The sequence below is a fragment of the Rhinolophus sinicus genome, chromosome 5 (assembly GCF_057876585.1).
Source record: "Rhinolophus sinicus isolate RSI-liver-muscle chromosome 5, RSI-T2T, whole genome shotgun sequence".
Classification (NCBI taxonomy): Eukaryota; Metazoa; Chordata; class Mammalia; order Chiroptera; family Rhinolophidae; genus Rhinolophus; species Rhinolophus sinicus.
The window spans coordinates 78,653,480-78,724,025 of NC_142505.1; the positions used below are offsets into that span (position 1 = coordinate 78,653,480).

Here is a 70,546-nt window from a genome sequence, read left to right on the forward strand (position 1 = left end):
TATTTTTTCTCCCTAAAATGTTATAGTTTTGCATTTAAGTTTGTGATCTATTTTTAGTCAATTTTCATATAAGATGTGAGACTGAGGTTGAGGTTCACTTTTTCTTTCCTTTTTTCCCCACAGATGTCCAATTGTTCCAACATCATTTGTTGAAAAGACCATCGTCCCTCTATTGATTTGCTTTTGTCAAAAATCAGATGAACACACTCATATGGATCTATTTCTGGCTCTGGCTTCTGTTTCATTGACCTGTATGTGTCTCTACCAATATCATACAATCTTGTTTGCTGTAGGTACGTAGTGAATCTTGAAATCAGGGGAAATGGTTCTTCCCATTTTATTCTTTTTTAAAATTCTTTTAGCTATTCTAATTCCTTTGTCTTTCCATATAAATTGTACAATAGTCTTGCCTATATCACAAAATATCTTGGTGGGATTTTGATAATAATTTTGAGTTCTGTCTTTTTTGTAATGTAACTTTTCTACAGCTAGCATGTGTTTCACATATTATTTTTAATTAGTTGAAAATAAATTTAGCAAAAAGAGAGAGACCATTTGCAAATCTGCCACAATATATGTATCCTATATAGACTGTTTCATAACCAGCTGTCTTATTGACTCTTTTTATGTATTGACACTTTTTCCATGGCAATAAACACATTTCTATGTTATAATTTTAAATTATTTCATAATATTTACCTGTGTGGAGACAGCATTATTTATTTGACCAGTCCCCCATTGTTAGCTAGTTTAGGGGTTTTCCTTTAAAATTGTTTGTTCATTTATTTATTTTTCCTTGTTATAAACAACACTGTGACAAATATCTTAAAGCCACATCTCTGTAAATATCTTCAAATATTTCCTCTGGAAAAACTCCTGTGAGTCAAATAGCTGGTAGCTTCTTGATTCTTTTGTTTTTCTGACCTCAGATGGAAATTTAATTCCTTAACTGAAGATAATGTTTGGTTATTCGCTCAAAAGAGGACTGAGCATGAACCCACTTTTTACCTCTGGCTTACCTACCACCTGGGTTTCCTCTTGGAATGCCCTCCACCCCCACCCCCACTTCTACCCCCACCCCCCACCTCCACCCCCACCCTGCCCGAGGCTTAGATGGGAGATCAGGCAGATGAGAGATCCAGGTTCTCCACAGCTCTGTTCTTCATGTCGTCTTTGAGGCTCCCACTGTGGTTCGGAGCTGTGTGTCCTATTCCTAACCCCAGATATAAAACAGATGGGAAATGGATGCCGTGCCTTACGCTTAGATTTCCCCCACATCCCTCCATTTGCCTAGCGATCTCTGTTCTTCCTTTCTGGAAGAAGGGGACCAGAAATTCATGGGCTCTTCTACCTCCACTGTTACTTAAAAGAGTTTCTCCCTCATCCTGAATAGCATGTAACTTTTTAAAGGAAAATCTTTAAGGACTTCAAAGAGTAATAGGATAGTTTCTGGGATGCTTGTTAAAATTCTTGAATATGTTTAAGGGATTTACATTTTCAAAGAGAGAATGTTTTCTTTCTGATGTTGAGAAAAGATGATTTTTTCCCCCTGTGAACTTAAATAATTTGCATGACTTTCTAGTGGAAAAACCACAGTGTTCTTAGATTCTGGATGTGGCATTTGTTAGGATCCCCAATGATTGACTGCAGGGAGAATGTGTGTGTAAATGATTCTGAAATGTTTTTAAACCAACGGCCATCTGTAAGTCGTCAGCTTAAGAAAAATGGCATCTGCCCTGAATAGGGAAATTTTATTTCTTTATATCAGTTTTAGATGATCTTTAACGATGATCGAAATGGTACCTTCCAGAAGAAATGGAATCAGTCTTCCCCCTTGTGGATAACTAGGAAAGTGATACCATGCTAAAGTCCGGCTGCTTGCCGCTTGCAAAAGTTAAACATCCAGAGACAAGGTTGGTGGAAAGAAAAGTAGGTTTATTCAGAATGTCAGCATTCTGGGAGAATGGTGACTCCTGTCCAAAGTCCATCCCCCCGTTCCTGGACAGGTCAGGTTTTATAGGTGCACAAGAAGAACAAAGGAAAGGGCGAGTCGGTCAGGCAGGTCCCAGGGCTGACATGCTTCCTGGGGTCTGGTCTGCTTTAAGATAATGTTATCTCCGGACCCCGGACCCTGGCCTGGGGCTTCATGTGTATTCCAGTGTGTGGGCACCTGAGGATGAAGAAATTGCCCTTTCCAGCTTAGGATTTTGTTAATGAGGTATGGATAGCCTTGAGAAAGGGAACAGGGTTCTTCAGTTAATCAGTGAGGGGAGAAACAAAGAGAAATCAGATGAATATCTGGATGGATCAAATAGCAAACAAAGTCTATTACAGGTGGCTAGATAGCGAGCTATGTGGTTAGTTAAGCTGTAAACTAGCTAAGTTTAACTGCGTCATTGATTTCCTGAATTTCACCCTTACAAAAGTACCTGTTTCACCCAATACAAGTTACAGGTAAGAGTTCTGAAGGAACTGTAGAGTATATGACATTTTCCTTCTCATTTAAAAGTAATAGTAAGTACTCAATGTAAAATTTGTGTTAAAGTAACAATATCTCTATAATAGCTGATTTGGCTTTATGAGTGGTATTTTAAAATAGAACATACGAAAAACTAAGTACACAAGGTAGTGTGAGATATATATATAAAATTTGAGTTTCCTGTCCCACATCTCCAGAGCAATGGCAACCTGTCAGATAAGTTAGTCTTCACGTTCCTGACCGTGTCCTGTAAACTGAGAGGTTTGGGGTACGCCAAGAGTGCATGGTGAGGAGCTTGGGGCTCACAGCAGAGGTAAGAATAATGATCACTGTCATTTGGGGGAGGTTACTATATTCCAGGCACTGTTCTTACGCCTTATGTCTGTGCCCTAAATCAATTCTCATAACAAGCATATGCAGTTATGATCCCAGGTTATAGCTGAGGAATCTGAGACTCTGAGGGGCCGTCTTCCTCAGAGTCACCCTGCTGGGAAGTGGCAGCTGGGATCTGAAGGAAGGCCTGCCTGACCCTGGAGCCCTGTGCTCGGTGCTCCCAGAGCGCTGGAGGCAGACTCCCTGGGAGGGGACAGGGACACAACCACCACAGTGGCACAGGGCACACGGGGAGCAGGGGCCTTGTTCCTGCTGCCAGGAGGCCACAGCCATTCTCTCTGTAACACAGTCTGAGAAAGGGGGACAGAAGAAGTCTGAGCACCTGTTATGAGCTGAATCGTGTCCCCCAAATTCCTATGTTGGAGTGCTAACCCTAAGAACCTCAGAGTGCAACCCTATTTGGAGATAAAGTGTCTTTAAAGCAGTAATTAATGTAAAATGAAGTTGTCAGGATGAGCCCTAATCTAATATGACTGGTGTCTTATAAAAGGCGGAGGTTAGGACACACACACACACACACACACACACACACACACACACACAGTCTGAGCCTTAAAACTCTGATCCTGCACAACTGCAGCCTGTGTCAGCTGACTCCAACTTTCAGATATGTGCTCCCGACAACCACCCTGCTGCCTTTTGGGGTCATTTGTCCCAGATACATTCCTTGGAGTGGACACACTGTGGTTGCAGTTTGGACCCTCCTGCCTCCTGCAGACAACCGTCCCTGACCGCCCCAGCCTTCTAGAGTCTCTGCTTTCTCTAAACTCCAGCTGTACTCGGCAGCGCAGGGAGCACATGTCCCCGGAAGTCCAGGACAGTCTGAATTTCAAACCTCCACGCACACTGCCTTAGCATGCTCCTTTCAGGCCAGACAGGTGGTCCCTGTTACACAGGTGAGGTGTGAGGCATGGGAGGGCTGGTGTCCTTCCCCACCCAGATGGTGGTCTGTCGGCGTAGACAGCACACTCCTCCTGCACAGCAGCGGCTCAGAGCACAGGCTCGAGAGCCAGGGACCTGGGACCAGAGGCTTAGTTTAGCCACCTTGACCTCGAGAGCCGCATCTCCAGAATGGCGGTCTGAATCCCTGCCCCAGGGCCTGTGAGGATGACATGCGAGGACACGTTTACAGGGTCCTGGTGCCACGTCCTGGCTCCACATTCTATAACCCTGGATACATCAGCCCCCATCTCTGGGCCCGATCACGCCCTCGGGTCCACGAGTGTGAGGATCAGTGAGGATTGGGTGAAGCCACAATAGGCCGATGCCTCGTGAACTGGCAGCAGCCCCCGGGGACCAGCCCACAGTGGTAGCAGTTCTGTCGGGCCAAACGCTTGGGCTCCAGTGTGTGGAAGCTCCTGCTGACAGGTAAACGGGGCGCATTTCCTCCAGGGCTCTGCGCTGGCTGGGATAACGGAGGGCTTGCTAGGAAGCCCCCGGGACCCTGGACTTGCACTGGGGTCCCCTGAGGAGGCAGGTCTCTGAAAGTCACCTGAAACTTCTGGCAGGTGAAGGAGACGATGAGCCCCATAGAAAGGCTTGAGGGACTGGCTTTAGCCTTTATTATTTGAGGACAAAATCTAGCACATGCTATGGAGTAAAGAGAGCAAGTTGCAATGCATGACTCTCTTTACGTAAAATTCAGTGTAGTCACCAATACACACCTCCGCAGGGACCCGCCTGGAACCATAGTCACCAGACCTGCATTCTGTGGTCATGTGTTCTTGTGTCATCTGCATGACCTTGCCATAGCCAGCTACACCTCGTGGTAGATATTTAAATGGACACATCTTTTGATTAAAAAAAAAAAAAAAATGTACTCTTGTCCTAAGCAAAAATATCTGCAAAATCATGGCTTTGATGTGACCATTATATTTTCTTTCTGATACACATTAAATTAAATATATTTGCTGTTAAAAACTGTTCACCTGTGTGTCACCTAAAATCACTTTTCAACGGCAAAGTGATTAAGTACTTTAGCTTCAGAGTCTAACTGCCTAAATTTGAATTCCAGCTCTGCCGTTTTACTACTGGCCATTTATTACTCAATAAATCCTTAACCTTTTTACACCTCACTTCCTTCTCTTCACATAGGGAGACAACCTCAAGGCCCAAGGCTGAAGACTCACTCTCAGCCCTCTCCCCCAGGCTCACCTCTCCAGTCTATAAAATGGCGTGACAGTGGTAAACTTGGAAGTCTGCAGTGAGGACCGCACGGGGGTGGGGGGCACTTGCCCAGCGCCTTAGCTGACACTTGGCAGATGACAACCATTGCCAGTCTCTTCCCTCTAGCAGGAGCCACAGACTTGGGAGAGAAGCTGGGGATGGTGGCTTTGTGGGCGAAAGCAGACATTCAACAGAACCAGCTCTTCTGTGATTGTCTCACTCTGGGGTCACGGGTGACTGGGGAAGAACCACAGAGGAGAGGCAGCTGGCATCGAGTGGCAGGAGTAGAGACCCAGCCCGGAGAACACTGAGGACCCAGGTAAGGAGAGGTCACAGCCCCGGGGGGGTTAAAGGGATCCTTGACGTCCCCTCTCACCTTCCACTGGAGGCCCTGGGGCACTCTGCCAGTGTCTGGGCACAGGTCCCCAGGGACAGCTCACGGGCCCCGTCAGAGAGCTGACCTGATTCCAGGCAATGTCTGCCTCCCCTTTGCTCCCCGAGTCTCTGGGGGATCTGGATTAAGCTGAATTAAGAGGCAGGTGATGCTCACAGGTGTTGGGCACGTGGACGGAGGTCTCCATGGTAACAGAGCCATCTGGCTTTCTTGCCTGGCACCAGGCCTTGTGACTTCATGGTGGAATCTTCTCTGACAGGCAGAGGGCGATTTGCCAGGGGAAGAGCAGGCCAGGAGGATGGGACCTGCCCAAGGAGGCTTTGTCTATTCAGCCCGAGTTAGAAGATCAGGCTTGATCATGTCAACACGGGGCTTCTGCTGACTCTGGAACGGGTGTCTGAGGGCCAGCACAGGCGGCACTATGCATGTGCCATTCTGCTGAGGACCTCTGGGGAGTGGGTGGGCACATCTGGCCTCCTTCAGTTAGGACTCGCTGGTGAAGTGGAGCCAGGGCTCAGGCGGGAAGAATTGAGGTGTGGCAGAGCCACTGGCCCACCTCAGGGAGATCTGCCAGCACCACAGGATGGCAGGAAGGGTAAGGCCGAGGTGCCCCAGCCCACGGAGGGGACCGCAGTCATGGCGATGGGCTTCTCCACACAAGCGGTTCACCAGGTAGTGCTGGGAGAGGCCGACAGCCTTCATTCTTGTGCCGAATCCTTCCATCCACTCAACCAGCCACCCGACCGACCTGTGTGACGTAGTGCCCTAGGTCTCCTGTAACAAATCCCCATGAAAGGGGTGGCTTCACACAACACAGATTTACCCTTACAGTTCTGAAGGCCAAAAGTACAAAATCAAGGCGGGGTTCCTTCTTGGGGCCTCAGAGGGTAAATCTGTTCCTTGTCTCTCTCCTGGCTTGTGGTGGTTGCTGGCACCGTTGGCGTTGCTTGGCTTGTGGCAGCATCACTCCAATGTCTGCCTCCATTGCCACGTGACATTCTCCCTGTGTCTGTGTCCAGATTTCCCTGGTCTTACAAGCACAAGCAGTCACGGATTAAGTCCCACTCTAATCCAGCGTGACCTTGTCTTAACTTAATTATATCTGCAAAGGGCCCATCTCCAGATAAGGTCACATTCACAGGGACCAGGGGTTAGGAATGGACAAATCTTATGGAAGACACAATTCACCCCACACTACTACATAGCTCACAGTGAAAGGCGCGCACAGGCTTTGGAGCAGGACAGACTTGGGCTCCGACCCCAGCACTGCCACTCACTGTCCTGTTTCCTCGGCACAGCGAAGTTGGAAAGGCAAGCCTGTCCTCAGGGGTCACCTGAGGATAACCTGAGAGAACACTGCAGACTGCCCGGTAGTGTCTGGGGCAGTGGTAGAAACCCAGCAAAGATAGCCCAAGCTGGGCCCCGGGACTCCAGGTGGGGGGCTGGTCCCTGCTTTCCAGGAGTTCACCTGTGGGACAGCAGGTGCGGACCACAGGTTAAAACTTATGATTGGGACTGCAGTGATCCAGCTGCAGTCAAGGAGTGAGCACAGGCCTGGACCCCACAGGATGTATGGTGGGGGAGGGGAATTCAGGCCCAGAGGCCCCAGCAGGGACTGAGAAGCCAGGGGGTAGACCACAATAGGTCTTTCCTCTGGGACAAAGAGTCCACCCCATGGGCTCTGGGCCTGGCGCTGACAGGCGAAGGTGGAGAATTGGCTGACTTTTCCCTAACAGGTGCTCTGGGCTTCTATGTCCCCTCATTCCCATCTTCCCCTCTCGCCGCTCCCCCAAAGACATGGCTTCTCCCTCCTGTGGACGTTGAGTCTGGCAAGGACTTGGTTCCTGGCCAAGCACACTTTGATATTCTCTTTCAATCTTCTTCCTTTCTTTCCTCCCTCTTACCTTCCTTTCCTTTCTTCCAATATTTGGTATCTGCTGTATGCCAGGGATGTTGTGAGCACTGAGGATACAGCAGACAGATGGACTTGGCCCTGGTGGAATTTAGAACTAGTGGGACGAGAGATATTTCATCAAATAATCATGCAGATGAAGGTTTCACACTGGAGAAACGGGAGCTCTGAGGGGTATCAGGGCAGTGGAAGCAATAATAGAGTGATGCTACTAAGCCAGGGAGGTAAGGGAAGTGACCTTGAGTCAAGAGCTAAAGAAGTCATGAAAGAAAAAGGAGAGGGAAGAGGTTCCAGGCAGGAGCACATGCAAAGGCCCTGTGGCAGGAATTTGCTTGAAGGACTGAGAGGAGGTCTGTGTGGCCGGATTGAACAGAGTAAAGGGAATAGGCGATGGGCTGGGAGTCAGCAGATTAGGCCAATCATTTGTTGGCATCATATCAGTTGAACGCCTACAGTGAGCCAGGAGCACCATGTACACAGAGTGGCACGACCACCGACCGAGAACATTCCAGTGTAGGAAAAGTGAAGGGCAAAGTGATCCATAGTCACGGGGTGGGGTGGGGGAGGAGGGGGCTGGAAGGCTCTTCTGAGCTAAGAGTGGAAGAACAGCTATGGGCCCAGGCTGTAAAGCAGGAGCAGCTTGGTGTGACTGAGGAGAGGTAACAAGGCCAGCGTGTACGGAGTGGAGCAAGCAGGGGGGGAAGGACGCAAGATGAGGTTGCAGGTGCTGGCAGGGGCAGGTCTGCCAAGGCTCATGGGTAACCTAACCACGGGAGCCATTGCTGGGTTTTAACGGAGGAGAGAGCCACACTCAGGTTTGCACTATGGAAAGACCCCTCTGGCCTCCAATGTAGGCAGGAATGGGGGCCGGGCGGGATGGGGGGGTTGACTTGGAGTGGCCAGAGAAGTTGGGGTGAACTAACAGATGGAATGCCTTCTCTTCCCAGACGTCCCGGAAGAGCTCTGAGGATGAGCCTGGAGTCTTGTCCACTCAGAGCTTCTTGGAGGAGGATGACATGGGGCCCCTGTCCCAGCAACTACAGGCCACCAGTTCAAGGGCCAACGAGCCCCTCAGCAACCGTGACCTCTCTCCTGGGTCCCTGGTGGACATGCCCTTCTTCCTGTACGTGCCCTTCTTCCGCACCTATGGACAGCTCCTGGCCGAGGAGGAGTGGGCCCCGCAGCCGGAAGTTTGCAGGGACCAAGGAGGAAACTGGGGTGTCAGAGGGGCACAGTTCTGGGAGGACTTAGAACCACCCAGCGGGCACTTCCCTTACTACCGCTCCAAGGAGGAGAATTTCCCCAGCCTTTTGCATGGGGGCTTCCAAGACCCGCCCACCAGGAAGGAGGTGCAGGCTGGATGCTTCTGCAGGAGGAGAGAGAGCATTGGGAGCTCTGTGAGTGGGGAAGGCCGCATGGAGGGGCCACAGACGGGTGCGGGAAGCAGCCCTGGGCCCCGGGTCCTCCTTCCAACCTCTGTCCCAGGGCCCCAGACCCCAGTAGGCCAGGCCGGTTCACCCCACCACCCAGGGTCTGCTGGAGCTCCTGGAGCGCTGAGTCTTTGCTTAATTGCCCAGAGGCTGGAGGCAGACTATCTCACTCAATCCCAGCTCAGCGCCTTGCTAAGAGAGTGGCCTGGGGAATGTGTTTAAGCTTCACGAGCCTCCGTTTCCTTATAAAAGAGAGAGACTAGTAGTAGCTACTCTTAGAGCCACTGTGTGAATTACATACAATAATGTGATTATTATGCCAGGCTTAGCCTAGTGTTCCTGTTTCATCCTTATGACTTGCTAGGAACCCCAACAAATATTTCCCATGCATCATCTCATTTATCCTGATAATAGTCCTATGAGATAGTTCTGATTATTATTTCCATTTTATGGATGAGAAAAATGAGTCTCAGAGAAGCTAAGTGACTTGGCCAAGGACAGGTCGCCAGCAAGAGCAAACCAGAGACCTGCCCCCAAACCCATGCCCTGTAATGTTACTAATAGCCACCGTCTGTAGCATGAAGTTGGGCTCCGTGCCCCATGACTGCAAAGGTGGAAGAAGCAGGATGAGTTGCTTCTAATCCCAGACACACCTCTCCCAGCTGGGAGCCCTGGAGGGGTGAGTGACATTGTGTGCAGTGTGTCCCCGAGTACAGAGCAGCCCAGGCCCCGCCTTCTTCCCCTAGTGCCACCGGGGTTTTGTGGGCACAGGCCAATTCCAGGTGTCTAGACTGGAGCTGGGAGCCTGACTGACTGCCTGTCTCCTCCTGACCCAGGCTGCCTCAGCAGGCCCAGACCTTGTCTCTTCGTCCTCACTGACCTGCTGCCCCATCCTGCTGGTCTCAGCAGGGCACTCCCAGGACAGTGGCCTGGACGCCCCTCTCTGCAGTGATGCTGCCCTCGGTGGCCTATCTGCCTCAGGATACGTGCCTTACTACAGAACCCCCGAGGAGGGGCTACACACTAGCCCTGGGCCTCCTGCTTGTCCGTTGGGGGGGTCCAGGAGCCCACAGGGCGGCTGCCACACTGTGAAAGGAGCAAGAGCTGGTAGCAGCAAGAGCCACTAGAGAACGGGCCCCCAGCACTCACTGATCACCGAGGGGTGAAGGGGGCTGCTATAGGTAAAGTTCCCATAGCTGGGTTTGCCCTGGGACCAGAGCCCTCAGGCCTTTATTCCCCTGCCTCAGTGCCAACAAGCTGCAGAGCTGGCAGGAGGAGCCCAACCTGTTGGGCAGGCTCTCCTGTCCCCTCTCAGTCCACTGACCTGGGCAGGCAAGATGACCCTGCACCCTGCAGGGTGAGGCTCCACACTGGTGTCTGGCTCAGCAGACCTGGGGTTTCCCTTTCTCCTCAAGGAACAGAGGGGCGCAGCTCAGCCTGTGCCTGCATTCAGCCACAACCCCAGGAGGTGACCCCACCACCCTGGGCGGCTCCCATCTGACTCTCCTAGCGAGAAAACCCACCTAATGAAACATGACGGGCAGCAGCCCCCAAAGTGTGTCCATAAAGGGGATTCTGCCTGGTCCAGCACTCACATCTTCCCGCTGGTCCTATTGTAGCCTGTTCCAAGCCCAGAGGGAGGGAGCAGGATCCACCGAACCACTAAGGGATGCAGAGACCAGAAACAGGTTTTGGAAATAAATCATTTCACTACAAGTGTTGGAGTCGGTGCGCTAACTTGATGCTATGGAATAATGCTTGCAGCTTCCATTTATTGAGCATTTGCTATGTACTAGGCACCTTATAGAGACCATCTCCATAATCCTTAGGGGTAGACCCTGGTGCCATCTGCCTTCTGCAGATGAAGAAACAGGCTCAAAGAGGTTAGGCACTGTGCCTGAGCTCACACAGCTCACAAACACTGGAGCTGAGATTCACACCAGGTCTGTCTGATCTCGGACCCAAGTGCTTAAGCACTTCCCCATACACCCCTCTCAGTGAGTCTTCACACAGCAAGGAAAGAGCCAGCTGCTCCCCGCCAGGCTCCCCTGGACTTATCCCACCTTCCTCTTCCTTATTCTTCCCTTCCCTGGCCCCCTGCCCTTTGGAGCAGCAGGCTGAAGACAGTAACGCAGCACATGTCACTGCTTTCTTGATTTCTGTGTCCCTTGGAACAAAATGTACTGATAGTTCTAGTCACCGACCCCCACCCCACCTCCATGTCCCAGTCCCATCCCCCACCCTAACACAGAGGGCATGCAGAGACCACTAAGTGTGGGTATACTGGGGTGAGGGTGACGTCCGTCATCAGGCAGGTGTGGGGAAGGAGACCACAGCCTTTCTGAGAGGCTGGACCAGCACAGGCCTCAGCTTCCCCTGAGGTCCCCTCAGAGAGAAAAGTCTGATTTGCAAGGAGCCTGAGCCCACCTCAGCGGGCTCCAGGAAGGTGTGTCCAGGTGAGAGGTAGTGGGTCCTGAGATGGGTCGCCTATCCACTCACAGGGAGCAGCAGAGGACTGAGGACGGCTGACAACAAGCAGATGCCACTGCCAGCAGTCCCATCGTAGCCCTCCCCTTGTCAGCTGAGGTCCTCCGCCCTCAGACTCCACACCTCCAGCATCCTTTCCCACAGCAGCAGGCTTTGGCCATGGTTTCTCACACCTGGCGTCAGAGGCTGTCCCCTCTGTCTACAGTGCCCTCCCCGCCTTCCACTGGGCAAAATCCAGCTCGTCTTTAAGGACCAGCCTAAGTGCCACCTCGTTCCCCTGGCTGCCCTCCAGACTTTACTGTCCCTTCTTGCCACTATTCTTTTCAGGCCAGGAAGGTGTGAGGTTTCCTGAACCCCCAGAGCCCTGGTGCAGGATGGAGGAGACCCTCCACAAGGCAGAGCTGCAGCAGACATTCCTGAACACAAACTCCTCGCCCACTGTCAGCATTGCAAGCTCTCTGCATCCTGGGCAGTTTAGCGCACAGTAGGTCCTTGGCAGGGCTTCAAGAAGTGATCTCGACAGTTACAATGGCTCCCTCCACCTCCCACCCCCACACCCCTTTTCGACAGAAACCCCTCAATTCCAGATCTCCCCAGCCAAATTTCCTGGTCCCCTGACCCATATGACCTCCCCTTGTCCTCGGCACCAGCCCACTTATGTCTATCAGCTGAGAAGAAAAGCCCAAGGAGGGCCAGCTTCCTTGTTTTCAGATGTGCACAGAGCCAGCTGACCCAGCGGAGCATGTCGGGGAGGGAAGGACAGAGGGCATCCCAGGGCACTCCCCCTAACTACTGAGGCATCCGCTCTAGGAGTCCTAAGCATATGAGTGTAGTTAGCAAATATTAATACTATGTCACTGATGGTGAAACTGAAGCCAAGAAGTTAGGACACTTATGCAGAGGGGTTGGGGTGGGGGTAAGGACTTTTGGGAAAGTCTCTTCCACTTTGAGTCTTGACCAGAAGGCATCACTTTGGTTAAGATCTGGGCTCTGGAGACACACAGCACATGTGAATCTGTACTCTTCCATTTACGGGTTGTGTGACTTTGGAGAAATTGCTTAACCTCCATGAGCCTCATTATTCTCATCTGTAAAATGGGGAATTGCCTCCCAGAATTCTATGAGATGGTATAGGTAGAACATGTAGCACTGGGCCAGCTTGGTGCCCTGAGGTGGAAAAGAGCCTGGTACTTTTGAGGCCTTGATAAATCAAAGCAGGTGAAGAGATCGGGGGTGTGAACTCTCAACTGGGGTGCTCTCTAAATACACAGTTCCCAAGAAGCCTTAAATGGGTCCTCATCAAGCCCCTCAGAGGTCCACTTCGGTACCCTCTGACTCCTCGTAAGCCTTTGGGTCAGCACCTCGTTCACTGTCCAAGTGTACACTGGATCTGACTCTGCCAGCCAGTGTGGGGAAGCTGGGCCAGAAAACTCCTCTTGGGGCAGCCAAAGTGGCCTTCTCCTCCTGAGAGTCCCAAGTGCTGTGCAGCAGCGCCCTCTGCTGGCAAATCTTGACAAGACACCCACAGCTGGTGTCTCCATGGCCCAGAATTTCAGACTTCGTTGACACTGTCTAAGAGGAGACCCATCTCTACCCTCCAAAGGACGGGGGGAATTGAGGTGTGGACCAAAGGTGCCCAGTGAGTCAGTGGCAGCACCAGGAGCACAGCCCAGGCAGCTCAGCCTCCCAGCGCCAGCTCTGCCCCCTCACTTCACCACCACTCGCCTCTGTCTGTTTCTTGACTGGGAGTGTCACATTGAGCAGGTGCTGGAGCAAATACAGTCCGAACGTGCCCTGAATAGACTTTCTCAAAGAAGTGTCAATAAAGGAAGAAATCCAATAAAGGAAGGAATCCTGCCCCAGAGGAGAGGCTCATATAGCACCTTGAAAGTCACCATATGCCCCTTTCCTACCCCTGGGACTCAAGGAAGGGACCGCAGTGCTCCCATTACCTGAGAAGGCCAGCACAGGAGTTGATGCCACAGGTACAAATGCCCAAAGGAGAAAGAGGACACGTGATGTCTTCCCACTTCATTCATTCATTTGTACTCAGTCATCAGTAATTACTGTTCATCTGCTCTGTGACGGAGGCTGAGAACGGCCTCCAGGGATTCTTGGAGGGGTGAGGGCTGGAGGGAGAAGCAGGGACGCCTCGAGAGGGACAGCGAGGTCTTGGCCTCGGCCGAGGGGTCTGGAGAGTCCTCTGTGCAAAGGCTGTTTCACCTTAGGCCTGAGGTAGCAGTTAGCCTTGAGAAAGGCAAGAAGAGGAAGCCGTGGGCTTCCCTCCAGTGATGTGTCTCAGGGGGAGATGCATGGCACACACTTGGGAATGGAGCTCAGTGGCTCATCCTGGAAAGGCGCCCGCTCCTCCTGCTCAGCTCCAGCTCATTAGCAGCACAAGCAGCAGCTTTCTGGGCTCAGGAGGCCGTCCCAGCACTGCCAGGGCCACTGCCTGCCAACTCAGGACCTTCCCGATTGGTCCCGTGCTGACACGGGACTGAGGGGATGACAATCCACCTGGCACCCGCTGGGTGGTCCTCCAAAAGCTGTGGGGAACTGGCTGGCTTTCCACCTATGGACTTGCTCCAACTAAAGGGCCTTAAAGGCGAAGCAGGCAGGCGAGGTGGACTCACAAAAAGGCCACTCTTTGGGGACCTCTCATTTCTCATAACTGTCCCAGCACATATCCCGAGCAGGGTAGGGTACAGCCTGGAGGCTGGTACTGAGGGTGACCCCACAGCTCCACAGAGGCCTCTCGGCCCTGTAGGAGCAAGCCTCAGTGGTCAGACTCCACCTTGCTTTGGAGGAAGGAGGCCTGGCTGGCTGCCCCTGCATGATGGCCTGGATGACATGACATGGGTGTGCCAGTGGGAGCAGAGCAGGCCCAGCAGAGGCGCCTTCCTCCAGACCACCCGCCTCACCACTCTCTGAAATCCTAAGTGCCAGCGTGGGTCCCTGCTGGAGACTCGCAGGACACTGGAGGACATCGAGTTGTCTTCCTTCTCAGAGGAAGCCAGTGGGCTTCCACGGGACCCCAAGCACCTCCCCATTGCCAGGCCATATGTGCCCATGAGCATGGACCTCCAGCTGGGTGCAGGGCCTGCCTACTACAGAGAGGGAGTTTGAGGGAGAGAGGACCCCCACTTCCGGATTGGCAGAGGGTGGACCATGTAGGCTGAGCCTGGACCTGGAGGGAGCTGGGTCCCTGGAGAGCTGTACCTGAAAACTAGACATGACCCTGCACTGCCAGGTACTTGCTGCGGGCTCAGGGTACCAAGTGGGACATGGCTGGGGTGGCAGGAAGCATCACTGCCCACGACTGACTGGATCAGCACTGTCTGTACAGGCCCAGGGAGAGGCAAACACCCCACCAAGTGCCACTTCAGGAGAGGGGGCTGAAGAAGAAAGGGGGGTGATGATGAGAGGCGTCGGGGGAGAGGTCAGAGGGAACAAGAGCGACCTCCAGGTTGTCCCTAGGATGCCCCCACAACCTCACAGCTGTGGGCCTGATACTTCCTGGCTGATGGGATCTCATTTAACCCCATGGAGCCCGCGTCTCCTCATCTCTACAGGTGAACACAGGCTTGCACCAGAGAAACAACCAGTAGGAGACACAGGCATACCTCGTCTTATTGTATTTCACTTTATTGCTCTTCACAGGTGTTGCACTTTTTACAAACTGATGGCAAGACCCTTCGCTGGCAAAAAGATTGCAACTGGCTTTGTTGCTGTGGTCTGGAACCAAACTCGCAATATCTCCAAGGTGTGTGTGTTGGGGCGTGGGTGGGTGGGTGGATGGGTGTGTGTGTAAGAGAATTGTGGGGTGTGGCTGGGTAAGTCTGAGATATCTGGAGGGCAGGCTGGCAATCTGGAAACTGGCAGGCAGTAGCTGACACTACATTCCACAGGGGCAATTTCTCCTTCTTCTGGGTAATCTCCATTTTGCTGTTAAGGCCCTTCAACTGATTGGATGAGGCTCACCAGGTTATCAAGATAAGCTCCCTTACTTAAAGTCAACTGGTTGTAGATGCTAACCACATCTACAACAGACCTTCACAGCAGCACCTAGATTCATGTTTGATGGAATCACCAGGGACTGTTGCCCAGCCAAGTTGACATGTAAAACTGACCATCAGTGGGGATGGCCCTGCTGCTTGCTCACAGCTGCTGTGAGAAGGAAGTGGGACCACGTGTAAAGCCCTCTGCAGGGACTGAAGATATCCTCACGCCCAGGCAGCGCCAGTGCCTATTTGCTTGCCTGGAGCATGCAGGGAGAGAGGTAGGGGTATGCATTTGAGGGTGGTAGGAAGTGTTTCAGCCAAGGTGGCAGATGGGGTTTGGGGCTGCTTGTCTGCAGGGAGTGGGGATAAGGGTTGGCCCAGAGAGCCCTGGGAGGATGGGGGGAGGGAGTCTCTGTGGGTTCTGGGAGCTGCAAGACAGGCACATCCAGAGTCACAGTGTGCTATCTGGCCACTGGGACCTCATGCCCAGGCAGCTCGCAGAGGAAATTTCCAGCCTAGCGTCAGCCCTCCTGAAGCCCTGGCCAGAGACAGGCTGAGAGTTTTCAGGGCTCTGGAAATTCCCACCTGGCCAGTGTGCCCTCAGCATGGGGCTGTGTGCCCTCAGCAAGGCTGCTGCAGACCTTCAACGCTGGGTGTGGTCCCCCCTGGACTCTCCACTGTGACAGCCAGGTCTTTGGTACTAAGCTCAAATCTGTCTTTACACAGCCTACAACTCAGGTGTGACACGTTTTATCTCCTAATTTTGATCAGTTTTCTAAAAGATTCAAACTATGTCACACACACACACACACACACACACACACACACACCTTATATACACTAAACATACAGGCATTTTTGTCACCTAGGAATGGGGATAATGATAACACCCAACTCACAGGGTTGCTGTGAAGAGTAAGCCCAGGTACAGTGAGTGGGGCATGATTTAGGGGATTGTGAATTGTTGGATGTTATTAATAGCTAATATTTATTTAGAGCTGACTTGGAGCCTATCCCTGGATTGGATGCTTTCCACACATTATTACAGTTATTCGTGAATAGATAATGTCCTAAAAACCTGTGGGCTATGGGGAGGCGTGGGGGAATGGGGACCTGGGCGAGTGCCCCTAACATCTAAAACTGGCCTGGAAAATTGCATGTCCTGTATATTCTATATCTAAACTGTCCATGGCTTTCAACCAGCTCCTCAGAGAATGAAGAACTGATTCAGCTGATAGTTGGATATTCAGTTAGAATTATTTCAGCGTTGTTTTAGCCTAAAAGAGGACCTGTCTTCACAGGTAAATAATCTACTTCCTGACCTTGGATGAAACACCTCGCCCTCCCTCTTGTAATTAACTTTGCAAAAATGTCCCTGAAATCACTTCCAGTGTCAGAAGCGCTGTGAACAGTTACAGGCAGGGGCGGGCACTTTGCCTCACAGCGCCGAGGTGCTGCAGTTGGCAAGGGAGCAGTCGACGGGAGAAGGGAGGCTCAGGGAATACCCCCCGGTGGCCTGACCTCTCCCCAGGGCACACCGTCGCCCCGCCTGCCTGCTTCGCCTTTAAGGTCCGCTGGGGGCGTGCTGTCAGCTGCCGGCGGCCCGGAGGGGAGGGGAGGGCCGCCGCACGCGCGGCAAGGGACTGATACTGGGTTTGGTGACCCACCTGCGAGCGCTCGGAGTCTCAGGCTGTCCTCCCTGGCGCGCCCCTGCTGCGGGCCATGCCCCGCACATGCTGAATGGGCACCGACCCGGCTCCGGGCGGGCGGGGCGCCGCGGCCCCAGCCACGGGCAGCTTCCAGCTGGAAGACTTTGTAGCGGGCTGGATCGGAGGTGAGCCCACCCCGGATGGGAGGGAACCCCCCCAGAGGTGGGTGTGCTTTCGGGAGACCCCCGTGCCGGAGAGATAGAGAGAGAGAGGCGGCTGGGCGCTGCGCCCAGTTTACACCCGGGGCTCCGGGCGGGGAGCTCTGCACCCATGCTTCCCGCTGGCGCCGCACGCCGCCTGCTGCGGGGAGAGCCCGGTGCCTGGGGGTCTTGCGGTTACCCGCGTAAACTCTGCGAGCCTCACAGAGGTTCACCTGAGCTGCCGATTTGCCTCCAACTTACGATCCCCGGAGCTTGATCCTGTAATGATTAAGCCATCCGTCCAAGGGGACAGCCAATGGAGCGCCCCGGCGCGGACACACCCTTCGGTGACCGGGTGCCCACCTGAATTTGGGGAGGTGGCTTGCAGGGACTTGTGGGTGAAGGTGATTCTTGTCCTCTGGCCCCATGAGCGGAGCGGGATGGTGAGCTCGTCTTGGTAATCTGGCTGCTTCTAGAGGCGCCCAGGCTGGAGGGAGCGGATAGGAGGAACCCTTTACCTTCTTCAGCTGCTGTCAACTTCAGGCCCCTCCTCCAGGCACTAGGGTCCCCTGTACCGCTCCAGGAGCCTCTCCCTGCTGGGCCTGGGATGGGTTTGCTTGGTCAGGAGTCTCATCCATTTCCTTGCTTCTCCATTCTTCTCTTCCCAATAGGTCTACCTCTCCTCTTGCAGTATGGGTGGGGTATGGGGAGAGGGTCTGAGGGACTTTACTTATTGTAAAATATTATCTTTCTTTTGGCCCTCATCTAAGAGGACCGTCAGAAAAGAGGTGTTAGCAAATGCAGCCACTCCCCAAGATAAAATACAATATTGAGGTGCTGAGGCCGAGACTCCGTATAGCATGTCTGACCCCACCTAGTGTTCTAGGTATGGAGGAGACCAGGAAATTTGTAGGGAAAGGAAACAACAACAAAAATCGACAAGCCAGGTAGCACCCCAGGTTCTTCCCCTATGGCGCTCCCCTCTCACAGGAGGCCACGTCTGTCCCTCCACGGGTGGCTGCAGGGTGCCTGCTTCTCACCATCCTGAGCAGAGTAGGTTCCTTTCCTGGCAGGCATCCCTGTTGGCACAGGCTCTCCTGGGCTGGGCTGAGACCTGCCTCCTAATTTTCCCAGTCAAGGGGCTGTGCCTGGAGGCCCACTGGGCATATCCAGGCCCTCTTTGGACAACCCTTCAGCCATTCCAAGGGAGAGCCTTCCCTCGGCTGTTTCCTTCAGTAGCCAGACCAACTTCAGTAGGTCTGCCAGTGGCTTGGTTTAAGAAACACCCTGGAGGGTAAGCTGTCAGAGGAGCTCAAAGTCTCTGATGACACGGAGACCCTCCTCAATTCACACAGCAAGTAGTGGCTTGTCCTGTATTCTGTAATTGTCTTTACTTTGATGACGTTAACATAGCTTTTTCTTTTTTGCTTCCATGAAATGATGATGAGCATAGTAACAGTGAATACTTGGTACCAGGTGCGGCTTAAGTGCTCTAAATATAGTTTTAAACCAACTTTATTAAGGTTATTTTACATATCATAAAATTCACCCACTTCAAGTATACAATTCAGTGATTTTGAGTAACTGTACCAAGTGGTGCAACTATTACCATAAATCAGTTTTGGAACGTTTTCACCCCTCAGTAAGATCCCTCACGCCCACCTACAGTTAAACTCCGTCCTCTCCTTCTCCCTCTGGGCAACCACTAATCTACTGTCTGCCTCTATAAATTAGCCTTTTCTGGGCATTTTATATAAATGGAATCATAAAATAGGTGGTCTCTTGTGTCTGTTTATGTATATTTCTTTATAACCCCAATGAGGTAGCTATTATTACATTCCCATTTTACAGATGAGGAAATGGGTACACAGAATTCAATGACTTGCCCAAGGCCATGCATCTAGCATGAGCGCTGGCATTCTAACCCAGGCAATCTGGTACCACGGCTATTTTAACCCCTGTACTCATCTACGGCTGTTTCCTTTCTTACTGACCTTGCATAATAAAATTTCACCATTACATCATTCACATTTTGTTTGACATTTTACTGGTCTGTGAAGTCCCAAGGTCTGGAAACCACTGACCTGATATTCTGATTTCTTATATTGTACCCCCTGCTTTCGGATGGGTGGGCTACTGAGTGAGCAGGGAGCTACTGGCTCAAGGCTGGATCTGGGGTTCTGTCCTGGGCTGGGGGATGCCCAGAGGGAAGGATGCACTCACTAGGGAGGGGGGAGAAGCTGGAGCCTGAGGACCAGACTCCTTCCTTCCCCTGCCGGGAGGGGTTCCTGTGGAGTGAAGGCTCCAGCTTCCCGGTGCCCATCACTTTTCTGCCTCTGCCCAGGTGTGTGGGAAGCAGGGATTGAGAGGGGGTTGGAGGTTCTAGACCAAGGAAACATTTGCTCTGGGATTAGCTGGTTTCTGAGCCCCTGGAAATATCTAATGTTTTAGGACCCCTTACCTACTAGCAGAGACCCTTCCTCATCAGGTGATGGGGAATTGGTCTTAGAAGAATGACTCCTGTTTCAATCTCACAGTCACTGACTCTGCGACTAGGGCTTTTTAATCTGTGTGGACTCAGGGTGGCCTTGCTTCCCTCCAAAATGGTTCAGGCCTTGTGAATGTGTGTGGGGACAGGCATTTTTCTGTGAGGTTCTTTTCAAAGACACCTTCTTAAAACAAACAAACAAAAAAATCAATAGCATCCCTTTCTGAACACCCTATAAGCGCCTAGCTCTCTGCTAGTACTTTACATTCATTACCTCATTTCATTCTTACAATGGAACCGTGAGATAGGTGCTAGTATTATTCCCTCCTACACATGCTAAACGTGAGGGATAGAAAAGTTCAGTTACCTGTAACCTGGAGGTAACTGAAAATGTTCTGGGTTTTCTCTTCACATGCTCTCCCCTTTTTTCAGGTGAAATCCACATAACATAAAGGTAACTATTTTAAAGAGTACAGTTCAGTGGCATTTAGTACATTCACAGTGTTGTGCAAATATCACCTCTGTCTAGTTCCAAATCATTTTCCTCATGCCCAAAGAAGTCCCTGGACCCTTGAAGCTGTCACTCCCATCTCCCCTCCCCCAAGCCCTGGCAACCCTAATCTGCTTTGTCTCTGGATTTACCTATTCTGGATAATTCATACAAATGGAATCGTACAATATGTGGCCTTTTTTTGTCTGGCCTCTTTCATTTACATAATGTTTTCAACATTCATCTACACTGCTGCCTGAGTCCATACTTCATTCCTATTTTTCTAATAATATTCCACGGTATGGTATACCACGTTTTCTTTATCCATTCACCCAACAATGGACAGTTAGGCTGTTCCCACCTTTTGGCCATTGTGTGTAGTGCTGCTATGAACACGTGTGTACAGGTACTTGTTTGAGTGCCTGTTTTCATTTCTTTTGGGTATACACGTAGGAGTGGAATTGCTGAGTCATATGGTAATTCTATGTGTAACTTTTGAGGACCTGCCAAACTGTTTTCCACAGTGGCTGCACCATTTTACATTCCCACCAGCAATGTATAAGGGTTTCAGACCCTTGTCAAATATGATTTGCAAATATTTCTCCCCATTCTGCAGGTTGTCTTCACTTTCTTGATAGATGCATAAGTTTTAATTTTTTATGACGTTCAGTTTGTTTTTTCATTCGTTACTTGTGCTTTTGGTGTCATATCTAAGAATCTATTGCAAATCTGAGGACATGAAGATTTTCCCCTATGTTTTAAGGATATGATTTTTGTAGTTTTAGTATTTCCATTTAGGTCTTTGGTCTATTTTGAGTTAATTTTTGTACATGATATGAAGTGTTGGGGGAGGGGGTCTAACTTCATTCTTTTGCATGTGGATACCTAGTTGTCCCAGCACACTCACTGCCCTTTGCTGGGGTGCTTGTTTCTTGAGGCAGAGCCCTGGTTTGACCCCATTTTCTCTGCCTTCCTCAATGCCTGGCTCAGAGCCTGGCATATTAGGGGTCCTCTCTGGCAACTGGGCATTGACTGAGGAAGTGAATACAAGTGCCTGAGCCCTCTGTCCTGTCCCAAGAGCCAGCCAGTGTAAGCTAGGAGTCCTGAGGCTGAGTGACCAGGTGTTCTGCTTCAATCCACAGGTGCAGCCAGTGTCATTGTCGGCTACCCACTGGACACAGTCAAGGTACAGTCGCCATGTGTGTCATTACCTCTTGGAAAGGGTCCTGAAGTGAGTCTGCCTCTAGGTGTGTGCCTGCTGTTTCTGATGCCTCCAGTGCAGGACAGGTGCTCTGCCAGCCCATGGGTGTGTGGTGCCAGGAGGCCTGCTTTGGAATGGCTCTGCCCTCATTACTTGGCGGTGATTTTGTTTTTGTGAATGTCTCATCTCTGCCTCCAGATTCTCATGAAGTATGTGTGTGTATGTGTGTGTGGGGTGGGGGTGGGTGGCCAAGGCACTGGTGAGTGTCCTCCTGTATGTCCTTGTGAAGCTAAGGAACCAGGAAAGGCTTCCAGTGTGAGGTGGCATCTGAGCCCAAATTTAAGGTGGGGTCTCAGGTGATAAGAAAAGATATTTCAGATGCAGAGAACAGCATGGGCAAAGGCACTGAGATGGAGACGCTTTGTGGGGCCTGCTTGGGAGAGGCCAGCGTGGCCAGTTTCCTGATGCATCGGGTTGCTGACAGCAGCTACGGATCAGAATCCAAGGAAGGCAGGTCAGCACTCAGACCTCTGAGTCCTTGGATGTCAGGTTAGGAGGCTGGCCCTGGGCTGGGGCTGGGGAGCCATTACAACGTGATGCAGCCCATGGCGTGTGAGGACTCTGGAGCCAGCAGGGCCATCTGGCATGGGTTCATTCAGTTCCTTGTTCCCCAGATGTAGAAACTGGCTCACAAAGGGGAAGCAGCTTGCCTCAGTCACACAACAAGCTAAAGCATCAAGGAGTGAGATTCTCTGACTCCACCGCCACCCCTGCCACCTGTCCCCAGTGGTGAGCAGGACTCAGAGCTATCCCCCGAGAACGTGGCCCCAAATAGTGACTCCCAGATCTGTGCCTAAAGCTCAGCCCAGATCTGCGCAAAGAGGAACTTGGAGGCCTTTCTCAAACAGCTGTTGTCATCTCCTTTCTCTGCTTTCCTCCCTGGGTGACACTGGACTCCCTCCTAGATCAGAGCCCAGGCCTGCTCTCTTTTTGATGGGGAGGTCAGCCTACTCGTCTTAAATTGTTGAAGATATTTCCCGGCTCCTCATGTCCCCCATGCAGGCCCTCTGCCTTTTGCTCGTATATCAAACACATACTGGACACTTGCTCTGCGCAGGCGCCATGAGGGTGGCAAGGCATCGGTGGTGGACAAAGCAAGTGCAGTTCCTGCCCCGGGGGGGCTCACAGCCACATTCTGTATGCAGGTGACCTTTGTGTCTCCTTGGGAGAGTGTCCTTCCCTTGCCTCTAGCCTGGCGAGGGGCCGGTGGAGCCTGTTGGAGTCACACCATCCCCTTGCCCAGGCAAGTCTGGTCACATGTCACTTGAAAAGGCGGGAGCTCTCCTCCTCTCCCCTCTGGAGGGAACCCTCCTGATACATAAAATCCAAGTCTGCTCAGCCTGACAACCTCCCCACTGAGGGGACAGCCTGGTGGCGCTCAGGGGTGTGGCCCAGGGCCCTTATTTCTCCCCAGAACCTCCTCCTTTCTCCCTCCCTCTTGGCTGGCATTTTCTCTAGAGTCCCTGTCCACTGAGAAAGTCCGGGCAAGAGCTTCAGAGTCCGAATAACCTGGAGTCCAGTCCTAGCCTCCCCACCTACTGACCCGGCTATGGCACTTAACCTCCCTGAGCCTGGTGTCCCCGTTTATAAAATGGACAAAGAACACCACCCTGGCAGGGCTGTCGTGAAGATTGTCACTGCGGCACTGAGGATAGAGCAATGAGTGGGCCATTCCCTTCCTGGTGAGCACACGCACTAGGGTATGTCTGAGGCCCCCGGGCTGGCCCACGGGAGAGCCAAGCTCCAAGGCCCTGGCTTACTGAGTTGGGGCAAAGACTCCTTCCCCTGCCTGCAGCTGCCTCATCAGAAGTGGCAGAGCCAACCACTGGCTGCTTGGTGGCAGTGGAGCTGGGGTCAAGATTCTCACCTAGTTCCTGGCACAACTGGTACTTTCAGGGTTTATGCCTGATGCAGTGTGACCAGCTTTCTAATCAGGGCTCGGTTGCCTTTAGACCAGCTGGCAGACTGTGAGAGAATAAATTTGCATTGTTTTAAGCCACTGAGTAATTTGTTATAGCAGCAACAGGCAACTAATACAGGGAGTGGGCTTTCTTCGTCTGTAAGACAGGGGTAGTATTCAGGCTGCAGAGCATTTAAAGGATTCAGTGAGATGACTTCCTCATGTATGCAGTTGGTACACACTAAATGCCAGCTTCTGTTGTAATTGGAGGTCCTGGAGGCTTGAGCTGTGGTGCTGGCCTTGGTGGCAGCCTCCCAAGCGCTCAGCACAGCTGGCAGACCTTTGCTCCGTGGCTTTGAACCTGCTCTGTGATCCGGGTTTGGCTTTTGGGTTGTGTGCCCTCATGTACCATTTGCTTGAGTGACTCGACCACTCAACCTTCTTAGTGGGACCTTGATCCCTCCTGGGGCTCAACCATTTCATGGGTTCACTACCCAGGGCCAGCCCTGACAGGGCTGGGGCCAGCAGGGAAGAGCGGTCAGCCTCAGGCCAGCCTTCAATGGGGCAGACAGAGGTCTGTGCCCCCACCTGCCCTGGCCCACGTCCCTGCCTTAGTTGGGGACACCCCAGCCCAAGGTAGACCTCTGTGGTTCTGCTTAACTAGGAGACCCCGAGGCCCCGTTCTCCCCTTGCTGCATCTTCTGGGACCTCTTCCCCACCACGCAGCCCTTCTGATTCTTGGTTTATTTGTCTCCATGGCACCTGCCATCTGACATATATTTACTTGGGAATTAGTTTAAGTTCCACTCGGTTTAAGTTCACTCGGTTTAAGTTCCATGAGGGCAGGGAGTTTGTTTTTTCTACTGCTGAATGCCCTGAGATTGGAATAGTGACTGCTATAAAATACACACTCGGTAAGTATTCATTAAGCCAGGCAATAAATACATTTCTCTGCTTAGGAAAGTAATATTTATGAACAGTGTGGTACCATTAATGGCTCATCCTTGTAGGAATACTACATATTTCCTCTGGCTCTACCTGTATAATACTACGTAGAGGAATGCCTGTCAGACTCTCAGCTAGGCTATTAGCCACGGTTATGTGCTCAGGGAAGGGGTAGGGTGAGAGAGAGGGGTGGGCCAAAGGCGACTTTAGCTTTATATGTAAGGTTGAATTTTTTTTTATTAAGAGAGCGTAGTCCCATATTCGTTGTATACTTAGTTTTTAAATTACATAAGCTAAAAAGAATCAAAGTAAGCCCTGCTTGTGGTAGGAAAGTTGGAAAATGAAGAAAAGTTCAATGCAGGAAAATGTGACCCATGATTTTTACCTCAGAGACCATCACTTTTATGATATATGTTCTTCCAGGGTCTTCTCACCTGTGTGCAGATTGAACCCAAGCTGTTAGTGTGAAGTGTTAGTCTGCACCCTGAGCCTTAGCTCCTCATGGGACCCTGGGTTCAGGGGGCAGGGTCCAGATTTCCTCCTCTGTGGCCCTCACAGCTCCTTCCTACCAAGTGTGGCATGTTGTGGGTGCTGAGAAAGTGTTTTGATGGAGAATTATAGGCCGCACATCTTAAAAGAAGTGGAACTCTCTGAGACCAGGGTAAAGGGTGCCCTGGGCACTTTTGTGGGCTTACTGAGACCCTCTGTGCTATCACGATGCCCCTGGCCACCAGAGCCGTTTGAGGACAGCACGCCTCCACCATCCAGCCCCTTATTCAGCCAGGAGTCGTGTACCAGGGCCCCACTTGGCTCCCGGGACAAGAGGGAAGTAGGGGACGGCCCTGCCCCAACGGGGGCACCCAAATAAACCCTAAGCAAACAGACAAACTGATGACACCATTGTAACATTTAAACTCAGACCCAAAAGATGAGCGAGAACTGGAGGAAGAGATTTCTGGGAGAGGAACAGAGGTGGAAAGTTCTGGAGGCAGGAAACGGCTGATGTTCGAGGGACTGAGAAGGCCGAGGGTCGAGGGCTGGTGTGGACACAGGAGGTAGAGGACATGGCAGGGTGCGATGAGAGGTGGGCTCAGGTGCTCACCCAGCATGTGGAATTTATTCTACGCTGCTAGGAGGCCACTGGAGAGCTTTAAACAGCAGTGACTGTTGTTTAGAAAAGATCAGTCTCACTTGTGTCACTGGTACCAGCCAGATACCAGGCCATCGTCCAGGTGAGGGGTGAAGGGGTTTTGGAGGTAAGAAGAACAGGTCACTCCTGGGAATATTTAGGAGGGCAGAGTGAGGAACAGCAGACGGGGTAGAGCCATGCTACAGGTTGGCTTTCTGTGCTCAAGCGACAGGGATCACACGTCTCCAAACAAGCATTGTTTTTGCTCAACAAAGTGGCCTTGGTCCTCTCTCAGACCAAGGGGGCTTCTGCTGCATTTAGGGAGATCTGAATGGGACACTGAGGGAGGCAGTGCAGGTAGAGGAGAGAGAGCGAGCCTGGCTGGGTCTGACACCCAGACCTACTTCCTGGCTGGGTCACTTTGGGCAGGGCCTTCCCCTGTCTGTGTCTCGGTACTGGAAGCTCAGCATTCTGGGAGCAGCAGGGAGGTGAAGCATCTCTGCCTGGGCCTCACCCTTACCTCTCTCCACAGACTCGCCTGCAGGCTGGCGTCGGCTATGGGAACACCCTCAGCTGCATCCGTACCGTGTACAGGAAGGAGAGTGTAAGTGCCCCTCTGGTGGGTGGCTGGAGCCCTTGTGGCCAGGGCGTCCCATGAAACAGGGCAGAGCCCACTGGGCCTGGGGACCGAGCGGCCCCAGCCCTCCCACCAGCATCTCTCTCACGTAGGAGCCCTGTTCATCCCCGTTCGTCACATTTGGCTCAATTTTCCCAGATCATCTCACACCACATCTCAAATATTACATGTTACCTAAACTTAACTCTGTCACCTAATGTGATGTTATTGGGCGGGGGGTGGGGGCTGTGTGTGGAAGGGGGTGGTTTTGTGTAACCTCTCTGGAGAAATTCGGAGGAATTTAGAACCACAGTATGGAAAATTCCTGCAAAAACAGGGTGACCTGTCAGGTTTTCAAAACCGAATAAGTGGCTGGTAACCGTGTGCCCACAGGCTTCCCTTTATCCGGGCGCGGTGGGAGCTGTGAGCTCTGACTGCATACGCCCAGAGCAGGCTTGAACCACAGGTCACTTGAGACCATGGGTCCCAACGTGTTTTTGTTTGTTTTTTCAAAGGGGAAAACCTGAGTCATATTTTATAGAAGCTGTATCGAGTGCCTTACTTGAGAATTACCGTGTGCTTTAGGGAGACTTTCTAAGGCCCCTTTTTGGGGAGTTTAAAATAAATATTAAAATTTAGGATGATATGACCTGCAGATTTAAAGCAAAGGTTAGCCCTCTGGCAGCCCAAGGCACTTCCTTGACTCACCAGAAGTGTGGCCTGGTTGTTGACCCCTGTTTCCACCCAGCTCGTGTAGGACATGCCCTGGAGCTGCAGAGCCTCTGTCGAACCTGGAGTTTCTCCTTAGACCCTGTGTCTTGTGTCAGGGTGTGGTTCTGACTCTCTGATGGGCTGCTTTAAAATCAGGGCGAGCACTAACAACCCAGGACTGATGTTCCAGGGTGATGTTGTGTGGTTCCTCGGTGCCCTGAACGGTGGCTGTTGATTCTCCCAGGTTGGCACACGTTCCCCGCAGTGTCTGCCTGCCAAAGTCCCCGCTCCGGAGCTTCTGTGGGGACTGTGGCTGTTCCTCAGACACATAGCAGCTCAGGGCTAAGTGCTGTCCCAGTTTACCTGAGGAAGAGCCTGAAGCGGGTGTGTGTGTGTGTGTGTGTGTGTGTGTGTGTGTGTGTGGTCCAGCCTCTGGCGAATGGGGTATACACACACACACACAATTCTGGATTAGCAGGTTTGCATACAGCCTGGACTTTATACGACAGCTTCTAGTACTTTATCGTCTTTGGCGTGGAGCTCATGTGTGCTGCCCTGACTCCTCCAAGGGCCTGTGGAATTTTCCAGTTTCAGGCGAGTGCCTGTGGTGTTCATTGAGAATGCAGTGTGGACGGGCCCCTGACCTCAGCCTCAGCACCCTCTCCTCAGCCTCCTGCATCCTGTGTATGTGCTGTACCTCTGGGGATCCTCCCTCCAGCTATTCTTCCAAGAGACATCCATGCCCAAGGGCACCCATCTACAGACTGGCCCAGGTGCCCCTGGGTGGTCGTGGGACCCAGTTCTTAGCCCCGCACCACAAGCTTAATACATTCCACTTTAGTTGCCTGTCAGTTTGTCCAGCCAGGTTCTCCCCTCCCCCAGACTGGGAGCTCAGTGAGGGCGTTTCTTTCTTATTGTTGTCCCCCAGGGCCGGGCACAGGGCAAGTGCCAGAGAATGCTTTTGTTGGAGTGGCACATGAGGGGGGCACATGTGGTGTGTGGCAAGCCCCCTCCTCACCAGGGCTCCATAGGCTCCCCGTCGGCCACAGCCCAAGAGCACTGCCACTCTGGTGGCAAATACGGGTTCCTGGCCCAGGACCCCACTGCTCAGCCAACAAGACCTCGTGAGCAGCTGGTTCCTCCTGAGGGCGGGAATGTTCTCACACACCCATATTTCCTATCACATCAGCATCCTCTTTCATCTTCTTCCCTGGCACATTGCTTTATTTCTGGAGTGTTTCGCTACCAGCCTGCAGGCTGCAGGAGGGCAGGGTCTGTGCCCAGGACAACATGGGGAGCTTGGCACCTGCCTGCAGTCAGGCCCAGGCAATCATGCTTCCTCCCCTGGGATTTTCCCACAGGTGTTTGGCTTCTTCAAGGGCATGTCCTTCCCTCTGGCCAGCATCGCTGTCTACAACTCCGTGGTGTTTGGGGTCTTTAGTAACACAGAGAGGTTCCTCAGCCAGCACCGGTGCAGGGAGCCCGGGGCCAGCACACCCCGCAGCCTGTCAGACCTGCTACTGGCCAGCATGGTGGCCGGTGTGGTCTCCGTCGGCCTGGGCACGCCCGTGGACCTCATCAAGATCAGACTGCAGATGCAAACACAGCCATTCCGGAAAGGTAAGAGGCTGGAGGAGGGTGCCTGATGTCTGAGCACCTGTGACCCTCTCCAGGTTCGCCAGATCTGGGGTGCGGTGCTTAACATCCTTTTTATTGAGCATGGTATCTCCATGATGACATATTCATCTGTGATTGTTGTTACTGGGTCTAGAGTAGTAACGTTCATTGGTTCAGTGTTTCCTGGGCTCCTGCTAAGAGCTCTGCGGGTGTTCTCTTCATTCGTCTTTCTAGCCATTCTGTGAGGCAGGAGCTCTCACTATTTCCATTTACAGAAGAGAAAACTGAGGCTCCCAGAGGTTAAGATACCATGTTTCCCCGAAAATAAGACCTAGCCGGACCATCAGCTCTAATGCATCTTTTGGAGCAAAAGTTAATATAAGATCTGGTCTTATGTTATATCGTATTATATAAGACCCGGTCTTATTTTACTTTTTTGCTCCAAAAGATGCATTAGAGCTGATGGTCCGGCTAGGTCTTATTTTTGGGGAAACATGGTACTAATTGAGGGACACACAATCAATGACTGGTGGGTGAGGACGAGCTACATAATTTATGGTGCTCCGTGAAAAATGAAAACATGGGGTCCCTGTTAAAAATTATTAAGAATTTTTTTAAATTAAAGTTTATTGGGGTGACAATTGTTAATAAAGTTACACTGGTTTCAAGAATGTTTAAAGCGCACCGCCATGCATCGGAGCGAGTGTGGAGATGCAGGTCTCAAAGCCATGCCTGCCCCATGTGCCAGGGAGTCTCACACCCAGACGGGCTGCACAGGTTTGAAGTGGGCGCCCCTCTCCTTGCCCTTGGCACCCCAATTACAGCTGCATTTCTTAGTGTGCTATGCAGCTACTCCTGCATCACAAGCTACGCCTGTCATTTCCTCCTCTCTGAGAAAGACGCGTCTATGTCTTCTCCTGGGGGTGGTTCTGATAAAGGAGGAAGGAAAGAATGGGAAGGCAATTCCTGTGCAGAGTAGAAAGTGCCAGCTCTAGGAGAACAAGCGAGGGGTCCTTACAAGGCAAATTTCAGTACCTTGGAGTTTGGTTCTTGGCTCTAATTTTAGGGTCTCCTCAGGGAAGACACTGCCTTCCTGGGCCTCAGTCCCCTTTTCCGTACAATGGAAGGGCTGGATCCACCATGCTTCCTGTCATCTCAGCTATTCCATCATGGCCAACAGCTCTCCTGGATAAGCCCCCTCCCCCTGGCAGCCTTCTGTGTGTGACACCTCTGTCCACAGAGGCTGGCGCTCAGCTGTCTTCCTTTCTATCCTGCCTACTTCGGCAAAGCTTGTTAGTCTCCGGTGCATAGGAAATCTCCCCATAAGTCTTAAAGCTCTTTGGGGTTCGGATATTGGAAGAGTGTCAGGGATAAGGCTCCTCAGCTCCTGGGGGCAGCCCAGCTTCCTTCATATCCTGAACTCTTTGTTTCTGGAAGGGGAGGAAATAGGGGCGGGTGTGCATGTATATGTGTGTGGCTGGTCACCACAGGCGATGTTTCTCAAATAGTGACTTCCTTCAGAAAGCCTCGGGCATTTTGCAGCAAATTAACTGGTGAGCTTTCTTGACAGTGTTTGGTTTCATCCTCTGTCCTGCTCTCACCCACCCGCACCTTCCCTGCGGAGGGTGCTAGAATGGTGGCTTCCTTGGCAGACCAAGGCCTGAGCTACAGGGGTCCCGTGGCCAGGCTAGAAGCGTCTGGAGGCTGGAGGAAGGATGGGAGCAGCCAGCTAATAGCCCAACCCAAGAAAGGCCCCAAAGCTGGGTGTGTGGCAGCCTCCATTTTAGGGAGTCGAGCAGCCACCATTAGCAGCTGCCAAAGTTGTTAAGCATTCACTATGTGCCTGACACTGTGTTAAGTGCTGTATGTGCATCATCTCATTTAATACCCACTAGGACAGTGTGAGATTGGTCTGAGTGTTAGCCCTATTCATTTACCCAGCACACAATAGTTATGCACCTGCTGTATGCCAGGCACAAGGCTAGGTGATAGGAACACAGCAGTGAGCAAAAGTCTCCATACTGTCTCTCTGTAGTGCTCTGTCCAGCAGACAGGAATTGGGTCACTTCAAACGTGGTTGAGGGAGAGAGTGGGCTGGGCTCTCAGCCAGGCTGGGGATCAGGAAGGGCTTTGGAGCAGGTGGTAGGAGGGTTGGAAGGAGAACCTAAAGGTCAGAACTGGGGCCCTCCAGACGGTCCATCCAGGGAGTCCAGGCCCTTCTACAACCTCGCTTCCTGGATAAGCACTCTGAGCAGTGAAAGCATGGGGACCTGTGTGCCCTCCCTGTCCCTCTCCACTATAGGACCCATCTGCAGTGTCTCACTTCTCCTGTGTGGGTGGCATCCTGCCCATGACCTCAGGTTGTCGTTCATCCATTCATGGTGCCAGAGGAAAGCGGTTATTATACTTAAGGCAGGGACCCCTTGAGGCAGCAACTGTAAATGCACATGTGTTTGTTTTGTCCTTCCCAGTGTGACAGAAACTGGACTTTGGGCACTCAAGGAAGGCTCTTAATAAGAGGCCAATACAAGGTTCCTGCAGGCAGACGTTGCTCAGCCCTGCAAAGCTCTAAGTCACTAGTCCCTGGTCACAGGGGATTAGCTGTCAGTGTAAAGACACGGATGGTTTACTTGAGTGGGTGGAGGGAAGGTAGAAACCAAGATTGGAGCGTCTGCCTGAGCGGTGCCCCTCAAGCCTCTGGTCTGGGCTAAGCCAGACTGGCCACAGCGTGGGAGCTCAGAAGCCAGCATTTACTGAGCCCTTATGTGCCAGGCACTGTGCTAAGAACTTTGTGTGTGTGTAATCTTCATAACAACCCAATTCCTAGACAGTTATGGAGGGGAGACTGAGGCACAGAGAGGTTCCATCCCTTCCTGAGGTCACTCCCCTAGTGGGAGGTGGTGCTGGGATACGAACCCAGCCAGTCTGACTCGGAGCGCACTGAGGTTGTTTCTGCTTCTGCCCCCAGGATTTGGTAGAAGCTGAGGCTTCGGCAACTTTGGGAACACCTGGGCTTTGCACAAGATCACCATGCACAAAACCAGCTTCAGACTTTCGAGGGGGATGTGGGCTGGGAGCACATTTCCAAAATGACATTGTTCAAGTAATGGGCATAGCTTATGGGTCCCAAGGGATGGATGGGTCTGAATTCTGAGGTTTTAGGCAGATCCTCTCTTCATGGTCCACTCTTCCTTACCCCCTCCCCCAACCCCAGCTGCTTGAGAGAGGGATTTTGGTGACTACAGGTACTTGGCAGGGTCAACTACTGGGGATGGGGCAGGGAGGCAGGCATTGTGTCACCAGGCGGTACTTTCTGCCAGGAATCTCTTCAGAATATGAGGAAGGATGCGGTTTCCTTTTACTTATTCTTCAGGAACCCTCTAGGCCAGAGGTAGACAATTCAAAGATTCACCTGCACCAGGGAGGTAACAGAAGTGAACAGAGGTGCCTGGCAATTGTACCCTCTTCTACGTTTTTGATACCCACAGCCCTCCTAGCTTATGTTTCATTTTTCTTCTTTTCATTGAAACATGGACATAGTACATATTTCACTCTCCGCATCACTCTCCTGTTAGAAAAGCAGCAGTTCAAGCACATGTGTCAGCTTTGGCACCTGGGAGGCCATAGGAAGTGGTGGGCCCACATCCTGTCTGTAGGATGTGACTGTGCTCCAGCTCACTATTGCCCTGTGGCCTGGATCTTTTGATTTTTAAGAGAAGGCAGAAAGCTAGATTTTTCTGTGGAGTCTTTCAATTGGAAATTGTCAAGTAATGCAGTTGAAAAACAAAGCCAAACACAACCAAACCATTGTAACACCGTGCAGCCCCAAGCACGGTGGGACCGGGGCTGGCTGCAAGCCTGTGGTCGCTGCTCTGGGTCAGTCCCATTCTGTGTGATGAGTGGGCTGAATGGGCATTTCCAGACAAATTTCAGCAGGGCTTGTGGGATGGCTTATGGCTGTGGCTTTACCCCAGAATTACCAGTCCACTTCCTGGGTGATGACAATGATCCATGAGCGACTACACCCACACACTGAAGCCGGGTGTCAGAAGCCTCTGGCTTCTTTCCTTTGGGACAGTGACGGGTGGACTGGCAGGTTGGGGGCAGAGCTCAGCTCACCTGGTTGGGGATTTGCAAATCTAAAGCCAGTGAGTTCATCCTGATGGTCTATCAGTGGTGACACGTGGTGGAAAATGTACAAAATACAGAACGTTGACTGCGGAGGGAGAAGATGCCCACCCAGCCAAACACAGTCACTGGTGACACATCAGTGTGTCTCCTTTTCCTTTTCTATGTACACAGATTAAGTATTTCAGGAGGTTGTACTCACGTTATATAGACAGTTTCATATCCTGTTTTTAACTCAGCTTAACAGAAACCTTTTTATATAATTAAAATAGCATATAAAATTATTTTAAGTAGATGGGTAATATTTATAAAAGATGTTCAATGTTCCATCAAATGCCTGCATGTACACACACACACACACACACACACACACACACACACACACTGAGAATGATGATGCAATGTGGTAAGAATTCCTTTTCTGGAGTTAAACTACCTGCTTCTAGCCTACCTCCACCAGTGTCAAGAAACTCTGATGACTCCCCTAACGTGGCCAAGCCTCAGTTTACTCATTTAAGAAGCAGGTAGAACAACAGTAGCTACTCCATACTTGGGATGGAGCAGGATGGTGTATTGCACAGGGAGATCATAGCCCAGTGCCGGTCGTGCTGGAAACACAAGCTCAACGTGAGCTATAACGTTAGGAAACTTATTCTTTCACAGCCATTCTAGTGATGAGACATGTAGGTTGTTTACAGTTTTTCCTCTTTTAAAATAGTGATGTGCTCAGCAAATTTGTCCATGAAGAGTTGCCTTCATTTAGAATTATTTCCCTAAATGTGTGGGCTCTTTGATTCGCGAGTGAGTCAAAGGCAATGGTCATTTTTAAGATTCTTGGAATATGTTGTGAAATTGTTATACAGAAGGGTTTTACCAAACTACATTGAGAGTTGCTGAAATTGAGAGGGAATTTCCATTTGTCTCTGACTACCATTGCATATGAAACAGCTGTTGTCCCTCATGTAAACGCTTCCTCCTTAACTGAGGTTTTCTCCTGGGTCCTCTGCCACTTGGCAAACAACCAAAAGCTGGCCTGAGTTCAGCTGGATGTGACCTTGATGGGAAGGCACCTGTGAAGAAACCCTCCCTTTTAAAGTCATCATTATCCTTTGCATAGACATGAGCGCCACTGGGTGCCCTGTTGGGCCAGAGCTGGAAGTCAGGGCTGTGGTCCCTCTGCTGCCTGGGTCAAGTCACATCCTGCGGGCCGATGGCCAATGATACTCACTGCTGCCCCATCTGGGAGCTTTCAGGTCTCTGTTTGCAATTAAGAGCCTAATTAATGTGCAGCACACAAGGCCCTCCATACCTCCAGAGGGCAGAGTTAGGGGGGTTAGAGGACTGGGCCTTAACTCTACTGACCAACCTGGAAACTTCACCAGGCCCAGCTGGAGGCGCAGGGCTGACTGTTATCCCTGTGTGAATTCACTCTGACTCGTTCATTCACAAGCATTTCCTGAGCTCTGCCCTGAGCCAAGCAGACCAGGTAAATCAGGTATTCAGACTACAGCTCCTGCCTTCAGGGAGCACACAAGCTGGTGGGGAGTCAGATGTATAGAATGGAAAGGGCCTGTGGAAGGCTCTGGAACCTCAGCGTCTGTGCAGATCAGGAAGGCTCCAGAGAGGAAGTGGCTGTTGACCAGGTCTTTGAATACTGGCCAGGATTTGGAGATGGGGTTATGGGGATGGACAGGTATTTCAGACTGTGGAACCGCCTAGGAAAGGAGTCTGTGGCAGGAAAGGCGAACGTGTTGCAGGATGTGGAAGCAGTTAGGTTAGTGCCAACACGCCACGCAGGGAGGGAAGGTGCGGGTGAGTTGTGAAGAGCGTGGCTTTCTTAGCCGAGGATGGGCTTCGGTGCCATTGGACAGGCAGTGAAGCGTCCAGGACACCAGAACGACCCAAGTAGAGCTGTGTGGTGGGAAGACGGATCTGGTCTTCAGAAGAGGTGGGAGAAGTGGGAATGGCGGAATTGGGAATAGGGGTGGGAATTTGGAGGCTGCTGCCACAGACCAGGTGACAGGCCAGGAAGTCTGACACGGGGCTGTGGAAGGGAGGAAAATGGCACCGATGCTGTAGAACTAACAGGCCTTGCAGGAGAGAAGGAAGTGTCAAAAATGAGCCAGATTTCAAAGCTGAATGACTGGGGCGGGGGGCAGCTGGCACCCCCACACACACAGGGAATTAGGTAGTAAAGGAAGTGTATGAGACGGCGCTTGGCATGGATATGTGATAAGTACATGCTTAGTGACTCTGCTGCTGCTTTGGAACCGGGCTGAAGGGACAGGCTCGAGTGAGAACATGATGAGTTCAGCTCGGCACGTGTTGTGTGAGGTGCCTGGGCTGCAGCTGGAATGCCAGGGCTGGAGGTGCAGACGGGATAGGCAGACATAGCAATAGCGGTGGAAGTCATGACATTAGGTGCAAAGGCCAGGTGAGCTGCCAGAAAGAAGAGGGTGGACACTGACAGGAAAATTGTAAAAAAAGTTTGGGAAGGGGCAGAGTACTGTAATGACACTCACAGCTGTAGTTAACAATTTTTTTTTTAAATTGGGGAACAGTGTGTTTTTCCAGGACCCATCAGCTCCAAGTCAGGTCGTTTTCAATCGAGTTGTGGAGGGCGCAGGTTACTGGCCCGTGTGGGAATTGAACCGGCAACCTTGGTGTTATGAGCACTGCGCTCTAACCACTGAGCCAACCAGCTGCCCAAGTAGTTAACAATTTTTGAGCCCATACAGTGTGCATTGCGCTGACACACATTCCATGATTAAATCATCATAACTCTATGAAGTAGGCATTTTCATTCTCTGTACTTTATAGGTGAGGAAACTGAGGCTCAGCTTATGTGATGTGTCTATGCTCATTCAACTGCCCTTGGAAACAGGGTCCTGAGAGACTCCTGTCACCAAAGTAGGGGCAGGAATTTCAGTGAAAGGGGGAGAATTGCAGAAGTTGGGGTGACACTGGGAATAAAGACCAAGGGGTGGAGAAGGAAAAAGCCTTTCTTTTCCGTATTGGGAGAGCAGAAGGAAAGACAATTCAGAGAGAATTTTGAGGGAAAGAGGAAGGAAGTTGAAGGAGCTTGCCTCAGAAGGCCTGGCTCTACCATGTTCAAGATCATCTGAATTGAATGAAGGGGAGAGAGTGTGGCCAGTATTTGAAGAGGAAAATGTCCTAATTTTTGGACATGCTAAGAGGAGAGAAGCTGGGCTAGATGGTCATAGAAGAGAGGTTAGCTGAGGGGTGGATTTGGGCAGGCGAGATCATCGAATACATACCAGAACAGAAATCCCATTTGAACCCAAGAATCCGTACGGTGACAAATGGGGCGAAACCATTTGTCCGGTTTCCCTGACTCGCCAGAAATGTCTGTCTGGGAAGGTCACCGACTGTGCCTCAGAGCCTTCAATACATCAGTCGATCCCTTTGGCTACATAGTTTATTGTTATCATCAAGATGTGTGGCTGCCAAGAAAAACTCTTCCCCAGGCAGATCGGCCTTGGGGAGGAGGAGCCTTCTAATACAGTGGATTTTCCAAGACTTCCTTAGTGTAGAGCAGGAAATATTGATGCTACGTTCCCTGAGGGGACGCCTAAAGGGAGACAGGAACCCTTGAAGCATGACAAGAAGCATAAAAAACTGCAGACAATCCAGAACCATACAGCCTGGGCCTGCTTCTCAAGTAGGCTGTGGGCTGCCAATAGGGAGTAAGGGTTGGTGCAATGGCAGCCCAAAAGTGGAAGGAGAAGGTTTGCGGAGCAGCCAGGTATATAGCCATGCAGTTCGGGAGGAGTCCTTGAATTCTGGACCTTTTGACTGAGTCTTTTTCAAACTGCAGTCTCACGTAGCTACCAGAGATGAATAAAGGACACACACCATAGCACACCTTCGTGCAAGTTCCGTGCATTGGTGACTCATTCGTTTGTTCTTTGAATCAATTGACAAGAGCAAGTATTGTCCTGATTTCTGGACTTGACACCAGTATGGGTAGTTCTTGGCCCCGTGCGGGCATTCACAATCTCCCACAGTAGGCTTGGCAGCGGGCCACAGCTGCCTGAGGTTGGCAGGTCCGGCACTTCCGGAATCCGAGGTCACATCAGAACAGGGTAATAAAATTAGGAATGATAACTATTTGCCTCGAGTAAAGTACATTTGCACAACACGCATTTTAGTAAAGTACATTTGCCAACATTCTCACTTAGCTTTCAGAAAAGCCAGATGAGGTGGACAGGCCGTTTTTTCTTCCCTGTTTGTAGGCGATGAGGAAACTGAGCCTCAGTGTGGATGAGCCCTTTGCATAGCACTGAGCAGCAAAGCAAATCCCAGTTGCTCCTAATCTAGGAGTTCTTTCTACTAAACCATCTGCATACCTTGGACCCTTCAGATCACGAGGAAACTGCTGGATCCTTTGGAAACAGGAAGTGGGCAAGAGTTTTCCGGTTGCTAATATCCTGGCAAAGTGAATGTAGGGTTACATCAGCCTGCTCAAACCCACACCACAGAGGTTATACCCAGACTGTCTGCTGGAGGACGGACATGCCAGTTGCTGGATGCTTCCAGATTATCAGACCAGAGGTAGCGGACCATGGTTTGGGAGTTTCTTTTAGTATCTACAGCCTCTGGCACAAGGACCAGACAGGGCCAGGCTTGGGTGAATGCTGACGCTTTGGGAGGCGCCGGTGCTGAGATCTGCCTGATGAGAAGCTCAGGTGTTCACTGAGTGGTTGTGCAGCCCATGTGGGCACAGTGCCCTGGGACATGCCACCGTGTGTGCTTCCTGCCACCAGGAAATTCACTGCATCAGTTAGGGCAAAACACACACTCAGAAAACGGCAGTAACCAGAATAAATCATAATAGGGGTACAGCTTCTGGCATGGGTTGGGGGCCCCCCGCTTCCTCTAAAAGTTCCTTTTTAATACAGAAAATGGGTCCAACCCATAGAGCAGCAGTTATCCTTTCCATGTCCATGGATTTAGAAAACACACATGACAGGAAGCTACTATGAGTTATTAGAATAGGTAAGTAAATTTTTTTTTGTGTTTCCCACAATAGCACACACATGAGGAAAAAATGGCCATAACGTATGTAACAACCATCATCTAAAAGAAAGATTTGCTTCTCATTGAACAACACATCATTGAGGTCACAGAGTTCTTTCACCTTGAAAGGCAGGAGAGGGTAGGTAGGCTTGTAATCTTTGCTCTGCCTGAGTGGGTTGTGACCAAAACAGTTTGTTTCAAGCATAAGATGTCATTTTCTCAGTAGGATATGGTAGCAGAGGTCATGCAGTTGTCAAAATTCACCAACTGTATACTTACGAGCTGCACCTTTTATTGAATGTAAATTATACCTCGATTTAAAAACAAACTATACAACAAGGACAGGAGGCCAGAGAAGAAGACCACGGGCTCTTGAAAGTGATTGATCTTCATGGGGAAAGAGGTGAAAATGGGGAGGAGGTTCGGCCACGAATGCATAACCTCAACGTAATAACAAGGAAACATCAAACAAACCTCAAATGAGGAAAGTTCTGTTTACAAGAAAGGAGGCAGTGTACTCTTAAAAAGGTCAGTGTCATAAAAAAACAAAGAAAGGCTGTGGAAAGGCTCCAGAGTAAAGGAAGCAACAGAGACATGACAACTCAATGCAGTACCTGATTAGACTGGATCGTGTCCTGGGGAGGGGGAAGAATGTTATGAAAGTCATTATGAGATCAAATGACGATGAGCGTGTAGACAGTACATTAGATAAAACTATTGTCAGAGTAGGTTATGGAGCCGATAACTGTACTGTGGGAAGACAATAGCCCTATTCTTAGCAAACACATACTGAAGTATTTGGGGGTAAAGACCCACGTTTGCATGTTACTCACCCCGACATGGTTCAGAAAATAAACTTATGTATGTATGTGTGAAAAAAATATGTATGTGTGTGCAAAAGAATTTCCTGATTGCTTACTTTGGGAAAAAAGAAAAAAAAGTGCAGATTTGGTTGTGGTTTAGGTCTTGTTGATAAGGCTGGTTCAAGGTTTGGCAAGCGTTTTCCCAGCATTGGCACCTCCAGATTGGGAGGACCTTATCAGTAACTGTCCTTCTGTCTGTAACTCCTGAAAGCCATGTCCTACCCCTAACAGACTCATAAAAACGTTGACTCCAGGTCAGGCCACTGTTGCCTGGAGACGAACACGGGCCAGGCAAGTTCATGTGTGGGGACAGTGGTATCTGCTCTATTCAGCTGCACGCACATGTTTGAGGGAGAAGCAGGTGGGTGGGTGGGTAGGTGGGGAGAGCACACAAACCATAAAACTAATGAGGTAGAATGTTAACAATAGGTGAATTTGATTAAAGGGTATATAAGGGCGTGTTTTTTGTACAATTTTTGTTTTTTGTTATTTTTTTCAAACTTGAAATTATTTCCAAATAAGGTTTTTTTTGTTTATTTTTTTAAATATTGAAGATGGGGGAGTTAGAAGGAGTTCCAAGGGCTTTGCAGTATCAATTTGTGCACAGAAGGCACTGGCCACCAGCTCAGATTCGTGTCAGTATTGCAGGCGATGGTACTCACCCTGACAATTGTATTGCTTTAATACTCGTAAATGGATCATTCCTGAGCAATAAAAGCTAGATTGCTCATGTAACAAACCTGGGAGAATGTAAAAGAATTTCCTTATTGCTCACCCCGGAAACAAAAGGAAACAAGTTCAGGTTTTTTTGTTGACATAACTAGTTGCCGGTTGAGCAAGTCCTTTGTTCAACATCGCTATATCCAAGCAAGCAGAATGTTATCAGACATACTCCTTCAATCAGTAATTTCTGAAAGCTACGTTGTGCCCATAGTTGATTCCTGAAAACTTTGGTTCCTGGGCCAGACCACTGCACTTGGACATGAGCATGGCCCAGGCAGAGTTTTTCTGTCAGAACAATTACATCTATTCTGTCTAATGCCAAAATTCCCCGGGATGACCGTAGCAATATCACAATGGATTTGGGAGAGGAAGGGATGCCCAGTGACTTCTCAGTGGGCTTTCAAACAGCACAGTGTCTGATCTTGCTCTGAGCTCAGAGGGCCCTGCGCCCCCCTAAGTGACCACCACCCCTGCTCACTTCCTGTGGGATGCACTATAGAAGTGAATGGGACTCCATCTCCTGCCCGCACTGCAGTTGGCCTAACGCACATGGCACTCATTACTCTCTTGTCCCCACACAAAAGGAAAATACAGGCTTAGTTTGTTCAAGCACACTTCCTAGGCAAATAGAAACCTCGCCCTCGACCTCAGCTACTTCTGGGATATGTGAAAGGACAGGCTGTACTTTACTCCCAGAGCTCCAGTTTGGACTGTGGAGTCATGCAGCTGAATATTTTGTCATAATGTGTCCTCTGATAAAGATGGACCTCCATAGGGGATTTAGAAGTTCAACTCTGTAGTGAAAGCTATCTGCCTCTTTGCCAGCATGTGTAAAAACGAATTGAGGTGGTACATATTGGGAATTAAACCTGCAGTAATACCTACACATGCTCAGCATGGTTCTAGGAGCTTGGCAGGGATGCAAACGGTATCCACAGATTATTAGTGAGACCAAGATGATTGGCATGACTCTGGTGCAGGATGCACTGTCTGGAGGGCTGGACATGTTCTCATTGACTCACTTCAGCCCTGGCCAGGCTGTGCCCTGAAACACCTGTCTGTCACCACTGGTGCTATGGGCCCCTCGAAGTCCAGGGGCACAGGACTGCTGTCTCCTGGTCTGACCACTACGGTCTCTGTTGGCAGAGTGTGGTCAAAGGCAAGCTTCGTTTTATCTCTTTCCTGGACATGTCCTGTTAGTTCTTCAAGAAGGGGAAAAGTTGAGAATAAGAGTTTGCTTTATCTGCACGGGGACTGGGAGTTTTCTCTGTCCATAAGTCAAAGCGATGCTAACAGGTCCACAGCAGAGATGAGCAGCAGACAGGGAGACGGGGTCAGCCACGTGGAAGGAGTAAATGCCAGAGACAGAGGCACTGCCAGCTGGCGACCTACACCCCTAGAAGAAGCTACAGACGTAACCCATGATCTGCCGGCAGAGACCCCCAAGGTCAGACAGGGACAGTAGCTGTGCACTTGGACTTTGAGGGGCCGATGGCACCAGAGTTGCCTGACAGGTGTTTCGGGGCACAGTGTGGCCGGGGCTGGAGTGAGTCAGTGAGAACTTGCCCAGCCCTCCAGCCAGTGCATCCTGCCCCTGACTCATGCCAGTCGCCTTGGTCTCACTGATAATCTGTGGATACCTTTTGCATCCCTGCCAAGCTCCTAGAACCACACGGAGCATTTGTCGGTATTGATGTATTTATACTCACAACAACCTGCTCTCCTTTTGTTTTTTAAACATGTTCTTCTAGTTTTATTTAGATATATTTGACATAGAACACTGTGTAAGTTTAAGGTACACGATGTGAGGATTTGATACATGTGTATATTGCAAACTGATTACCAAGATAAGGGTAGTTAACACACCCATCACCTACACAGTTACCATTTTGTGAGTGTGGGTGTGGTGAAAACTTTAAAAATCTACTCTCAGCAACTTTCAAGTATACACTACAGTATAGGCCTGTCTTCTTTTTAAATAAAAGGCTGAAAAATGTGACCTTACCAAGGACAGAAAGTTTGTAAGTGGTGGGGCCAGGATTTGGAACCAGGACAGTCTGGGTCCAAATCTCACATACTGTTTTACCACACTGTGCACAAGTGTGTACACACACACACACACAGTGTGTGAAATCAGTATAGCTTGTCATATTTGCTCCTAGGCATTCTGCAGTCACATCTGCTCAGAAAGCATAACAATGGTTGACCAGATACCCTCTGGACATTCAAGGCAACTGGTGCTTTATTACCTGGCCAGGATTGTCTCCCTTCTGGTCACACATGTTGGCAGGTGCTCTATGTTGGGATTTCAGAATCCTGGTTTGAGTGCCAAGAAGGTCAGAAGGTTTGGTAAAAACCAATGGGCCATGTGTGGGAACGGTCCATGGGCTAGCTCCAGTGCCAGAGAATGACCGCTCTGTTGCCCCGGGTCACTTGTCATCTTCTCCCCGCTGTCTTTGCAGCCAATCTTGGTTTGAAGCCCAGGGCAGCAGCTCTTGGGGAGCAGCCAGCCTACCAGGGACCTGTGCATTGCATTGCAACCATCGTGCGAACTGAGGGCCTGGCAGGGCTGTACCGGGGAGCCAGCGCCATGCTGCTGAGGGACGTGCCAGGCTATTGCCTCTACTTCATCCCCTATGTGCTCCTGAATGACTGGATCACACCCGAGGCCTCTGCAGGCCCCAGCCCCTGTGCCGTATGGCTGGCAGGTGGTATGGCAGGTAAGGCAGCAGCGCTGATTCCTGTCCTTGTGCTGGCCATGGCAGTGGGACAGCTGGGGAGTCTACCATGCCCTCCTCAGCCCCAAGGAAGGGCACGATTTACCCAAGAATTGTTTGCTAAGTACCTACTATGTCAAGCAGAGGAAGGGCTAGGACTAGGGAATAGTCCCCCCTCTTTCTCCCATCCTCTTCCCTCTGGACCTCTGGGGATGGCAAGTCCCTATTTCGACCCATTTAACTTTCAGTCGGAAAACATATTTTGAGCACCTTATTCTGTTGCGAGTATCGCTGGGCTTTGAAAATGAAATCTGTTGTCATGGTTCACCTTTTTTGACTATCAGCACACTGCAAACTTTTCTCATGTGAGATTTCCTTAGCTTCAGGAGGTAGGACTCAGTCTCCGCATTTTTCAGATTAGAAAGCTCAGGTTCAGAGAGATGAAGTGACCCACTCAAGGTCATACAGCTAGCGTAGACAGTATAGCTGGGACTCTGCAGTCAGAAAGACCCAAGTTCAAATCCACAGTTACTCATTTTGTGACCATGGACTGATTACTTAACCTCCCTACTCAGAACCATCCTGCATCCCCATTTCCTGTCGCTGAGCTTTGAAAATGAAATCTGTTGTTTTCAAGTTGCTGTATGACCTGGATTCCTGTTACCTATCTGTGCTCATTTTCTGCTCCTGTCCCCTGATTTGCTCTGCTCCAGCCACAGGGGTCTCTTTGCCACCACAGGGCCTCTGTGATGTATGGGTCATTGGGAACTCTGACAAGACCCATTTTGGTGAAGAGAAGGGTGTGGAAGCCTGATTGGATTGGGCTCGAGGGAGAGAGTAGGATGAAAGAAATTGGAGAACAGCACTTCTGAGGGGTTTGGCTGTGCTGTAATGGGGCAGAGAGAAATGCAGCAATAGCCAGAGAGGGCATGGAATTCAAGAGAGGATTGTTTTCTAAGGAGGCTGGTAACATGGCATGTTTCATGCTGATGGGAAAGATCTGATGGAGAGAAGAAAATTATCATTCCTTCTCCTCCTTATCATCATAATTAGCTACGCTTGAAATTCAGCCAACACATAACAGAGCCCACATCTTAGCCACCAAACACCAGTGCTCTCCCTCCACCCCCATGGGTCTGAGGCCTGGCCTGTGTCACCTCCTAGTAAGTGCACAGTAGGTACGTGCTGGCAGATAGGACAAACAAGGCCCCATCTGGTCTCATTTCTGGTGACAGCAGGTGTGAGTGGCCTGGCAGGCAAACCTCGATTTGTAATACCCTGGCCTGTGAGCTGAGGGACAGGGAGGCAGCGCATCATCCTGGCAGGAGGCAGGAGGGAGGAGAAGTCCAGAGGGCTCCCCAAAGGCCATGGGCAGGACGCCACAGGGGCTGGAGGCTGGGAGGACGGAGGGCCTGGGGCAGGTGAAGGCCTCTTTTAGAAGCCTCTGGACAGCAATTACAAAACCTTCCAAACCAGCTGCCTTGGACTTTGCATCAGTTTGTTTTTCTCTCCCCATCCAAGAATGTGCCAGTTTTTGTGTTTACACAATAACCTGGTGGAGTTGTCCTGGAGTCCCTTAAAGTCACAGAAGCGCTCAAACTAGGGTGCCCGAGCGTATCCAACAAGGATGACCCAGGGGCATGTGGTCCCAAGTCTCCTATTCCATATATCTGGAAAAGAGAAGAGATTTTTAAAGACCTGTTCCTGCTCTTCTTGCAAGCCCCAGGCTGGCCCTTCCTTAGCCAGCGACCTACCTGCAAGTGTTTGTTTAGCTTCTTTATGTGCAGCGTAAATCCTGCCTCTGGGGAGTGGCAAGCCTTCGGCCTCATGCCTTCCCCTGGGCTCTTTCCCCTGGTGCCCTGGGAAGGTGCTGCAAAGTACAGGTGGGGCCTGTTCCTGTTTCTCCAATAAAAGCTGCGGATACAAGGCTTCTGCTTATGAAGCACTGGCTATGGACCTGGCACTGTGCTTAATGCTTCACAGGCATCCGTTTATTTATCCTCACAGCCCCATGAAGAGGACAACCCCAAGGCCTAGTGGATGTAGGAGAACTCTGCAAAGTCCCACAGCAAGAGGATCAGGAATGGCCTTCACAGGTCCTAACCCCGAGCTTTTCCACTTCCCTTGGCAGCTTATTAAGCCTCTGAATGGTGGGAATCTGCAGGGTCCCCTCCAGACCCCAATCAGCCAGCCCCTGACTCCTGTTTGTCTCTCTCTTTACAGGAGCAATTTCTTGGGGGACAGCGACTCCTATGGATGTCGTGAAAAGTCGACTCCAAGCTGACGGAGTTTATTTAAACAAATACAAAGGTGTCCTGGACTGTATCTCCCAGAGTTACCAGAAGGACGGTCTTAAAGTAAGCCTGACAGTAGTCATGTAGGGTCAGTGTCAGTCCCTGGAAGGGGTGGGGATTCAGGCATTTTAGGGGATGTGAGATTATAGAGAAGGAAAACTGAGGTGCTGACAGTGACCATTTTTCAAGCCTTGTGAGAGAAACTTGTCTCATCCAGTCCTTGCCCCAGGCTGGTGGAGGAAGTGGGTGTGCGTCCCACCTGAGGTCAAACAGCTAGTACACGGCAGAGCTAGGACCTGGACCCACGTCTGTGTGTCATCAAACCTTGCCTTCTTATCAAGATAGGCTGGGAGGTCCTTCCTCACTCTATGCTCGGTACCTCAGCTTTGCCCTCTCTCTAAGTGGGAAGTCCCAGAACCACCTCAGTCATCACATCTGAAAAGTTCCAGTTCCTTCATCTGTTATGTGCTCTTCCACCCAGGGAAGTCCAGACCCTATCACCTCTGCTTTTACCTATTGAGGCAGCCTCCAACCTGGCCTTGTCTCCCTTCTCTTTTCTCCTTCTTGCACCCAAATTTTCTGGACATGCCTCTTAGAGTCAGCAGGCTTGAGTTCAAAGCCAGGCCTGGCTACTTGTGAGCTGGAGGAATCCAGACAAGTTGCTTCACCTCTCAGGGGCTCCGTTTCTCCAAGGATAACCATCCCTACCATGAACACCAGAGGTATTTGTGGGTGAAATTAAATTAGACATATAAACAGTGCTTAGCTTAGTGTATCACACATAGAGAACATTTAGAAAGAGTTAGCCATTGGTCATCAGCATTAGTGTTAGTAATTTTATCAGAGTTAATGTTACTACTCAGCTCTGGGCTTTTTCTCATGTGCCTTCCTTGTCCTAAATCTGCAGTATTTATTAACTGCCCACTCCAATGTATCTGAACTTGCATTTTTTTTGCTCCAGTGGAGTGCTGAAACTTTTCCTCTGGAAACTTGGACTTCCACAAAGGCTCTGTCATCTGTGGGTGACTGCCCAAGGCAGTGCTCTCCAGGTGCTCCTGGACCATGACCAAGAGGGGTGGAGCCAGTTACAGGCTACCACCAGTACTGAGGTCTGTGCCTATTACCTGATATACAAATGGGAGACATTTCTCTTGGGTCCCTTGGCAGATGGTGCCAGATTTCACAACTCCCATAGAGGCACTTTTGTTCGTAGAATTTTTGTTATTGAGATGGGGACAATACGGGGACATCTTGTACTGTCATGATGCTGATGTCACTCTCCCTATGAATTTACTTTTATTGAGATCTTTATTTTTTCATACAGCTTCAGGTTACTGTCCAGTGTCATTTCATTTCACCCTGCAGGACTCCCTTGACCATTTTTTTTGCAGAGTAGATCTAGTGATAATGAACTTCCTCAGCTTTTGTTTATCTGGGAATGTCTTAATTTCTCCCTCACTCCATAGTTTTGCTGGATATAGGATTTTTGGTTGATTATTTTTTTCTTTTAGCATTTTGAGTATATTGGCCCATTGCCTTCTAGCCTCCAAAGTTTCTGATAAGTAATCTGCTGATAATCTTATTTAGGACCATTTTTGTGTAATGAGTCGCTTCTCTCTTGCTGCTTTCAAGATTCTCTCATTGTTTTTGAAAGTTTATTATAATGTGTCTTGGTGTGGTTCTCTTTGAGTTCATCTTTTGGAATCTGTGAGCTTCTTTGATGTTTATATTCATGTCTTTCATTGAATTTGGGAAGTTTCCAGCGATTATTACTTCAAATATTCTCTCTCTCTTCTCCTTCTGGGACTTCCTCAATGCATATGTTGATCCACTTCATAGTTTCCCATAGGTCCCTTAGGTTCTGTTCACTTTTCTTCAATCTTTTTCTTTCTGTTCCTCAAACTCAGTAATTTTCATTGTCCTATCTTAAAGTTTGCTGATTCTTTCTTCTTCCTGCTGAAATATGGCTCTGAATCCTTCCAGTGAATGTTTCGTTTCAATTATTGTACTTTTCAGCTCCAGAATTTCAATTTATTTTTTCCTGAGTTTTCTGTTTCTTCACTGATATTTCCATTTTGTTCATGTATCATTTTCTTCACTCTCTGCACATCTTCCTTTAGTTCTTCAAGCATCTATAAGACAGTTGTTATAAAGTCTTTGTCAAGTATATCTGCTATCAGGTCTTTTTTAGGGACTGTTTCTATTGATTTATTTTTTTTTTCTTTGAATGGACCATACTTTCCCCTTTCTTTGTATGCCTTGTGATTTTTTTGTTGAAAACTAGACATTTGAATCTAATAATGTGGTTACTCTGGAAATCAGATTCTTCTCTTTTTCCATGGGTTTAGTGTTTTTTGTTATTATTTTGTTTTTCTGAGTCTGTAGAGGCAGAATATGTTGCTGATATTATTTCCTCCAAAAATTACTGTGCTCTGTTAAAAAAAAAAAAAAAAAAAAAAAAAAAAAAAAAAAAGAGTCCTACAGGGCAACTAAGGCCAAATGATAGATTTTTTGTTGCAGGCTGTCTCTGTGCCAAGGATCACGTGTGAACGTAAGGTCCTTTTATGTATTTTCTGAGCCTGCACCTTTCCCTGGGCATGCACAGTCACTTTCTAATTTTCCCCAAACATGTCATTGCTTTTGATTATCCTAGTCTTTAATGTCTTCTTTCCAAAATGGGAAAAAAGAGAAAAGTGAAGAGGGAGGGCATTATCCCTTTAAATCCCCTGGAAGTCACTTCAGCCTGAGGGGGAGGGGTTTGCATCAATGGTGGCAGGCGAAACAACAAAGACCACCCTTCTCTTTACACCTCCGTGATCAGAAACAGCAATCAGTGATCAGAAACAGATCTCCAATATTGGGAGGACAGGGTCCTTATTGCCTATCCTGGCCCCTGTAAACTGTGCAGATTGCTCCAGAAACACATGCACCGCTTCCTGCACAGGGGTTGAGCAGGGGATGGGTAACTGCTGTTGTGCTAAGAGCTGAAATTGACTGAACTTAATCATGATTTACTGTCCAAACCTTCCCCTGGAAGTTGCAAGCCTTCAATAAACTCTAGAATTCCAAAATAGTTACATCTGACAGATTCTGCCAGTACAATTGTTGTCCAGGTGGGGAGATGGATTCCTGGTATCTGCCATCGTTTTTTGTTTATTTGTTTGTTTGTTTGTTTATTTTGGCAGAAGCACAATTTGTGATTCAACCAATAAGTACAGAGGGACATGTAGGAGAGATTCAAATGAGCTCTTCCGTTTAATATGAGATATTTTTGTCTGTTATCCAAAATATTAATGTGTCACAATTCTAAAAAAGTCTGTAGAGGCAGAATATATTACTGATATTATTTCCTCCAAAAATTACTGTGTTCTGTTAAAAAAAAAAAAAAAAAAAGAAAAAGAAAAAAGAAAAAAAGTCCTACAGGGCAACCGAGTCCAGATGATCAATTTTTTAATCTTGATAACATTTGATCCATAATTTATACTCAGACACAGATGTTAAGCAGAGACAGCAATATTCAGCTTCGTTAACCACTTCATTGACTGAGATTAATTTTTAACTGTTTTTATTAGTGGGTTATAAAAATGGATTGTGTATGAACATAGAAAGCTTCAAAACGTAAAAGAGGATCTGCCATCTAAATGTGTCTTGTGTGGGTACCAGTCCTTTCTCAAAGGCAATCACTGTTATTTCTTGTGATATATTTCAAAAATCTTTACAGCCCGTGCAATCATATATGTGTGTATGCATATTTAAGTACATTTATACGTGTGTTTGCATATAAACATAAATAGTAACATAAAAAAATCCCGCCCAGTCCTGGAAAGTTGAGTTGTCTCCCAGTCATATCCCCAGCAGGAGGAACGCAGTTTCCCAGGGCCAAGGGATGGCTCCAGTCCCAGTTGCCTTTATGGAGTATCCATTCTCAAAGTGTTACTGCAGCTCACTGAGACAGAGTACAAAGCCCTGTGCCAACTTGTTGCCACTTTCCCAGGGAAGAAGAACTCAGTGGTAATAAAGAATTGATTGGAAAGGAGTAAAATAATGTCCATGCTTAGTAGCCCTTTGTAACTCACTTAACGATTACCCATAAAGTAGCCTTCGTGATAGAGGGAATCAGACATCCATGGACTTGCAGGGCATTCCCAAGTCATAACAGAAGAAAGGCCTGGTCATTTGGGATCCATTCTCTGCTTGCTGTGAGGGGCGGCATGGGCCACTGGGCTGTGGCTCATCCTTGGAGAGTTGCCATCGGAAATAAGGAGGCTGGAGGAATGACTTGGTGTCTGTTAGCTCCACAGAGGTGACTGGTGTGAAGGGCCTTATGACAGTGGGATGAGATTAGATGACGCTACGGCGAGATGGGGAGGAACATTTGTAGTAGAGAAGCTTCCTGAGGCACCAGGGGTGATTGCTGTTTGGTTCTGCTGTTCGGGGGTCTGGAACCCTCCCTGCACTCCAGGAATACCCCTTTATCACAGCCACCACCAGGGCTCTTTAAGCTCAGAGACCATTCTTTTCTGCACCAAGGAATTCATTCATTCATTCATTCATTCATTCATTCACTTATCTATCCATCCATCCATCGATTCATTTATTAAGATTTATGGAGGTCCTCTAGGCCAAGCACAGTGCAGGTGCTGGGGATTCAGAGGTAAGCTACACACGCAGCCTTGCTCTCACTACCCTCAATGGGATTATTATTAATGAGAGGCTGCACAAGCCTCGGGCAACTGGAAGATGGTGTGAGAAGTGGTGTGATGGCAGAAATACGGAGTGCACAGAAGGCAATGGGCCATAATCCAACTGGGGTGGCCCTGGCAGAACTACGAGAAGGTGCAGCCAGGTCTGGGGAGCGTGCCAGGAGAGAGCCAGTGAGGGAAAGAGCTGGTCTCGCAGGAGGAATGACAGGGTGTTCACCTGCCCAGAGTGTCGGGTGTAAGAGGCAGCCCAGAGAACATATAGGAACAGAGGATGTCAGTCCTGACAGGCCAAGGAAGGTGTGGACTTGAACTTGGGCAGTAGGGAGCCATTGAGGCTTCACGAGGAGAGACTCGGTCTAGTTTTTTTGTTTTCTGAAAGCTCGTGGTAAAAGCCAGAGGCCTATGCTTTGTTTGCCACCTTTGGGCCTCACAGTAGAGTAGCCACAGCTGGTGGGGAGGGGGGTCACATCTCGGTCTGAAGTGGCCCACAGCTCAAGGAAGATCACACTCCATGCTGGGTCCCGCCTGGCTCGCCTCGCCTTGCAGAGCCAAGCCTGGAGCCATGGGGAGCCTCTGTGGGTACCTAGCGTGGAATTTTCCTCTTGGAGCCTGACCCAGTTCCTTGCTGTTCCTCAGTCACTCTGGGTGAGCCGGTGGAATTCCAGAAAGGTTAGACACGAGAGAGGAGTGCTAAGGTTACAAGGGTCCCGCTTGCCCCCTACCTGAATTGCTCCAGGGTTTGGGGGAGCCACTTGCTCACTCACCTCTGGGATCCTGGTCCATCAGATCCCTTCCCCAGGGCCGAGGCTTCCGCCCAGGTCCACAAAGCCCTTCTCTCCCCTTCCTGATAAAGCTTCATCTCCCAGGCTGCCATAGAGCGTCTAGGTGCAGGTACGTCTCCTGAAGGAAGGCCACCTGATGTCCTGGCCAATGACAGTGGCCTCCACCTACCCTGACTACCAAGGAAACTGGGGAAATGCAAAGGGTTGGATTTCTGCTTTCTTAAAATCACAGTACCAGTTCTATTTCATAAGCTTACTAAATTATCCAGGAGTCAGTTAACGGGTTTGGTTCTCATGCGTGACAGGGCTCAGGCCACTTATGCTTGGTTTGGCACTTGCCTTTAGATGTGTTGTCTCTTCCCAGAGAGGACATTTGAGGACAGCTCCCACCACCACACCCCACCCCTCACCAAAGCCCTTATCTGTTCTCATCACATTCTAGGTGATATTGTGGTTATTCCTGAATGGGGCTTAGCTCCTCGAGTAGGTTATAAACTTCCTGAGGGCTGGAACTACATCACATTGACGCTATATCACAGTGTCTCTACCCAGTATCAGGCAGGGCAGTTCAGAAAGGGAAGCATCTTATATTCCCTAGTGATGAAGGACAAATACAGTCTTCTTGTATTAAAAGCTGAGTTTAGCAGCTCACAAGACAGACCGCTACTCCTGGGCACACATACCGATGACCGAGGTTGAGTGCTACTCTGAGGAGTTGGTCGTAAGGACGGTGCTGTGATGGTCAGCAGTTAACGAGCACTTACTGCATGGCAGGCACCGAGGAAGTGCTTAAAAGCATCACCTCATTTATTCCCTCAACAGCTGCATCAGGTCAATAGTATTATTGCCCCCATTGTACAGTTGGGGAGATTGAGGTTCCAGAGGTTGCCATTGGCCCAAGTAACGCAGCTACGACATGGCAAAGCTGTGCCTCAACTCTGTCTATGATCTTAAGCACAGCCTGAGCTCTCCCCCAGCCGACCCCTTAGGGATGTCCTGGGAAGCACCTGCCACAGCATCTGTCATGGCTGGGTGCTCTGTCCACCATTGCAAAGCGAGTGGGGCGGAGCGCTCTGACTCCTGGATTCCCTGGAATCGTGTGTGTGCATGCACACACATGTGCATGTGTATGTGTATTCACAAGAGAGAGCAGCGATTAAGCAAGCATATATGTGTTTGCAGGACTCAACAGCTTGCCCATAGTATTTAGTGCATGTTGACCAGGATCTGGGAGGCAAAGTGCCATCAGATGTGACCCGGGTCAGGGCACGGGTGTGGCTGGGGCTTCTCAGGTGGTCTCCACTCCACCTGAGGTCTCCACCGTCTCAGGTGGTCCTTTGGGCTCTGTGGGGTCCAGCCTGGGACAGGGGGCCTGAGTGGGCAGCACCGCCAGCCCTCTCTCTGCCCCTCGGTGGTGGCCCTGCAGAGGGTGTAGATCAGTCCCCTGTGATAACGTCACCTCCTGCCAAAGGTGTTTTTCAGAGGCATCACTGTGAACGCTGTGCGGGGTTTCCCCATGAGCGCGGCCATGTTCCTTGGGTATGAGCTCTCGCTGCAGGCCATCCGAGGGAGCCACGCCGTGACCAGCCCCTGAGTGCCAGGTCAGTGTGCTTACTGCCCAGCCAGGTGTGCGTCCTGGATCTTGAAACTCTCTTTGCCATGAAAATGTTCCTCTGTCATTCATTTCCTATCGAATCTGTGTTAATCCTAGGGCTAGGATTGCCACTCTTCTCGTCATCCAAAAGCCCTTCTCCAATGCCCACCTGTGACTGGCGGTGAGCCGAGGGCTCAGTAACTGAGATCAGCACAGAACTTACCTGTTTCCAGCAAGCTCACCTACCTGTTTTTCATTCAGCAGCTTTGACGGCCCTTGGAGAGAAGGGTAGTTTCACTGTACAAATTTAGTGACCCAGGCTCAGAAGTGAGGACTCAAACCAGGATGCCCACCCCTGTCACACGGACACAATCTCTCCACCTCCCTACCGAACTCAGAGCCTGATTCTGAGAGCCACCCATGGGCTCCCCGAGCCATGGGGGACAGCCTCTGACCCTATCCTCTCCCTCCCCTTCTCCCCTTTTCACTGCAGAAAGATCACTGCAGCCTCTGGGATCTAAGAACAGAAATCCAAGCAAGAGAGTCCCTTGCTCAAATGCCCTCAATGGCCCCCCATTGCCCTCTAGGTAAAGCATCAGTCCTTATTTGCCGTGTCTTCACCCGCCTCCTAAACATACGTACCATCCTCACTCTCATCTCTGGGTCTTTTCACATGCTGTCCCTGACCGACACCCTCTTCTCACACCTTCCCCCTTGTTCTTGGTTTCATCAACTCCTCTCTGTCATCCAGGCCTTCATCTAGAAGTCTCCTCCTCCAGGAAGCTCGCCCTGATGCCTCAGCCAGGAGGAGTTGTGCCTGCTGTAGGCTCCCTCCCACAGCCCCTGCTCAACCTCTACCACAACCCTCTGCATCATAATGATTTTCCTCATTCTCCAGCCAACGAGAATGTCCCCAGAGAGCTGTGACTATTATTTTACCTCTGTATGGCCTGTGCCTCTCACGGAGACTGGCACACAAATGGCCACTTGGAAACATAGTTGAATGGCTGGATGATCACCCTCCAATATCCCCTCAGTTCTTTCTCATCTTTTCCTCTCTTGTTTCTCCTTCTCTGGCCCCAAACAGGTCACTTGCAAAGCTCAGAAGACAAAATGGGGTGAGTCACTGAATTTTCTAGTCACCGAGAAATCATTTTGCTTTGGTTGTGGTGACTGCAAATTCTCTCAGGAAAAATGGTCTTTGTCAAGAAGGTCTAGCAAACTTCCCGCCTCACTTCCCCAGGCAGCTGAGCTCTGCTAGGACGCCTGGATGGGCCAGACCCCGGAGCCAGGGAAAGGGTGGTCACACTGACTAGAGTGAACCCAGGACAGCCCTAGATGCTGGCTTTAAATCAAACCCTTTCAGCTTTTTACTAAAGCACCCACATTCACAGCTTTCCTGGCTTTTTGCCCTCTCTTAGAAAAGGAAAAGGGTAGCAATGCATTTTGCATAATTAAACATTTTAGGTGACAAGTTACTGTATTGGGGTTATGTCCAGGGCAGGGAAGAGTAGTTGCCCAGTTCTTAAAAACATGCTCAGATATTTGCCACCCTCACCCCTGCCTTACCGGGCTCCGTGAGAGGCACAGGCCATACAGAGGTGAAAGTGACATCATAAAATCAATGCATTTTTTATGGTAGAAAAATAGAAATTACAAATAAACTGAAAGAGCAATATAAAAATACCTATAATCCCAAGACTTTGTTATTATTCTCCCAAGTGTTTTTTATGTGTACCCCCCAAATGGGAGCCTACTTTACACAGAGTTTTATAATCTGCTCTTCCCGTTTAATAGTCCAGGACCATTTTTCCATGTCCTTAAATCTTCAGCTGCAAGGTGGTTTTACTGCCAAGACCTGGCACAGCCCAGAGTGGCTGGATGCTTGCCCGAGTACCCTGCCACTTGTGACCACCCTGGTGATTGGCTACTTGAGGAGGAAGAAAGAAGTTTCTAGCAAGCCAAATCCCGATTGTTCTGGATTTGGCCGTTCAGGGCAGTGGCCACCCCCACTGGAAGCTTTTCTTTTGAAAGTGCTCTGAAAGTACAAGAGGCACAGATATCTGTCTGCCTTTCCTCTGTTGTATGGAGAGGAGGCTGGTGCCCCCCAGCTGGAATAGGGGGTTCCCGGTGATTCTTTAGAGTCTCATCTTGAACAAGCCTCACCCAAGAAGTTCAACTTTCTGCTCTAACCTAAGAACACCAAGGCTCTCTAACAAGTCCTGGATTTGAACTTGCCAGGTGGCTCTGACATCTCAGGCAGGTCATGCTGCATCCAGGCAGCGGTGACGTCCACTCGTTGACGACATGGAAACCAGTGCCTCCCTCATAGTCTAGACTGAAGACAGTGAGATGATGTGTGTTAGAGGACTAGGGAGCCTGCAGTCCCTAAGAGGTAGAGGATGGTGACTATCTCAAGCGTCCCTGGGTACAGGAGGTGGGAATGATGTTGAACTGTTTCCAAGTTCCTGCAGAAGAGAGAGGCCAGCCCCAGCAGCTGCAGCCTCCTTCCAACACCCAGACACAGAGCTCCCCCAACTCCCACGACGTCGTAAGAAGAACACTTTCTTTTCACTCATCTGTTCAGTTATTTCTCTCCCAGGTCAATATATGAGTGACCCAAAGGCCATTTGTAACCAAGGAAACACTGCATGAGGTTGTTGTTTTGTGATGTGGTTAGTTTATCTGTTCATATGGAGAAACCAGAATCAGAAAATACGAGGATGATGACCTTTGGTGAGAGAAGAGAGGTCCCAACCACTGGTCAGTGGTCAGCTCTGGGGCTTGTCTGAGGCCCGTGATTACAACTGCACCATTCCTACCTGTCCACCAAGATCCCCTGCCTCCAGAACCTTCCTGCAGTAATGCTGATTGGCCCCCTGCCATGGCTTTCATGCTCCAAACCTCAATGGCCTACTTTCAATTTCAGGAAAAATTTATTTTCAAGGAAAGGAGATATAGTCTCCCTCCTGTGACGTCTTGTTTTGAACATTTACAAATCACCCAGACAACCTCATAGCCTTTCACCGGTCTGTCTCACGCTGATATTTTGCAAGTTGTTGCTTCACAGAAACAGTTACAAATGGGTTGACTCCTGGGTCTTGCTGACTGATAACCCCATTTAGATGAAAGTGTTATCTTTCCTCCTTTTTCCTCAGGGCCAGCGTCACCTGGCCAGGGTGTCACCTAACCAGGGTCTCACTCCGCTACAGGTTGCTGCTGACAGCCGTGTCTCCAGAACCTGCTGACCTCAGAGTCCCTTCCTTTTCAATTGTGAGCAACCTGTTCCTCCCCTCCCAGCTGGACTCACTGAGCTGCCACCTTGGAGGGACCACTGATCGGTCACCATCCGTTTCAGATCTGCACTGGCGCCTGGGAAAAGGTGGGGCAAAGCAGACCCTGCCCCCATGACCACTGTCAACTCACTGGGAAATCACCAAGGAACTGCAGTTGTCTCTTAAGTTGCCAAATAAAAACATTAAAAAACAGCTTCAGGTCATTTCTGTGTCAGATGCTTCTGCCTGGCTTCCAAGAGACACCCGCTGCCCTCATCCTTCCCTCTGTTTAGACCCCTGTCGATATCACCAGCCCAGACAGGAGCCCACTCCATGCAAGTGAGAAGAGAAACTAAGGATGGCAGTGTCACTTCCTTTTTCCCAGCTGTGGGCCTGGTGAGCAGGGAGGGCACAGAGGATGAAAGGGCAGTGGAGGCAGAGGAGGTCCTGTAGGCACGCCCCTGCCCTGCCAGCCACACGTACTAATTGAGCTTCTCAGATGTGGGCACTGAGTGTGGGTGGGGTGGGTGCTGTCTGGGCCTTGTTTTTCAATGGAGAAGAAAATAAAACAAAATAAAATACTTTGGTCACAGTCTGTTCTCTAGAATGATGTCATGATTCTAAATTTTATTTCTCACCAGAACAATGTGGGGAGGTCATTGCTCTCCCGCTGTTATGTGGCGTGTGTCCATCAGGCCACTCCCACTTCTGTGCCCATAACAGGCATCCCTAATTGATCACAGAGCCCTTTCCTGATGAGCAGCTTCAGAATCCCTCTCAACACAGTGGCCTGAATAGCTACCACCAGCCATTCAGAATTGACATACAGATGAATCGATTTACCGTTCCTGGCTTAAATCCCAGTGGGGGAAAATATCCTTAGATTCCTTTTTTTCTTCTTTTGTCCTCCAAGGAAGAGTCTTCCTTGATTTCTCCCCTCCCTCGTACCCCCCCCCCCTTGAATAATACAGAGTATGTCTGAAAATCCCCTGCCCTGACAGACCCAGCACAAAGACACAGCATTGCTCAGGCACAGGGAAGTTGAAAACGTTCAGTCTCATCTGTAACAAGGGGTTCTCTCCTTGAAATAAGCCCTCAGTATGCCTTCCTGGTCTCTCCGCCTCACAGCCCCTCCACTGCGAAGTGCCCCGGGAACCTCCACAGGCTGCAGTCTAAATTTTCCATCTCTCTGGCAGTGGGGCATTCATTCATTTCTTCAGTCATCAAACATTTGCTGAGCACCTACTCTAGGCAGATGCTGTCCTCGGTGTTGGGGACAGCCTTGAGGGGCTCCAGTGCTACTTCCATTCAGCCGTATTAGAGATGGTTCTGTTGACAGGAGACATGGGTCTGCATGCCCACTCAGCCTCACTGGTACTGGGAAGGCACTGTGGACACTGGTAGAGAGATGTTCACTGGCATTTAATCCATTCCCAGGTAAACTTAAACCTGAGGTCTTTAACACGTCCTAGAGTGTGTTTCTTAAGTTTGCCTCAACTAGACCATTTCCTGGTGCTTGTTCTGGTTGCCCAGTTTGTTTGGAAGTGGTAGTGTATTCACAAGGCCAGCTGAGGTCTGCAGTTGGACGCCCCTGATAAGGCTGAGATCCAACAATTCTCTTCAGGAGACATAACCCCTCCTGGGTTCTCTTGATCATTTTATGATCCTCTCCATGGTAGGAGGATGTAAGCCGAGAGAAGCATTGCTGACCCAGTTTACAGATAGGGGAACTGAGGCTCCAATCTACCGGAGCTCCTGCTGAGAGCTTAGACTGCCAATTCCATTTGCTAACCTTCCTGAGTCTACATTGCCCCCTGCTGTCCAAGCCAAGGAACATCACTTCATACTGTAAAAAAGAGAAAGTTGTTGGGAGAGGTGTGTAAGAAGTCTCAAGCCACCATTGAAGGTCTTCCATAACTCCCATTGGAGCTGCTCTTCCAGACTCACCTCTCACTGCTCTGATTTAGGTTCCCTGTGCTCCAACCACCTGTCCCCATCCCATCCAATGCCAGGCACATAGAGCTCATTCAAATGTTTGTCGAAGGAATGACTGAGTCATCCAACAAACCCAGCAGACCAGGTCCTGTCCCACTGCCTTCCAAGGCTTTCCTGCCTCTGTGCTTTGCTGTCGCCTGAACACCCTGACGAACAGGGAACATTTCAGTTGGCGAAAAGAATAATAACAACTGTTACTCTACAGCAGCGGTTCTTAACAGCAGTCCCTTTCACCCTTTAAAATTATGGAGGACCTCAAAGAGCTTTTGCTTATGTAGATTGTAGCACTTACCAGAAATTAAAATAGAGAATTTAAAAAATATTTGTTTAAAGTATAATAAACACATTACATGTGAATAACACATTTTTATGAAAATAACTATTCTTTCCAAACAAAAATAAATAATGAAAGAGTTGCACTGTTTTACATTTTTGCAAATCTCCCTAATGTCTGGCTTAAACAGAGGACAGGTGGGTTCCCATCTGTATTTGTTTCTTTCACTCTGTTGTGATATTACTTGCTGTGTGGCCTTTGAAAAACTCCACTGTACAGTCATGAGAACATGAGAGTGGAAAGGACAGAAAACATTCTAGTGTTATATGAAAACAGTTTTTGACCTAGGGCGGGGCGGTTGTGGGTGGCGGGTCCTTTGAGAACCGCCGCTCTCCAAAAAAATCCCTCACCCAAAGGCTCACTTGGCTGGTACGCTGCAGAATCACCACTTGGTGGCAGCAGAGGTCAACTAAATCCTCTCTGCAGGTGTCAGCTTCTGGTAGCTTGTGCCTTTGGCCTCAGTGTAAAAGCATCTGGGCCCCGTGACACTGCTCTTCCTGTTTTCTGGGCGTCCTGCCTCCCCTGTTGTTGTCCTTTTACTTCTCTGTGATGGAACGAACCTCAGACTAGGGAGACCATTGCCTTGCATTCCTGTTCCAGGTGGGTCATCAGCAATTTGTGTGACCTTGGCAAGCTTTTGCCCCTTCTGGGATTAAGTTTCCTCATCTGCAAGATGGCCACACCTGGTCTCCCTTACTGACCTTTCAGGGCTTTAGTAAGAATCAAGTGTAAAAGTGGTTTTGTAAATTGTAAGGTGAAAAAAATAGAGGTTAGAGGAAGGCGGTGGGGGGTGGATTGGGGGCAGTCACTGTGTGATTTTTTTTCTTGTTTCCGGTTTCAGCCTGCCTTCCCCTTCTGTGAGATCTGGGTTGTTTGCATCTTTCAGGGGACAACACGGAGTGGTTGCAGCAGTGTTCCCTGGGTCTTGTCTCTGCAGGTGAAACCTGAGAGCTTCAGATGCCTAGCTCCTAGGCCTTTGGACCTGTAAGTGAAGGTCTGATACACATGCTTGGGTGTGGCCCTTCTGATGATATGCTCTTATATACAGAAAATCCTAAGGAATCCATTTAAAAAACTATGAGGACCAATAAACAAGTTCAGCAAAGTTTCAGGATACAAGACCAACAAACAAAAATCAATTGTATTTCTATACCCTAGCAATGCACATTCCAAAAATGAAATTAAGAAAACAATTTCATTCACAATCGCATTTGAACATGAACTATTTAGGCATATTTTAACAAAAGAAGTGTAAGGCTTATACATTGAAAACTACAAAACCTTGTTGAGAGAAATTTCAAAAGACCTAAAGAAATGGAAAAATATTCTTTCTATATCATGGGTCAAAAGACAAAATATGGTTAAAACAAACACTCCCTAAATTGATCTACAGATTTAATTAAATCCCTCTCAAAATACCAGCTGGCTTCCCCCCCCACCCCCAACCCCTTATTCTGGAAGAAACTGGCAAACTAATCCTAAAATTCAAAATGGAAAAGCAAAGGACACAGTATAGCCTAAATAATCTTAATAACAAAGAGTAAAGTTGGAGGACTCACACTTTCCTATTACCAGGCAGTGTGGTGGTGGCATAAGGCAGACCAATGGAAGATCATGAAGATCAATGGAATAAAACTAAAAGTCCAGAAATAAACCCTTACATTTTGTGAGCAACTGATTTTCTATGAGACAATTCAATGGAGATTCTTGTCTTTTCAAACAATGGTGTTGGGACAACTGGATATCTTTATGCCAAAAGAATGAAGTTGGAACCTTACCTCACACCATTTATAAAAATTAACTCAAAATGGATCATAGACCTATATGTAAGAGGTGAAAATATAAAACTCATAGAAGGGGATATGGAATAACTTTTTGCGACCTTGGGTTTGGCAAAATATTTTTTAGATAGAATACCAAAAGCATAAGTGACAAAATAAAATATAGATAAATTGGATTGCAATTAAAAACTTTTGTGCTACAAATGATATCATCAATAAAATAAGAAGACAATACAAAATGGTAGAAAATATTTGCAAATCCTGTCAGATTAGGGATTTATATCCAGGATACATAAAGAACTCTTACAACTTAGCTATCAAAATACAAATAGCCCAATTTAAAAATGGTCAAAGTATTTGATTAGACATTTCTCTAAAGATATACAAGTGGACAATGAGCACATGAAAAGATGCATCACTAATTATTAGGGAAATGAAAATCAAAGGCACAATGAGATACCATCCCCTGGGATAGCTACCAAGAAAAAGGCAGATAATAACAAGTGTTGATGAGGATATGGACAAATTGAAACCCTCATACACTGCTGGGAATGTAAAATGGTGCAGCCACTTTAGAAAACAGTTTGACAGGTCCTCCAAAGTTAAGATAGAATTACCATATGGTCCAGCAACTCCACTTCTAGATGCGTATTGAAGAGAAATGAGAAAATATATCCTCACAAAAACCCGTACATGAATGTTCGTAGAAGGATTATTCGTAATGGCCAAAAAGTGGCATCAACCCGCGTGTCTATCAATGGATGAATGGATGAATAAAAGGCAGTATATCTATAAAATGGAATATTATTTGGCAATGAAAAGAAATGAAGTACTGGTACCTGCTACAGCGTGAATGAAATTTCAAAGCGCCATGCTAAGTGGAAGAAGCCAGTCACACAGAAAAACACATATCTCATATAATTCGATTTATAGGAAAAATCCAGAAGAGGAAAGTTTATAGAGACAGAAAGTAGATTTTTCAGTTGATTAGGTTGGGGGAAGGGAGGCTAGGGAGTGGCTGCTAATGTGTACAGGGTTTCTTTTGGGGGTGATGAAAATGTTCTCAAATTAAACTGTGGTGATGGTTGCACAGCCCTGTGAACATACTGAGAACCATTGAGTTGTACACTTTATTTTTTAAATTAATTACTGTATTTTTCCGTGTATAATGTTCACCCATGTTTTGGGCCCAAACTTTCAGGGGAAAGATCTTTCATTTTAATTTCTTAATTCAAATTTTTATTTGTTTACATGTAGGTACTTGTTTTTTGTATTACAAAGGAATTTTAGCATTTATTTTTTAACATATTATGGTACAAGAAATTTTATGTGACAAATAATTACAAAACACAAGAACAGATACAAGATACAAGAAATACTATGTACCAGTAACAAATTTACAATATATACTCATCGTAGAAGGCCAAGAACTCTTCGTCATTGAAAGTTCCTCGTAAGTTCAACAAAACCGATTATCATATTCCAGGGTATTATTTTGCATACGGATATCGTTACTGATTTCTAGAGTTACACTTTTAACTCATAGGCATAAATAAAAGAATTTTTAAAATTTACATAGATGTGAAATTAGTACTACCCATGTATAATACGCATCCTTATTTTTCCCTCACAAATTTGGGCAAAAAAAGTGCACATTATACACGGCAAAATACGGTATTTTTTTTACTTACAGTTGACATTCGATATTTTAATGGTACGCTTTAAACGGTTGAATGGTCTTTGCATTTCTGCTGAGGGCTCACTTTCCAGAGGAAGACAGGTCTTGGTCTGGGATGGATGAGGGGAGCTGGTTAGGAAAAAGATTGCAGGGTTGAGCCTTTACAATATCTTCCTGCTTCAAATTGGATGGATGGGAAGATAGAGAGACAGATGCATGTGGACTGATTGACTTGAGGGTCTGCAGCACCTGGCCATGGCTTTGGCCAGTGGCAGTGGACCCTGGTCTGGAATCTCCTGGAAATAACTCTGCCTGGGACCTGGCACCTGGACAAGGCAGCTGGCTGTGTTGAGAGCTGCCACCCACGCCCCTGTTGGTCCCATTTAAGAGTGTGGCTCTAGAGTCAGTTACCTGAGTTGGGATCTTGGCTTTACCCCTTGAAAGCTCTGTACCTCGGGCATGTTGAGTAACTTCTCTGGGCCTCATCTATGCACTGGGAATAATTATATAGAATAATTACATACCTATTTTATGGGGTGGTTGTAAAGATCCAACTAGATATTTTGCAAAACATGCCACGCACAGTGCCTGGCCCACAACACTCAGTAAATGTTAGTTCATCTTTCTCCAACGTGACTTCTAGATAAATCTCAACTCTCCTGGCACAGGGAGGAGAGTAATTACATCACACCTCACCCAGGCCCTGAGAATCCTGCTGTGAGCTTGCCTGCAGGGGTGTGGGTTTTACAACTTTTGCAGAAAAGCAGAGGGAAACCACCAAGCCATGCTAGTGACTAATCTGTGACAGTGGGTCCAGCTTATCTCTCTGCCCACCTTCCCTGGCAGCTGATTGTGTTCCCAGGTTGTGTTCTGAAACCAACCACCAGCAGCTGTCCTTGCAGTGATCCCCGGGCAGGGCGATCCTCACTGCGGTGGCAGCTGCGAGGCTGCAGGCTATCATCCACACTACATAATGTGACACAGCTGTGTCTGGGGCAGTCATTCAGAAAACCCAGATGGAGGAGAGGAGTAAAGAAGGCCCTGCTCCTGCAACCTGGGACCCCATGTAGCGGGCCTACCAGGGAGCTACAGAAGCCTGTGACCCTCCTGGAGATGCCCGGCGCAGTCCCAGGTAAGCCCTTGGGAGAGGGAGCCCCTCTCTGGAAGCGGGGCCAGAGCTGGGGAAATGCTCCCTAGGCCCTCATCACAATCCTGACGTCCAAACAGCTCTGAAAGCCCAAGATTTGTGGAGACTCAATCGGCTGCCAAATCTAATCACCTCATGTGACAGCTCGTGTGTTTTGCTGCTGAATATTAATGTGTTTAATTACGGAATCCTGCCCCAGGCCCTGCTGTGGGTGTTATGTAATACATGGCGCATGAACTGTGTGTTTCCTTTCTAAAAGGCTAAGCAGTTTGAATGCGGAAGACTATCTGGCCCCCCGGTTTTCAGGTTAGGGAGTGTGGGGCTATATTATTATGAATCGGTTTTACCCTCGGACTGCAGTCAGAGGAAACAACATACACATTTGATGTACACAGACTAAGAGCAGAATGGTTGGAGCAGACACAGCTGGGGTGGGAGTCTTGCTCCAACGCTGACCAGCTGTGGGGCCTTGGGAACATCATTTAACCTTTCTGAGCTTTGATTTCCTTACGTATAAAATGGAAACAATAATACCTACCCCTTGCAGTTATTAGGGGATTGAATGAGATGGTGCAGGCTTAGTACAGACAGAGTAAGTGCTTACTTATTACGTACTTAATAGTAATAAATAATAATAAATGTATTATTTGATAGACCTTTTTCTCAGTGCCTCGTCCATGGCAATCCACAGACCAGCTAGGGACCCAGGGAAGACAGACACACCTGGATACTGTGTGTCTGTCTCTATGCAGAGCTCTGTGCATGAAGAGGGCGGGTCCTGAAGATACTTAGTGATCAGAACTTTGAGTCTTGGAGAAGTCATGCAGCAGATGCTGGGAGATACCACTAAAAACAGTAATGGTTGGAACACAAATCCTCATGCCCACTATTATGGGAGAGCCTCGGGAAATCTCCTGATAGAACCTGTGCCCAACCTCCACCTACCCCCCAACTGCCACACAATGCTTTTCACTTCTCTCGGAAAGCAGATGGGTCAGCAGACTGTGAATATTGTCTCTTTGTCTTACGGTCTATGTCCCCCGCAAAGTGCTTAGTGGCCTTTCATGCTGCAGAAGGACAAAGGGTAAACTAGTGGTCCCCTTCTGAAAGCCTCCTGACTTAGAAATCCAACCTGTTGCCCTCTGATATACATGTTCCTAAGGATAAATCCCTGAGAAATTTGTCTCTTTCTGTCCAAACTAAGACTAAGAACCTTATGATTGGATATTATCTTGGACCCACAAGTTCTGTACCCAAGAAGATAATAAAACATTCCCCTGACATGGGCCCCTTTGCTAAAACTCTTCCATCTCTCCTATGCTTGGCTGTAGGTGGAGGCCAAACTTGTGCCCACCCCCTTGCTCAAGGAGCTATACGATTCCAGTGCCAGGGACGGGGCTACTTAGATTATCAGAGAAGCTCGCCTCTGGCCAAGGGCTGTTTGCAGTGCAGGTCACATGGGATATTGTTTGATGTTGTAATTGATTGAAGATAAAAGCCGACCAAAGCCCTTTGAGGAACTCTGTCTCTGGGTGCTCCAAACTTTCCATATTATTGTGACCAAAAGTAACCAAGGATGGTCTAGCCCAATAGGGAGGGGAAGCGATTCTATTTTTGATGGTACCAAGAAAAATACTCCCCACATTAGGTTCTTCTAAGCTCTTCCGAAGCCTCTAAGCCTTCAGATAGCAGGGGAGACGGCCATTCTGATTGTCAGACCACCCCAACCCCAAAACGCCCACGTACACCCTGCCTCCATCTCACCCATCACACAAAGCCAGGGAGGCCAAACAGGATGCTTGCTGGCAGGCTGCCCACCCCCACGTGGCCAGGTCGTGTGAACCCCAGGTTGGGGCCTGCCTGGAGGTGTTTGAAGGGGCCTCACCTTTCTGAACATGTCAAATGTTCTAGGTACCATCCCTTCTCCAGGTGAGCACATTCCTGCCTACACATCAGTTTATACTTTGCTTTTGCATCTCAAAGGCCTTTCATCCATTCGGTCAATAATTATAGAGCACCTGGTCTGGCACAGCAATATAGGCTCAGGATAGGCATTTGGGATACAACAGTGAGAAATCCAAAGTTCTCTGCCCTCAGGGAGCTGGCATTTGAGCAGGGAGAGACGGGCAGTAAAAACAAATGTGGTAAGTTAATAGATGAGAGCATCTTAGAAGTGAAACAGAAGCCAGGACCAGGAGTGCTGCACACGGGGTGGGGCGGGGTTTGGACCGAATATCCAAGCAAACTGGATAGTCTATTAGCCAGGGTTTTCTAGAGAAGCAGAACCAACAAGTAGTATGGATGGATGGATGGATAGATAGATGATAAGCACATTTATTATAAGGAATCAGCTCATGTGATTACAGAGGCTGAGAAGTCCTATGATCTGCTATCTATAAGCTGGAGGTCCAGGAAAGCTGGTGGCATAGTTTTAGTTCAAGTCCAAAACCTTGATAAACAGAGAACCGATGGTGTTAGTCCCAGTTTGAGAAAACTGATGTCCCAGCTCAAAGCTGTCAGGCAGAGAGCCAATTCTTCTTCCTCTGCTTTTTGGCCCTCAGTGGATTGGATGAGGCCCCCCCCCCCCATATTGGGGAGCACATCTGCTTCTGCTTTACTCAGTCCAATTCAAATGCAATCCCATCCAGAAACAGCCTCACAGACACACCCAGAAGTAGTGGTTAGTGAAATATCTGGGCACCCCATGGCCTGGTCAAGTTGACAATTAACCATCATCGATAGCTATAGCCACGCTATGCCAGCCAGGCAACCAAGTTCAAGGATCCCTTAGGTCTATCGCCCATTAGCTTCTGCACCCCAGCCAGACACTGCGCCTGGCATGAGGTGGGTGCTAGCTGAAGGCCTTTAGGTGACTAGATGACTGTGTTGACCCCAGCATTTCTCTGCTTTGTCCCCAGCGGGTCTGCTCCATGACCTGCTCTTGGCTCAGCTCCCAGCACTTTCCTCTCTTATGTATGAACACGCCCACATCATCAACTGGACCCTCCAAACTGCTGCCTTCTCCCGTTTCGGGTACGTGGTTGGTTTCTCAGGACCCCAAAAGCCTTGGCAGTGCCCTGAGCCTCCCTTCCCCAGTACTCGCAGCTAGGGTACCACAGGCATGCCGTTAGCCTCCCCTAGTAGCAACCCCCAGAATGTCCCCACACCCTTCCTAACTGCATCCTGGTCTGTCCCCAGGCACAGCTGTGAGCTGTCAGCCATTCGGCCCTTTGACAGAGTTTGTAGCTTTCTTTGTCCTGGACAGCAAGATGGGAATAAGCACCTGGAGACCAGACTATCATCTCTTTTTTAACATATTTATTTATTCCAAAATAAAGACAGCATTTTAAACAAATACATATTTTTTAATTTAAAAATTTTAAACAACTATGACAACTGATTTTGATTGCGAGTGGCTCACTTGATTTTTAAATTGCAACAACTTAAGGAGAAGGCCTTTAAAATTCAATAAATAGAATAAATACTATTTCATCTTCATACACTGCCTCTCATCCTTTGTTTCTGGAAAGTTCCCAGGAGACTCTTCAGAAATGTCAGTGTGTTGCCTGCTGTGGTTTGGTTGCATGGCTGTTCACAGGAAAAAAACTGTGGGGATAAAAGTTAACAAAGACAGAGTAACTAAAACTGTGTGGAGCCACCCTTCCCGGAGCCTGGTGAGGGGTGGGGGGTGCAGTGGGGAAGGACGTGGATGAGGAGAACCAAGGCTAGCATTTTGTATAGACACATAGGGGGTTGTCTTTGTGGTAGGATTTCAGGGGACACCACCACCACCACCACCACCACCACCACCACCACACCTAGCTCTGGGGACCAAATCTCTTCATTAGAAGAGAGCTTTTCTTGGGATTATTTGAGTTGACAAATTTTGTTATTTTCCTTTTTGGTTGTCCTTTCAAGGTCATTTTATAGCATAATAACAAAGAGCCAGACTTTGGGGTCCCATAGATCAGAGTTTAAATCTCAACTCTGCCACTTATTAAATATGTAGCCTTTGATAAATTAGTTAACCTCGCTGAGCCTCAGTTTTCTCCTCTATAAAGTGAGGGTGATACATCTAACAATTGTCCCTAAGGTAGGTACTCAATGAAACAGTATCTATTAACAGCACTTAGAACTACATGCTGTTGATGGCAGAAATGTACAGTTAAGTAGCTGAGTGCAGGGCTCTCTGCCTTCTGTGGACTCAGGTGGAGACGCCAACGCTCAGTGTTCCCTCTCCTCCCCTTCCCTCCAAGGACAGGGTATATGCTGAAAAGAGAATGCACTGGTGGGGCGTTTAGGGCAAGCAGCAAGCTTTCACCCAGATCCAGATGTGTTTTCCTTTAAACGCCTCCTTAGCCAATCAAAAACAAATCTTTACCTTGCAGGCCACAACATCCACTCAGCTGGCAAATTGTATCACTAGGGATATTAGTGTTGTGGGGGCTATTGCCCTGACTTTCTAGATTTTAGCTTCTCATTACAATCAGATAGATTTGTTCACTATTCGATGGATAGAGAGCAGTAAATGGCCGCATAGGTATCAGTGTTTTTTAAAACTAGGGGGGAACAATGGGCTATTGGGACAAATCTCACTTTAGTTCTATTGCTCTGATGAAAGTTCTTAGATGTCTCTTCCAGAGCTTGAACTACCAAAGACACCATTATCATCTGTTCTCGTTCCGATCGAGTTGGTATTGACATTCACTTAGAAATAACTAAGCAGAGCATATCACAGATGAAAACCAACTCACCAGACACTTGTTATTCTTCAAGACTTCGACGGTTTTTTTCACCCGGTAGAAAATCAGAGGGAAACGTGTTTTCACTGTGGTGTTCGTCATCTGTGACAGACCCTCCTGGAAGCATGGCGTGGTGCAGTTGTCCTGGTAAATAAGAAGATTTATGATGAGAAACACTCAGAGGGTGGCGTGGGGAAGGAATCACAAAAAGAACGCTTTTAGAGACTCTTAGTTTAACCAACCTAACCTAAACTGACATTATTTTTAGTCAGGTCCCTTGCCAGTCTAGGAAATGATCACTATTTGAAGGTGAGGCCATTTTTCTACAGGGACACTCCCTGGAGATTTCCGGTATGTTCCATCCAGGGAACATGAGGCCGACGGCCCCTGATAAACAGCCAGTTCTGAGTCTCCTTTTCCAAGGATGCTCCCCTGCTCCAAGTCTTGAAATAGTGAGTTTGAAAGTACAGGGAAGAGAAAGTCTTTTCACACCAGCCTGATGAGATGTGCCCGTTGAATATAGTCAGTGTTTTCCGCAGTAGCTAAAATCATGGACTATAAACCAAGGGGATGGGATGTGGTATAATTGTGTGGTTCTGCCTTATGCTAGTCTCATCTAATGGGTGGATCATGATGGGGTATGATGACTGACCTCAGCTGGGGTGAGCAGCTCAGATTTTCCCAGGTTTTGCTTCAGAGAGAGCAAAGCAGGGCCCCTTGGATAAGTTCTTCCTCCCCACTTTACCCAGAAAGTTCCTGTTGCGCTTGCTCTCAGCCAAAGTGGGCAACAAACTTCTGGAAGCCATTTCCAGTTCCCCTCCCCCCACAACCTCAGCCACTCTGTCCTCCCAGAGGGAGGCCACCCTAAATCAGCTAGGTAGACAGGAAGGGAGGGAGAAGGGAGGGGAAGGAGAAGGCAATGCGCACAGATAGTTTATTTCGAGGAAAGATGCAGAGTTGTCAGTTTATTTACATTGTTTTGCAATCTTAGTTATCAGCATATGAATTAGAAAGCAATGTGATAGGCGCTATATCATGTTATAGTCTCAGTTACAGTTTGACTTAATTGTTCGCTAATGACCATTAATCTAAAAAGACATTCAAAGCTCTTCCTTAAATATAAAAAACGTTCAAACTTCTCAAGGGGCATAAAACTGACTAAATACAAAAAAAATGTATATAATATAACATTTGAAGAGCCTGGTTTTAAAAGGAAATGCTAATCTGTAACGATCGCAATTAAGTAACACCTGTTCATTTAAAAATATCAAATAAAGAAATTGTTTTTACTTAAAAATTTAAAAAGAACAAGATTACATTCTTTTACTATACTTACAGAAGGAATGGGTAGACACAAACAATTGGTCACCTGCAAAAGAGAAATTTCAAAGTGAAGATTCCAGATGTGGAAATTAAAATTAGTTTGGAAAGTTTTTAAAAGAGCATTTACTCACATTGCCACTGCAGCTGCATTTTGAAGGTGGATCTTTCTAAAGTAGATAGAGAGACAAGAACCCGTAATGGGCAGTGTGTTTTTTCATCCTCCTAAGAAATTCACTTAAATTTTCAATGGCTGCCTTTCCTGCTGACACCTCCCTCTGCAGCTTACCTGTAGGTTGTCAATAAGGTGCCTGATGTCCTTGATCCCTACCAAGGTCAAACACCCCTGGCCGGCCACCGTGCAGAGGAGAAGGGCAGAGAGGACCACGGTTGGGAGCATGTTGACACAGGACTGGAGCTTGGCCTGCAGAAGTCTTCAAGTCGAGTGGTATTTAAAGCTCCCTTGCAAACATGGAAAAACCCTGACATCAAACTGATACCAGTTGCCCACTTTTTCTCTGTAAGTTTGGGCCACTTGAATTGATAAAAAAAAAAAAAAAAAAGATCTATACACATACTATATCAAACTGAGTCACTTGGCAAGACTGCGTTACACTGTCTCACAAAATATCATTCCTCAGAAAAGATGCTTTTGAAAAAGCTGGGTACTGAGATGCTGTAAGAGAAGTTAAAGATCTTAAAACTATGTGTGTTTTTTTTTTTTTTTTTTTTTTTTTTTTTTTTTTTTTTTTTTTTTTTTTTAAGGCAGAGATTCTGGTTGTGAGAGTTTGAATACTTTCCATGAAAGCCCAGGGCTGTATTTTCCCTTTTTCACTTTATTGGAAATGCTGATATAATAGCCAGTCACAGGTGTTCTAGTGAAGGAGGGGTTGGGGTGAGGGAGAGGATGGCGGGGAGGAGGTAGGAGGATGAGAAATAGTGTAGTTTCCTGAGTGGTTCTGTTTATCAGTGTTTTTTGCAACCCAAGTCTTTGCAAACTGAGTCTAGATATTGCAAACTCAATCTTTTTTTGTTAAATAGATTTTTATTAAAATGTAGCTAACATACAATGTTATATTAGTTTCAGGTGTATACCACAGTTACTTAACATTTACATACCTAAAGAAGTGGTCACCATGATTAGTCCAGCCACCATCTGACTCCAGACCATGCTACCGCAGTATTATTGACTGTATTCCCTATGCTGTACATTACATCCCCATTTGCTTTCTTTGCTATTTGTTTGCTATCTGGAAATTTGAACCTCTTATTCCCCTTCATCTTCCCCCCCCTTTTTAATTTTTCAATTATAGTTGACATTCAATATTATTTTATATTAATTTCAGGTGTACAGCACAGTAGTTAGACATTGATATAATTTAAGAAGTGATCCCCCTGACGAGTCTAGTACCCACCTGGCACTATGCATAGTTACTACCATATTACTGACTATATTCCCTATGCTTTACTTTACATCCCCATGACTATTTTGTAACTACCAATTTGTACTTCTTAATCCCTTCACCTTTTCTACCCATTCCCAATGCCCCTCCCATTTGGCAACCATGTTCTCTGTATCTATGAATTTGTTTCTGTTTTTTTTCTCTTTGTTCATTTTGTTTTTTAGATTATCCACGCATAAGTGAAATCACACTGCGTCTGTCTTTCGCTGTTTGACATACTTCACTCAGCACAATACCCTCCAGGTCCATCTATGCCACCACAGGTGATGAGAATTCATTCCCTTCCACAGCCGAACAATATTCCATTGTGTATATGCACCACCTCCTCTTTATCCATTTATCCATCGATGGACACCCAGGCTGCCTCCGCATCTTGGTCATTGTAAACAGTGCTGCAATGAACATATGGATGCACATGTCCCCACAAAGTAGTGTTTTGGGTTTCTTTGGATAATTACCCAGAAGTGGAATTACTGGGTCCTTCTTTGACACTTGTTACAGACTTTGTTTTAAAGTCTATTTTGTCTGGTGTAAGTATTGCTACCACAGCTTTTTTGTGTGTGTTTCCATTTTCATGAAATATCTTTCCTATCCCTTTACTTGTATGTCTTTTGATCTGAAGTGAGTCTTTTGTAGGCAGCATATGTAAGGGTCTTATTTTCTTATCCATTCAGCCACCCTATCTTTTGATTGGAGCATTCAATCCATTTACATCAAAGTGTTGATAGATATGTAGTTATTGCCATTTTATTTTATTTATTTATTTATTTTCTTACAGAAGTCCCTCTAACATTCTTTGTAATACTAGTTTGGTGGTAAGGAACTCCTTTAGCTTTTTCCTGTCTAGAAAGCTCTTTATCTGTCCTTCAATTCTAAATGATAGCTTTGCTGGGTAGGGTAATCTTGGTTATAGGTCCTTGCATTTCATCACTTTGACTATTTCCTGCCAATACTGTCTGGCCTGCAAAGTTTCTGGTGAGAAATCGGCTGATGGTCTTATGGGAGCTCCCTTGCAGGTAGCTAACTGCTTTTTTCTTACTGCTTTTAAAATTCTCTCTTTGTCTTTAACTTTTGGCATTTTGATTGTGATGTATCTTGGTGTGGGCCTCTTTGAGTTCAGCTTGTTTGGGACTTTGCACTTCCTGGGCTTGTATCGCTATTTCCTTCACCAGGTTAGGGAAGTTTTCAGTCATTATTTTTTCATATAGGTTTTCAATTCCTTGCTTTCTCTCTTCTCCTCTGGTACCCCTATGATGCAAATGTTGTTATGCTTGATGTTGTTCCAGAGGCCCTTTAAATTCTCCTCATTTTTTGGAGTCTTTTTTCTTTTTGCTCTTGTGATTGGGTGTTTTATGCTACCTTATCTTCTAAATTGCTGATTTGATTCTCTGTTTCATTTAATCTACTCTTGATTCCTTATAAGGTATTCTTCATTTCAATTATTGTATTCTTTATTTCTGACTGGTTCTTTTTTATGTTTTCTATCTCCATTTTTTTGTTTCCTATCTCTTTTTTTAAGTTCTCCCTGAGATCACTGAGCATCCTTATAATCAGTGTTTTAAACTTTATCTGGTAGGATGCTTGTCTCCATTTTGTTTAGTTCTTTTTCTGGAGATTTGTTCTGTTCTTTCTTTTGGGACATGTTTCTCTATCTCCCCATTTTGGCTGCCTCCCTGTATTTGTTTCTATTTTAGGTAGG

General features: G+C 48.4%; 2 protein-coding genes across 8 annotated transcripts; one reads left to right on the top strand and one right to left on the bottom strand.

Moving 5' to 3' along the window:
* The first annotated feature begins 16,664 nt into the window (after positions 1-16,664).
* On the top strand, positions 16,665-54,600 carry SLC25A48 (solute carrier family 25 member 48). 7 transcript variants are annotated; one of them, XM_019740363.3, is made up of 8 exons: positions 16,668-17,096; positions 21,232-21,275; positions 25,857-25,928; positions 28,013-28,271; positions 41,485-41,742; positions 43,963-44,096; positions 50,990-51,119; positions 52,945-54,318. In XM_019740363.3, the coding sequence occupies exons 1-7, from the start codon at positions 17,003-17,005 to the stop codon at positions 51,110-51,112; spliced, it is 984 nt and encodes a 327-aa protein (XP_019595922.1). In that variant the 5' UTR covers positions 16,668-17,002; the 3' UTR covers positions 51,113-51,119; positions 52,945-54,318. The 7 variants fall into 7 exon arrangements, 4 of the variants coding, with proteins under 4 accessions (XP_088654742.1, XP_019595922.1, XP_074169641.1 ...); XM_074313540.2 differs by lacking the exon at positions 52,945-54,318 and adding an exon at positions 51,864-52,171; XM_019740362.3 differs by lacking the exon at positions 52,945-54,318 and adding an exon at positions 54,325-54,600 and having other exon boundaries at positions 16,669-17,096.
* Positions 54,601-64,817: 10,217 nt separating this feature from the next.
* IL9 (interleukin 9) lies at positions 64,818-67,784 on the bottom strand. The gene is made up of 5 exons (XM_019740205.3): positions 67,674-67,784; positions 67,519-67,554; positions 67,401-67,433; positions 66,077-66,208; positions 64,818-64,928 (listed from the first exon to the last, which is right to left on the bottom strand). The coding sequence occupies exons 1-5, from the start codon at positions 67,782-67,784 to the stop codon at positions 64,818-64,820; spliced, it is 423 nt and encodes a 140-aa protein (XP_019595764.2).
* Positions 67,785-70,546: the final 2,762 nt, after the last annotated feature.

Excerpts from the sequence above, each read along its gene's own strand:
- IL9 (XM_019740205.3), bottom strand. The coding sequence starts at position 67,784 with ATGCTCCCAACCGTGGTCCTCTCTGCCCTTCTCCTCTGCACGGTGGCC. Across the intron at positions 67,434-67,518 it reads AATGCAGCTGCAGTGGCAAT|GTGACCAATTGTTTGTGTCT; the intron begins GTGAGTAAATGC and ends TCTCTTTTGCAG. Across the intron at positions 66,209-67,400 it reads TGTGTCTACCCATTCCTTCT|GACAACTGCACCACGCCATG; the intron begins GTAAGTATAGTA and ends CTTATTTACCAG.
- SLC25A48 (XM_019740363.3), top strand. The coding sequence starts at position 17,003 with ATGGGCACCGACCCGGCTCCGGGCGGGCGGGGCGCCGCGGCCCCAGCC. Across the intron at positions 25,929-28,012 it reads CCGTGTACAGGAAGGAGAGT|GTGTTTGGCTTCTTCAAGGG; the intron begins GTAAGTGCCCCT and ends ATTTTCCCACAG. Across the intron at positions 28,272-41,484 it reads AACACAGCCATTCCGGAAAG|CCAATCTTGGTTTGAAGCCC; the intron begins GTAAGAGGCTGG and ends CTGTCTTTGCAG.